The 69,974-nt window shown below is 46.9% G+C and overlaps 2 protein-coding genes and 2 long non-coding RNA genes across 5 annotated transcripts in view; 3 read left to right on the forward strand and 1 right to left on the reverse strand.

The window, feature by feature from the left end:
• The first annotated feature begins 1,978 nt into the window (after positions 1–1,978).
• LOC133271041 (uncharacterized) lies at positions 1,979–50,791 on the forward strand. 2 transcript variants are annotated; one of them, XR_009743993.1, is made up of 3 exons: positions 1,979–2,113; positions 26,768–26,955; positions 50,298–50,791. It is a non-coding gene; the product is annotated as an uncharacterized LOC133271041 (long non-coding RNA). The 2 variants fall into 2 exon arrangements; XR_009743992.1 differs by having other exon boundaries at positions 1,999–2,113; positions 26,763–26,955.
• On the reverse strand, positions 17,432–22,502 carry LOC133271304 (pancreatic secretory trypsin inhibitor-like). Its single transcript, XM_061457234.1, has 4 exons — positions 22,274–22,502; positions 20,897–20,937; positions 20,184–20,296; positions 17,432–17,589 (listed from the first exon to the last, which is right to left on the reverse strand). Exons 1-4 carry the CDS (start codon positions 22,383–22,385, stop codon positions 17,508–17,510), a joined length of 348 nt encoding a protein of 115 aa, XP_061313218.1. The 5' UTR covers positions 22,386–22,502; the 3' UTR covers positions 17,432–17,507.
• Positions 50,792–58,470: 7,679 nt separating the features above from the next.
• Positions 58,471–61,469, forward strand: LOC133271039 (uncharacterized). Its single transcript, XR_009743990.1, has 3 exons — positions 58,471–58,764; positions 60,064–60,271; positions 61,443–61,469. It is a non-coding gene; the product is annotated as an uncharacterized LOC133271039 (long non-coding RNA).
• A 1,015-nt stretch (positions 61,470–62,484) lies between these two features.
• LOC133271042 (serine protease inhibitor Kazal-type 5-like) overlaps positions 62,485–69,974 on the forward strand; it is a 13,960-nt gene continuing 6,470 nt past the window's right edge. Inside the window, exons 1-8 of the mRNA XM_061456780.1 lie at positions 62,485–62,636; positions 63,141–63,207; positions 64,890–65,017; positions 65,190–65,241; positions 67,511–67,641; positions 68,242–68,320; positions 68,810–68,877; positions 69,699–69,789. Of these exons, the coding sequence (XP_061312764.1) occupies positions 62,620–62,636; positions 63,141–63,207; positions 64,890–65,017; positions 65,190–65,241; positions 67,511–67,641; positions 68,242–68,320; positions 68,810–68,877; positions 69,699–69,789 (633 nt within the window). The 5' untranslated portion in view covers positions 62,485–62,619. The remainder of the gene's footprint in view (positions 62,637–63,140; positions 63,208–64,889; positions 65,018–65,189; positions 65,242–67,510; positions 67,642–68,241; positions 68,321–68,809; positions 68,878–69,698; positions 69,790–69,974) is intronic.

Consider the following 69,974-nt stretch of genomic DNA (forward strand, 5'->3'; position numbering starts at 1 on the left):
ACCAGGGCAGGCGGTTGGCAATCCCCAGCTCCCAGAAGAACAAAGGCAGCATGATGCCATCAAATCAAAATGACTCAACAGCCATAACTCAGAGCAAGAGGCCTCCATCTCAGCAAGTACCATGATGGACTTCTGACTGGAAGATCCTATTCCTCCCCAGTGCAGGGTGGTTCCGCTTATAAGGGACATTGGTTTCTATGAACTCAAAACAAGCTCAGAGCTGGGTAGAAGAGCTACAGCTGTGATTATAACCAGTTTGACCTTTCTGAATGCTTCTTTTCCTCGAGCTGAGGTTGTGAACACAGCTTTCCAAGCCAGAAGGCTGATGTCAGGATTGCTTCATTCAGCAACGTTGGGTAAAGGCTAATAAACACCACTAAGAGCTTGCTAATAGCTCCAATTAGACTGCAGCTGATGCTTCATAAGTGGTTCTCTTTCCTCCTCCTCCCCTTTCCTCGCAGCTATTTCCTGGTGGAGTTTAGGAAGGTAAGGTGGATTAATGCTACTTTGGGAGACAGTCAAGAGTCCCAGCTGCAAAATTACATTTTTCTCTTGTTTTTTTTTTTTTGCAGCAGGTCTGGCAGGGAACTCAGTGCAGTACCTGCTTCTGCCTGGACTGGGTTGAGGTGTGTTGCTGAGAATAAGCCTAATCTGGCAGTTTAATAGACAAGAGCTCTGGTATTAAAAAATGCAGCTTTGAAGAGCTGCTTACCCCTGCTGTTGGGACCTTTCCTGCTTGTGAGAGAATCCACAAGTTGTTTCCTCAAAATATGTGGGCAAAAGAAACTGTGATAAAAATGTTTGAAGGAGCTCATGCAAAAAAAAAAAAAAGAAAGCTTTGCTGTAGTTTGCTTTGTGGTTTGGTTCTTTCTCAGGTTTTTTAGCCTTGAGTACTTCTTGCACAAGAGGGTTGCGCATCAAGACTTTCTCTGTCTTGAGGCATTTGGGGTTTTTAAGTGGATTTTTAACCTTTTATTGACCAAGGATCCTGACCGTGAAGGCACAGGGGTGGCCGGTGCTGTGCAGAGGAGGTGCTCATGGGCTCATCACTGTTCAACATCTATTCCTCAGCCATCTGCCACGGGAAGGCCTGGGTTCCCCTGTCCTGGTTCAGAGGTCATGTCACCAGAAATACGCTGTGATGCTCCAGCCCTTGTGTTGGAGCATCATGTGCTGTATTTTTCATCCTGATGCTCTGTTTACAGACACTGGGTTTCCTGTGTGTAAGCTGGCCTGAGCTGCAGCATTAGATAGGCTCCTTACGGCAGCATGATGAACACCATTCACCACACTGTAGGGCGAGGTGGGTTGTAAAGCTTTTGCAGAGACTGAGGCAGCAGTGCTGTGGGGTTCTGCTATTTCTTGGCTTGAGGATCCTAATTCTGGCTCTTTTCTTCCACACCTTTGATTACAGTTTCTATAATGTGTCTGAACAGCCTGCTCTGCAACCTTCTCCACAGGGATTCATGGGCATATTTTGAAAGCATCTGTACTCCAAGCCCCCTCAAAAAAAAAAACCACCCAAACCAAACATACTTTGGAATATGCACCCAAGCAGATGACTTGGAAATGGCTCTTGTGTAGTGCTGGAGTTGTGTGCAGGCATATGTCCTCTGATTCTGTGGATGTCAAAGCAAGTAAGCACAGTGATTGTGTTAGCAGGTCTTGTTTCCTTCTTAACAGAAATAAAAGCAAGGAGCAGGTGGGATTCTTGTGGAGGAGAGAGCTTTGAGAGATGCCTCATTGAAACATCTTATGGAAATAAACCAAACATCTACAGCTGGGAAAAGTAATAAAAACTGTCCCTCCCACAGCCCTGGACAGGCACTGCAAAGCAGGGTTTTGTTCTGTGTGTGTCTTGAGCTGATGGGCATAGTCTCCCTATACATAAAAAAGAAAGAGCTCTTGAGAATGGGCCACAGTGTTTGCTGCAGTGTTTTTGTGGCTGGGTGGGTTGTGCTTAAACCACAACAGGGAAGTAGAGGAGGGTAAGATGAACACCAGAGGCCTCCGTGGTAATAAGCTGCAGCAAGATGTAGGTGTGAAGCTGGTGAGCTGCTCTTTGCTGATTGAGCTGCAGTCCTGACATTGATGGATATTACAAGTGAGGAAGGTGGGCTGGGAAACCTGTTCTTGCTCTCTTGACCTAAGTGATGCTACTGGTTTGTGCTGAAGGCTGAATAGCCCAGCTATTTTTGTGTATGGAGCAGGGTGGGTGGCAGGCAGCAATGGTTTGGGACAGGACTGGTAGTCTGGTCCCTGCGAGCTGGCTGTGAGATCACAGTGTTGTTTCAGTTGCAGCACCTCCTTGGGGTGAGAGTGGTGGGTGTATACCTCAGGGTCCAAGGGAGGTTTGCAAAGAAGAGTGTGCTTCTGGGCAGGGATTTAGTCACATCTAGGACTAACATAGAATAAACTTCTTTCCTGTGACAGCAGGGCTAGGAGTATTGGGGTTACTTCACTTTCTAGAGAAAAGCTGAGTTCTTCCTCTGGGGGCTCAAGGGGAAGCATTCTTTGGGATATGACCACGCTCCTGGCACATAGTGTGCTGGTGACAGCACAGCGCTGCTGAATGGGACGGACATGACTGCTCATTATTCCCAGTATTCCTTCCCAACTGCTCTCGGACAGCAGTGGTTTTTGGGGGTGGCGAAGTCTCATAGAGCTCATCAAACACTGCATCAGTGCCTGGAAGAGATGGGCTTTATCTGGAAACACAGAGGGCTTCTGCACTTCCTGGCAAGCCATGTTGCTCTCATCCTGTGCAGAGGGGCTGCAGTTCCCCGCTGACTGAGGTGGTGCAGAGCTTATTACTAACCCTCTACATCCCAAACCCTTCTTGTACTGGGGAAGTGCTCTCAGGGAACTGGAGCACCTCCTGTATGAAGACAGGCTGAGAAAGTTGGGGCTGTTCAGCCTGGAGAGGAGAAGGCTGCGTGGAGACCTCATAGCAGCCTTCCAGTATCTGAAGGTGGGTCTATAAGGATGCTGGGGAGGGACTCTTCATCAGGGACTGTAGTGATAGGACAAGGGGTAATGGGTTAAAACTTAAACAGGGGAAGTTTAGATTGGATATAAGGAGGAAATTCTTTCCTGTTAGGGGTGAGACACTGGAATGGGTTGCCCAGGGAGGTTGTGAATGCTCCATCCCTGGCAGTGTTCAAGGCTGGGTTGGATAGAGCCTTGGGTGACATGGTTTAGTGTGCGGTGTCCCTGCCCATGTCAGGGGGGTTGGAACTGGATGTCCTTAAGGTCCTTTCCAACTCTAACTATTCTATGATTCCAAGTGAGTGTGGAGGTTCTGGCAGCATCTGCCTGGATTTGTCAGGCAGGGGGAATTTGTGACATTTGGTCCTTGCCCCCAGGAGCAAGGAGGGGTCTAAACCACCCTAACCTCATACTGTCTGCTGTAAAACTGAGAAGATATTTTGTGCTGTACTAGTTTGGAAAAATAAATGTTTCCTTCTGTATTTTGTACCAAACAAACTGCTGGGAGATTGATAGAATTCCTGCCCTGACTTTAGGTGGGAAAAAAACAACCACCACAAAGCAAAGCAAGCAAGTTGAGACACAAAGAGATGGAGCTTTTTAAATGGAAAAAAGGGCCCTGGGTGTGCTGTAAGCCACATGCTGGCTTCTGAGGTCTGGACTTGTGCTGTTGGTAAAGGCAAAGCTAACAAGACCTTACGTGGTGGTTTTGAGGGTTTTTGAGCTAGGTTCACGCATTCCTAGGGAAACTGTACTATATGCTGTAGGCCAGATGCTGGTGGCACAAGCTGGGAAGTGAGTATCTGGCAGCTGCTAGGGGCAGCCCTGGGTGCATCTCCTTCTGCAGTCCCTTCTTCAGTGGTCCCCTGGGTTCCTTCGCTAGGAGGGTGTCAGCCTGGAGGTAGGGGCATTTATGTGATGGCTGCTGGCAATCTTCTGCAAGGCATCCCTGTGCATTCACACCTGTGCAGAGCAAATGCTTTGAGTGTCCGGAAACAGTCTGAAACAGAGCAATTGTGAGGACTGTATTGTGGTAAAACAGGGGAGGAGCTAGAGCACTTTGTGGTCGGGAGTCTGGGAGGTCAAAGTGTGCCTGATGTGAAATGGCAGGAAATGTCCCATTTTAGAGTTTCCTAGGAATTCTAGATTGAATCCTAGATGCTGACTCAAAGTAGCTACTTCCTTTAATGAAATCTGGGAAGTTTTAGTGTTTGCTTTTTTTTTTTTTGTCTTTTTTTTTTTTTTTTAAATGTTTTACTCTAAATCCAAGATGAATCTTTTCATTTCTAAGATTGGTAAAATACATGGCAGAATAATTTTGAAATGGAAAACTGATGGGGAAATTCAGTTTTTACAAACAAACTTCTGAAGAAGTAAACTGGAGATTTCATCAAAATCAAAGCATTTCTATACAAAAGCCCTGTTTTGCAGAACAGCCTTTCCTGTGAAAAGCTGTGCAGCTGGGGAGTTGCTGGGAAGGGCTGCACGAGGCAGGCAGAGGAATGCTCGCAAGGAGGTGATTTCATTGACACATGTCAACTGAACTCACGTGGCTCACCGCCCTAAATTTTGCATCACAAAACCCCTCCTTGCTCTTTTTGGAGACTGGGGGTAGCTTTGTTCATGCATCCAGGAGACTGGAAACAGCCAGAGACTGGCAGCAGCCACGCAACACGGTTGGATGGATTTTCAACCTTGATTTAAATGTCACTTTGTCAAAATCCTTTTGGACACTTTGCTTCGTAGCTCAAATCCTGTCCTTGTATAGGAAGGCCGGCCCCTCTGGAGCTGCTCTCAGCAGGGTCTGATGTGAGAGGCGATGTCTGTTATGCCTGGCACCAGCCAAGCCTGTCTGATTATTCAGAGGGGAATTGGATGGCAGCGCTGAGCGATAGCTATTAAACTGAGTACCTGTGGATCCTACTCAGTATGCCTGTGTGTTACAAGCCTACACAGGCTTCCACAGTGTCTGGTACCAGCAGGTGATGTTGGTGTCATACCGTGGATTCTGTCATCATAATTATCATCATACCCCACCCTCCTACCTTGGTGTGATTTGCTGCCAGTGTTGTACTAGCAAAAGTAGAGGGAAAAAAAAAATCACAGTGTTTCCAGTGTACAGATAGCAACAGAAATGTTTGTATGGAAGTTGTGACTGGTGTAATCTTGGTTGTTAGACAGCTTTAAGTAGGATTTAAAATAGTCAAAGATGCCAAAACAAATAGCAATGAGATAGATGGTCTATTAGGCACAGCTTCTTTAAACCACTCCGTGCAGGAAGATGTTTACTTGGTTTTTTGTGTGTTGGCAGTGCTAAATGAGAGAAAAAAGGGGTATGGCCTTGGTGGGACACCACCAAGGAATGGGCCAGCACCAGATTTCAAGTATAGCACTGGGTAAAGCTTTTAAAGGAGCTGTATCTGCTCAGTTCTTCTTTGGTTGTTGGTCTTGGGCTTGGTCTTCACCCTGTTCAGTGTCCCATGTAGAGGAAAGATTTGGCACTGTGTTCTGAGCCTAGAGTCCAGCCACGTTCTCACCTGCCCTTCCATGAACTAGAGAAACATGATCCCAAAGACTGGTCCTTATGCTTTTATCTTTGACTGCTCGGTTGTTTCTGGTGTTTTTCCAGAGCAGGACCTTTGTCCTGATTTTTCAAACATTTAAATCCCAGTCTGGTGTAAGTATCCTATTGATAGAGCTGGACATGGTACATTCACCCTTTGGTCCCAAAGTAGGCTACCAAGACCCCTAAGGTTCCGGGAGACCTGCTCATTTCCAGTGACTGCTACTTGATGCTTGGGCCACTGGAGCCGAGATGCCATTCACACCTTCCAGGCATGTGAATAAGTTGTGCAAGCAGCTTTTATTAACAGCATTACGTTTCTCACTTGAAGTCCCAGTGTGAAGCCCAGTGGGAGAGCATATGGCTGTTGGGAGAGGGGCCACAGCAAAGCAGACAGCCAAAGGCAGGTGATGTGTGGGAGAACACGTGTTCTGCCAGCCAAAGGACAAGCATATCTCCTGTTCTGGCCAAATGTGGAATTTGGCCTGTTCTGGGAACAGAAGCTCCTTTCCCATCTCCAGCAATGACCTTTGCACATGTCACATTCAACAGAGAAAACCATAATTGCATAAACTAATGATTTGCAGAGAATGAGCTTTCCTAAGGCTATGTAAAAATGGCTGGTGTTTGTCAGCAGTGGGTAGATACGGAACACAGGCGTTTCAGGGCCAGCTGGTTTATGTATTTTTAAGTCAGTCTGCTGTGGTAAATCTTTAAGTGACCAAACTCTGCCCTGGGAGTCCTGGCTTTGCAAGGCGGCTGCCTCCTTACAACCGTTGCTTGCCTCAACTTCCACCAGTCGGCTGAAGGCGTTTTCTCTCATACTCTTTTTACTGGTTTTGTTTCTGTCCATGTAATCACTTATGCACTTGTTTCCTAAAGAGAAAAGAAGCAAAACAAAACAAGTTGGATGGAAAAAGAGATGAAGAGCTGCTTCAGTACTGGAGAACATCAGGAATTAATTTCTGACATCCTTGCCTTGGTGCAGTCCAGGCTTCATTAAAGCATTTGCAAAACTCCTCCTGGCAGTCAAGCATGCGGTGGAATAATTTGCATCTCCCTATAGACTGAACCAGTATCTGCCTCTGGGTTTGGCTGGTCTCATTTAGAAATGTTTGTGTTGCTGCTGCATGGAAGGGACTCTTTGTACAATCTTTTGCATAACAAAACAGGGTAGAGTTTCAGCAAGGCAAACAGCAACAAACCAGCTGAGTGGGTGGTGAGTCTCTGCCACAGCTGGTTGACCACATGGAGAAGCAGAGTGAGAAGATAATGGGACTGTGCTCCTGGCCATGAAAAGAGGATCTGACCTTGGTGCTTAAGTCTCCATCCTAGAAAGATCTTGGTCACAGAGGTAAAGGGATGGATCTGGGCATGCAATCATCCTTATCCTTAAGCAAGCTGTGCACCCCCCTCTGAAAACCTGTATTTGCCTTGGGTGTGTGATGTGGTGCTGTGATTACTGAAGGACACCCAGAGCCTGATGTGGTATTTCAGATCTCGATCAGCCAAATAAGCTGAAGTTACAGCGAGCTAGCTGTGCAGCCTGACCTAGGGAAACGTGTCTCTGCAAATGCCTGGTGCTGCCAGCCATGTGGGCTCCCCTGGGAAGCAGCGGATGCGAGCTACACCAACATGCAACTTAATTTTCTTTTCATTAGGAAAGGTGGGAGCCTGTTAGGCTATGGTGAGATTGACAAGATGAGCCAAATGAAAGAAACACTTCCAGGAATTTAGCTCTTCACCATCTCTTGAATGGATAACACACACACTGCAGGTCTGCTGGAGATTGGCCTGCAGTGGCTCCGCTGGGGTGGGCAATTACGTGCTAGCATTGCCTGCAGGGACATTTAGTTTAGTTTTGTTAAATACCTAGGGCATGACACATGTATTGTGGGGTGGAGATGATGGACTAACTGATCTGGTATGCTGCTGGAAACTTGCATTGTGCCCTGGGTGCAAGCTGTGATGTCAAGTTTTTTAGGTATCTGGTGGGAGAGCATGGACTGCTTCCTCCAGTGTAGATGGAGTCCCACGGTATTAGACATGGCATTATTCTCACATGCACATAATTATATGTAGCAACTACTTTTAAATAGTTTGAGGCAATGTAATGACTGTAATTAGGCTGCCACATACAACATGAAAAAAAAAAACCAAAACACAGAACGCATTGAGCCAGGACCTTATTAGTAAGAGAGGAAAGTTTAAACAACCTGAACATTTATTATGTGCCTTATGAAAGCTAATGGCCTAGTGCTGGCTGTCCCCGTGGTTTGACACCTCCAGGTATGACTCGTGGTGCAGAGGTGCTGAGGCTGCAGCAGTCCCTTCCTGCTTGCCTTATCTCACTCCAGAGTGATGTTGCAGGTCCCTGGCCCTGACAGGCTCTGCTAACTCTCAGACAGCTCTTGAGCTTGAGATTTTCAGGCTCACTCCTTAGGCCCAAAAGAAGCAGTAAACAGCCTGTACAGTGAAGTAGGAGCTCACAAGAGAGAAGAAAGCCAAAGGCTCTTGCACCAGCAAAGCCCAGCTTGTCGCTTTACCCTCCCATGGAGCACCACGCCAGCACTAATCCTCATGTGGCAGCCAGCCTAAGCTTTAGCAGGCCATGATTGCTGCACTGGGTTTATTAGCAGGTTCCCATAGCACTGCCCTCCCTGGACATCCTCTTCTCCTCTGTACTTGCTGCCATCTGACCTTTGTGTGTGACTTGACTGGGAGAGGCTGCTGGGTGTTTACAAGGAGCTTTGCTCCTGTTTCAGCTCCTGTGCCCACAATGGCAACACCAGCGCGAGTGAATCTTTAAACAGGCAGGCACTGGGGGGAGGGAAAGGATAAAAACCCTGAATAATGACTGAAATGTCAGACATTTATTATTAAGTTTGTCCTGATGTTGACAGCTGAGCCCATTAAAAGCTGCCTTGATCAAAAAAAGCCAAAGGCAGATCCGATTCTTAAATATCCCACTTGTTCTTTTTGGCCCAGTTTTTGAAGTCTTTAGAAGAAAATATAATTGAAGGAACTATTTACAGGCGTGAGAAATGCAGGATTTTGTCATGGCTGGTGGCTTCACAGACCTGCAGGGGGCAAGGACAGCAATTAAAGAGCAGGAGGGCAAGCAAATTCTCACCTCTCCTTTGTAGCGATATTGTTAGTCTTAAAAGTTGAAGTGTGCGTCGTTAGGGCTGGATGAGCAAGAAGTCACCAGTTTTAACATAAGGCTTTGAGGAGCTCTGGATGCTTTCAGGATGTTAAAGTAGTAGTTGTGAGCAAGGCTGAGGTTTAACAGGCTTTGCTGGGAGCTATAAAGGTGAAATGATCAGTGCTGTGTTGTGTGTGCCAGTGAAGCAGAAATGCCGAAGAACTGTTCTGAATAATGAATGGTCTTTGCAGGTCAAAGCCTCCTGTGAGAAGGCTGGTAGAAAGGGCTCAATGGAGCTTACCCTTAGCACCAGCTGTAGATTTCAGGTTTGGATTAGGGTAAAAATAGAAGACAGCAGTAGGAACAGGGAGAAGGAGAGAAATTCTGACCTAGCAGGAGAGATGGAAATAAAATTGTTTACTGAAGACTGAGGCAAAAGAGAATTAATGAGAAGCTCTTCAAGTGTGTGAAAGCTACAGAAAAGAGAAAGAAAAGGCTTTTTTTCTCTGTCATGGCTAGGGGAAGATGCCACGAGCATAAGCCAAACCAGAAAGACACAGATCTGAGAAACGGTTTCTTGAGGAAGTTGTAGAAAGCTGTTATTGAAAGTCTTAAAAAAGAAATGGGAAAGGCACGTGATACAGCTGGTTGCTCCTTGAGCTCCTTAGGCTTCTTTAAGCTTTATTTTTCATGAGTGCATCAATCTGTGATTATCGCTATGAAGTCAGAGAGATTCAACTCCAGAGCTGGACACTGCCAGAACCAGCTCTGAGGACAGTTTTGAGATGAGACCAGAGACCTTGATGGCTGAGCGCTGAGTAGCAAATGAAAGCTGTGAACAGAGAAAAGCATCTCTTGGTATTTAATTAGGTTGCTTGCAAATGCATGGGACACCAGACACTTCACTGGTTTCAACGTGGCCAGGCATATACAGTTTTTTCTGACTCCTGGTTCAAGGAGGGGTGGCAGATTGTGACCAAGGCTTCTAGCCCAGCTGACATGATCCACATGGTCTCTGGAGACAGTTTAAGATCCTCTGTATCCGGACATGAGATGGGGATGGGATCCCCTCCTTCAAGGAGCAGCTCCTTGTCAACATAACTCCTGCCTGGTTCTGCTGAGGGGGATGTGGTCTGTCTGAGTCCTTGGGTGGGGACCAAGCTTGTCAGGGACCAGAGTACACAGTGGACTGCCAGGCGGTCAGACCTGCCAGCAAAACTATTCAAACAGCCCAATTTTGAGGTCAGATGGTGGGGGGGTTAAGGGGGGACTGGGAAGATAAGAGTGGATGGCAGTCCCTTGTGTGGCAGTTCACATATCTACAGGTCTCTTCCTGTTCATGGTGCCCCTGGGAACTGTACAAGTATGTTCTTGTGATAAAAGACATACTGTGCTGGAAGTATAGTGCTTGGCTAGATGGACCTTTGGGGCTAGAACAGCCATTCCTATGTACTCATTTAAATTTCATTGATTTTTCTAAAGAATTATTTCTCCCTTGGTGGTCTAGAAATAAAACCTCTTGCCCTGACTGGCGCAAGAGCCTCATGAGTTCTATCTATTGACACGGAGGTTTTCACACTCTGTCTCGACATGGGCAAGCTATTCTTCAACATGCTCCACCCGAGAAAGAGAAAATTACATTTATACACCTCCTGCCGCTTCCTGTTATATTTCCCCTCCTGGCTTTCCAGAGGCAGGTGTTAGTGCAAGATCCCATCTACAGAGTGGCCAGTGAGTTTCCCAGCATCAGGTTTTCACAGGAATATCTCCTCATGATACAGGCAATGCCCAATTAGGCGTATTGCCAGGCTACGAGTTTGCAGTGATATTTTTAGTTTTCCTCTGAGGTTCATTTTTGTCTCCAGCTTTATCTTGGCTGAAAGAAAACAGCCTGTGTGGCTACTCTTTGTGCTCTGGTCCGATTTCTGGCTCGTTTCTCATGGTGCAGTCAAATGTGTGCAAAGCGAATGAGGACACGGAGTTGTGTTGACCCTTTTGCACAGAGTGTGTGTGTCAGGCTGGTGACCAGGAGCCAAGGCTCTCTCAAAGGATTCTTCAATCTCAATGCTTTGAATAGGAGCAGCAGAGAGGGAGCGTGGAAGCAGGTATGATGACCCTGCAGGTGTATGGCAGCAGGTTTGCTGGGCTACTGAGGATAATGTGGCAAAAGTACTATTTTCCATCTTCCACTTTGCTTAGGACCTTTCTGGCCATTACATGTACGTTAGAAGCTATTATACATATGGGTCAGGGTTTTGGATGAGGAAGCCTTCATGGGTTTCAGAATTGTAACCACACTGTCTCCAGCATGTACCTTCTCCAGCTGCAATCTTTGAAGACCCAGCTTTGGAGCTCATTTCCTTTGTTTATACTTTAGTAGGTCATCCCAGCACTGTTTTCCAGGAGCAAGTGAGAATTATGGACCTAGATTAGCTGCAAGATCCTGAAAAGTGATCTTGCATCACTTATGGAGGCTGTAAATACCATCTACTGCCCCCTTTAACAGCAACTTGTTTGCATGGGAAAGGGCTTCTGCTGGTCGAGCTGGTTACTGGGGGTGACTTTGCTCTCATGAGCCTTATTTCCGAGAGTGGCAGTTCGAGTATGCAACTCTAAATATGTGTTTCCTTGTCCAGATGTCCTATTTAGGCCAAAGCCTGCACTTTGCCTGGAAAAGCACGGACATGCCTTTCCAGTCAATTAGCTGCCTCCAAGGCAGGAATTATTTCTGAAAGCAGTTGGATTGGGATAGCAAACATGCCAGAGCTGGAACCAGAAGGCGCTTGTCTGCCCTGATGTCTACAGAGGTGATTTGAATTTTTCTTAATGGCTTTTGGGGAAGCTAATTGTAACCAGATAGCTGCTTTCCTTTGCCAAGAACTTGGGGATATTTGTGGCTCTGGAGTAAGAAGGAACAGCAGAAACAATAGAGCACTCATTATGACTGAATCAGTTTATGCTTAATCTTTCAAACAATTTTTCCAGAACACCTTGACCTGGAACTTGTAGTTTGTTTGCTATATTCATCTCTTTTGCACCATCAGGCAGACTGGAAAGCTCAGGCATGTTAGTGATTGTTTCTAGGCACCAAAATTAGAAACTCTTGTTGAATTGGGTGGCTGAACAAACAGCACTAGGGCAGTCAGGGAAGGCTTAGAGGGCAGAAATGCAGTGGCTCTGTCCCTGCCTGTTTTAACTTGGTTTGCTTTATGACATTATAGTCCAGTCTTTCATGTTCCTGGAGCCTTCCAAATAGGGTGAATGTGTGCACCATTCTCTAAAGCATCCTGTCCACAATGGCAGGCCAAGACCTATGCTTTCCTCCTGCCCTGCACTACATCCTCTTAGGTTCTGCTGGCAGTTGGAGGAGAGGAGCTGAGCCCTAGTTCACATGTTTTGCTGCATCGCTGCTGGCTGGCAGCGATGCAGGTGTGGTGTTCTGAACCAGCCAGGAAGGCCCGCAGAGGTTGGGAGAGTCACATCTGGCCAGCCCCTTTCAAATCCCCTTTCAATCCCCATTTAACTCATCCCCTGCTGTCGAACCAGCACATGGCCATTGGTGCAAGGGCTGTGGGATGTCCTTCTCCCCCTCTGCTATGCCTTGTCTACTGCTTCAGTCCCCACTGTGTTCCAGCCCCTGATAAACCCAACTGGTGGTGTCCTGGCTTTTGCTTTCAGGATCTGGCATCCTAGCACTGGAGTTAAACAGAGTCTGTGCCCTTGAGGGCATTGGTGGGGGGCAGAGTGCCCCAGAGTGTGTGACAGGGTGCATAGGGAAGGCTGATGTTTCCCTGTATGCATACTGACTTCAGAAAAGAGGGCTGATGGGGGTCTCTGATTAATGCATCACATCTTGGTGTCCTGAAAGTGTCCACCTGCAAGCTGGACACTTGCACTGACCTAATGTCTTTGTGGCTTCAAGCCGCATTAGCACCATCTGCCAGGAAAGGAGAGCTTCCCAGCACCCTGCAGAGCAGGAGTGGGGGTGGATCTTCACATGCTCTGTGCCAGGATGGGACAGGAAGGATGTGACCTTCTCCCAGGGGCCAGCAACCCCTATAGGGGTTTAAACTACACATGTGATTTTCTATTTGTGGCATCATTTTGTGGCTCGCAAAGGGCTCAAGCTTTTGGGAAGAGCCTTCCATCTGCCCCCACTGAGCCATGCTGCAGCAGGTTATTGTTCTGGCATAGGTGAAGGACAGGACCTCTGCCTGGGTGCTTTCCAGGAGTTGTGCTTAGCTGGAAGGAAGCAGAACTTCTCAGCATTGAATCTACCCGCAGTGCTAATGCCAACTGCAGTGCTGGGAGGTCTCCGACAGCATGCAGAGTGTGAGGAATGCAGCTTCATGTGCCAGCACCCTGCAGACCTGGCACTTAAGGCCCCTTTGTCCCCTGGCATAAGTGGAGTGTGCCTGATGCAGGATGAAGGCCAGAAAACTGGTGTGGATACATTAGCATAGCTGCCTTGATGTCTGCACTGGCTGCAGAGCACTTTAGATGCTCATCATTCCTGGAAGCTTGCTGTCTTTTGATAGAAATACAAACTATTACTGCCATTTGATTTGTCTGTAACAGCTCAGAGAGACATTCGAAAGCAAAGGCTGAGATCTTGATTCAGACTTGCAGCTCTAGTTGTGGCTGTGGTTGTCTGTGGTTATTGTGGTGTTTTCAGCCCACCAGTGAGAAGTGTCCACTCTTCAGTGATGCTGCTGCTACAGCCATATTAAGCCCCATGGACAGTTTGTGTTGGTACAGAGCCACTTCTAGCTCATTCCCATACATTTGTCAAGACCAGCTTTTCACCTAGGTAGCCTAAGCTGTGGTTTAGATGAAGGGAAATTTGCAGTTTAAAAGCATCCTTCCATTTTGGTGAGACTTTTGCTTTGCAGAGACTTAACACCATCATTTCCTACTCAGGTGGGACAAGTTGGTATTTCCTTCTCTTTTCTCAAGCTCGGCAGCATAACACTCTAACATAGCAGTGCTGCTGCACTGTGACAGGCAACCATCTCTCCACAATGATAAAACTGTGTTTGCTGGCATTGCTGACATCTTTAGTTGAGGCTGTGGCAACAGCAGCAGCTGAAGTGATTACGTAGGTCTGTGCAGACCTGACCCATAAAGGAGAGCAGAACCTCTGCTCTGGGCATGGGGACACTGCTGTCTGTACCCTTTGCAAAAGGCCAGATCCAGGAGGTGGTACGTGGCAGCACACACAGAGCATTTCACTGACAGGTGCCCATGCGGTGTCTGCAATGCGAAGTTCTCTATGCCAGCTGGCCAAACTGGGCTTAATGCAGCTCCCTCCCAATAAAAGCCTCCTGGAACTGGACACAGCCCATGGAAAGTACTCTCTGGCAGCTGCAGCACATCTGAGGAAGCCTCTGATTATTCCAGGGCTAGAAAAATGAATCTCATGTTGAAAATGTGGCTAAAATAGAAGCTTTCTTAGTGGAGAAAGGCCAGGGAAGGCTGCAGTGGGTGAAGGCAGTGCAAATGCTGCCTCTTCCAAACAGGGCTGAAAATGGGAGTGTTTTAAAACTGCCAGAAATCCAGAGATGCTTCTCAGCTGTGGCCCTGCGTGTCACTAAAGTCCCTTGGTCCAGGTCTAATTCTGACTTCAGTTTGCTATCATGATGTTATAAAGTCAAAAAAACCACCTCAATGGACGTAGATGTTCCTTCCCAGATGGGAGCTTCAGTTGAGTGTTCCAGGAGGCAGAGGGGGAAGAACTTCCCTGGCTGAATTTCACAGCAATTTTTACCAGCAGAAAAGTCTCAATTTCAAAGAAACATGGTTTTGTGATCAGGAAATGCTCCCCTGGGCCATCTGTCCTTGCTGTCTGGTTTTCATCACTCTTGTGACATTCTTGAGGCTTGGCAGAATCCAGAGCTGCTTTGGAGGCATTGAGCAGGATGGGACCTTGCGTTGAAAAGCTTCCACCTGAACAGCAAATCCTGGCAAAGGAGTTCTGGAGAGATGCTCCCTGGATGGCAGGAGGAACAGATGCATTGCTTGTCCAAAGCACCTGCTCCTCCTCTACATAGATGTGCTGGTGCTCCCCAGGGCGGGCAGGCAGGGAGCTGGCGTGGGGCTGGGCCATACGGGTATCTTGCTCTCTGTGAATTCCCGGTTGCTGCAACCAGCATGGTTATTTTTGGTGTTTCCCACTTTGCCATTCAAGCAGTTGTTATTCTGAGCAATGTGGTGGCGGGGCTGATGTTGCATTGCTCCGTGCCCTTGCTTTCCCAGGCAATAAATGCTGCCCCTCTGTTAGTACCATTCTTTGGGATCCTTCTCATCCACTGTGTGCCTGTGAACCCCTTGGCCTTTCCGGCTGGCCTGGCTGAGCCCTCTGGCAGCAACCAGAAGGGAAGGAGGATGGAGGCGGATGGCTGAGCTCTTCCTGTGTTTTGGCGAGTCCTGTTTTTCCCCAGTTGCATCATTTGAAATGTGCTTATGGCTCTCCCAAACACCCACTGCCAGAAGTGCTGCCCTTGGAACGTGGCTTGAAAGGCTGCAGCTATTTAGGCAAATGAAGAAAAGAACTGAAACCGTTACCCTTCCTCCCATCATTCTTCCTTTTGCTCTATCCCTGTCAACTCACCAGCACTGAGAAACAGCATCAGGAGACACAGGGAAGCAAGCTGGTGTCTCAGAAAAGTCATGTTGGCTGCCAGCAGGATGGCTCCAGGCTCTGCTGGTGATCAGATGGTAGGGGAGCAGCTGAGATGAAGTGCTTCTCTCCTCAGCTTTAGGGAAGAATCTTTATGGGGGCAGAAGACTGGCTTTTGAGGATGAGTCTCCTATAAGTAAAACTAAACCTGGTCTAGGGGTCGATAAAACATCTTTGCACCTGTTAAAGCTTCCTCAGGTTTGCACTTGGTCAAGCCAAAACCAGAATATGGACAGCAACTGTTCCCTCCAGGAAATCTGCTGCTGGTTCTGCCTCCTGCATCCCAGCTGTGCAGTACCTACAGGGTGGCCCTTGACCTGGTGCCTCCTATAATCTCCAGCCTGATGTGGACCTTGCTGCTGAATGGATGTGGCTGACATTTAGCAGGAATGCTAGTTGTGTCCGAGCAGTGCCTGGGGAAATGCAGTCTGCACTCAACCATCCAACTGACGTGACCAACCTGCTGCTTTGCAAGCTTGGTCAGCACCTTGCTTCATCAAAGAAATATTCTTGGCTAATGCAGGGTGATGTTTTCCAGAAATGGCACGGACAGGAAAGATGTTTTGCTTGGCATAAAATGGCCTCGGTGCATTCTCTTCAGTGTTTTGAGTGGAAGAAGCCAACTTGGATGAGTTTGGAGCTAAGCTGGGTTTAGCCATGCCACAAAGTCCAAAAGCAGTGAGCAAACAGCGTGAGGATGCTCAGCCTCCCCTCCTGCCAGCCCCACTTGCAGAGACCTCTCCAGCTAAAAGCTATGCTCTGTTTCTCATGACGCAGCAGAATCAGAAATATCCCAGCTGCGGGAGGCATACTTCCAGGATCCCCTTTATGCAAAGATGTTAAGGCAATTTACAGTCTCAAGCCTATTTGGGGCTACCACCTTCAGTGCATTAATTTTACATATGGGCAAAGTGAGTCGTTTTTCCTCTCTCCCTCGACCGCAGCCAGACTTGTTGGCAGATCTGGGATGTGGAGCCCGTGCTGCCCTCCCTCCCCGCTGCAGCTGGTTGCATTTGAAATTTCAAGCGAGAGCTAGAGCCTTCTCTCAGGCTGATCCTGCAGGTTTGTGTGTTTCAGCCCCTTCAAGGATAATAAAGAGAACTCAAACGCATCTTTATAACCACAACGAAGTTCAGCATTTGCTAAGGATTTGGTTTGTCCAAAAGTATGAATAGTTGAGGGCTGTAATTCACGGGGGACCCCGACAGTGTTCAACCCCCACCGCCGACAGCTCTGTCCCAGCCTGGTTTGAGTTGAGCACCTCCGCTAACCCACCGCAGCGGCTCTTGGATCGCTGCAGGGCTGGAAGGGGCAGCACCGGCATCCCTCTGCGCCGCTCCCCGCCTGCCCCGGCCTCGCCTCCCTCCAGCTGCGAGCTCCAGCTGCGGGATCGGCTCCGGCACCGGCTCAGGCGGAGCAACAGCGGCCTCCAGTGCCGAGACATCCCTTTCTCCATCTCTCACCCCTCGTCCCGCTGCCCTGGGCTCCGCATCGCCCCGCCCGCTGGCCCGCAGTCTGTGGGTGCCAGCAGCAAAGCTCACCGGGGCCGCTAGGGGAAAAAAATGGGGTTTGCCTGGAAAAACGGAGCCTTTGGTTTTCCGATGCACTGGGTAGCTGTGACCTGCAGGTCGAGTCTGCGGTTGGTGGCTCTCGGGGTACAGGGACCGTGTGATGCGCTGGTGTATGGACAAGGCTGGAGGCAGGTCTGCATGGAGGTGTCTTGTTGAACTCCTCCTCCTGGCAAACGTCGTGGAGCAACGGCTTTAATGCCCTCTATTTAACAAACGGAATTGCAAGTCATGAGAATGCTAAAATCTCTTATTGCTTGGATGCTGGAAAGGAAATCAAAATTCTTGATGCAAAAGAAGAGCCTCTTTGTTATGCTGGAGCCTGGCTCTCTCTTTGGGTATGTCTTAGCCTTGTCTGTGGGGCTCCACCAGTAATTTTCTCTCAGCTCCTATGGCCATTACCAAAACAAACTGTATTTTCTAGGAAGATATTCCAAATGTCAGGGAAAGGGGGCTGCTGTGTGTGAAAGAAGTCCAAGTGCAAGACATGGCAATGCTCCTGTTTTATTAGAAGTACAGGTGAGGGACAGCTTTGTGCTATCTTCTCTGGAACAGCTGTACCTTTTAGTTTTGAGTGGAGTCGGAGCAGGCAGAGGGCTTCTGGCACATTCCCCTGTTCTTTATGCGCACATTGGTGTTTCTTTGCCTGGAAGAAATGTAAAAATATGCTAGAGAATGCCTTCAGGTCCCTGATACGCAGAAGACCCTGGCTTGGAGGACAAGGAAAGAAAGAGAGAAAGGACGGAAGAAAGGAAGGAAAATACTGCTTATATTATCATTCAAGTAATATTCACAGTAAGTAAGGCCACATATTCTTGACAGGGAGTTCAGTGTTGCTATGGACATGTATTAATTGGTTCCAAGAAGCTCAAGAGCTGGTGATTTCTGACACCTCCTGGCAGAATAATTCACCTCTGTGCTATAGGACAGCACTAAGACACCTGTAATCTCTGTCTGGATGCAGATGATAAAGGTTGTGGTTTTGTTTTGTAGATTTTTACAGGCAAATGCTTGCCATTGTGTCTTGCTTGGACTTGGGCTTCTCCCAGCCTCCCCTTCCAATTGCCTCCACAGCAAAAGCAAGGAAAATACTAAAAAGGCACCTGCAAAAAACCCACACCTGTTATTTTTCACACTGTAGCAGACCTAATTGCCCTGAATTTTTCCATTTTCATGTGGAATCATGATGTTCTCTCTGGAAAGACAAACCCATGTCTCAGGTGCAAAGAGAAATGCTGGTTTGATGATTTTCAAGCTGGTTTGTGTTTTGCATAAAGATTTTGCACGCTGGTCACAGTGAAGTGACCAAAGGCTACAAGTGAGATGCTGGTGCTGCAGGGACCAGCCAGATGCTCTCTCAGTAGTTATCCCCAGACTCCTTGCAGGCCTCCAGCTCTTGTCAGACCGGCTGCACACACAGAACTGCACATGACACTTCATCTGCCTCTTGGCTATCTGACTTTTCCCCATGGACTAAAGCTTTATAGATGAGGATGCTCCATTTATCTCTCCCCTGAGACATTTGGCACCAGGCAGGTTCAAACTCCTGCTGCCTGGCCAACATCACCCTGAGAAGAAGACCAAACAGCCATTGTTTCTAACCCTAAAACTTCTTCACTTGGGAACATTAGAGGGGAGCTGCAAAGTTCAGGGCTTTGACCCGCAGGAGCAGCACATTTCCAGATGCAGCTCCTTAGAGCTTGCTCAAATGGGAGTTTGAAGAAGTACGGGGATGAAGTGCCTATCGATGCAAAGTGAGCGTCAGCACTAGCTTTGCTCCCCTGACTCTTGGCCAGCTCTGGATACATCACTGGCTCAGTCTTTTTCTTTCTATACCCCAAACTTTCCTTCTTGTGACCACCTCTGGCTCTGCAAGGGAGGGATGTAGCATCCGCAGTGCCACTTCACTCCCTGTGAAGCTGGCTTTAAAGCCTTCCTTGCTCTCTTTACCCCACTCTTGGTTCATGGCCAAAGTCCTAATGATGTTGTGTCTGACGAACCTCCCACCCCCATCTGTTGTGCAATACAACAGGCAGCTGGTGCTGGGCTGCTGGCTTCCAGCATGGTCATTACCACCCTGCCATGCATGCTGGGTCATTAACCATGGCGCCTTTGTTCAGGAGATCCCACTCAGCATGTCTCTGCCTGACTGCATCCTTTATAAATGCGAACCCAGCATTTGAACAGGCCAGAAGCAGAATACGGGGCAGCAGCTTGGCTTAATGAAGAGGAGACAACCAGACCAACAATTGTTAGCCAAGCTTTTTTTTCCTGGTGATCTGGACTCTGTTCTTGTTACTGCAGAGCTGCTCCTAAAAGCAAAATTTGGCTCCACAAGCCCACTCATCCAAGGGTAGAAAAACTGGAATTTGAGCTTCTGTTAGAAATGTCTCTGCTGATGGCAGATGGGTGTGTGAGCCTGATCACCCAAAATCCCTGCCTCCACCAGGTGAAGTCAAGGATGAAGCTCCCTTAGCCCCACAGACTGGGGCAGCTGGCTACAGATAAGACTCAATCTTCCCAACAGAGATTTTCGAACCACCTAATATCATTGAGTTGGAAGTAATTCCTTCACTTGTCTGACACAGAGCACTTCCAATGTATAAATATACTCAAAATTAGCTAGGGCCCAAGCCAGATTAAACGAATCAAGTCTTGCCAGAGACATTGCTAGCATTTGGACCTGGCCTTCTGCTAAAACGGTGCAATCTGGCACTAGCACAGATTAAATATAAGGCTCATTCTTAAAAATACCCAAATTGTACCTTTTCATATGCAGAGAAGAACAGAAAGCAGAGCTCAGCTATAAGTTACTGGGGTGAAAACCCATAGTTTTTCCTCAGCCACCACACATTTGAGGTCACTTGGAAAAATGTTTTTCTGCCTGCATGCTTGATCTGGGCAGGCTTTGAGGACTCCAATACTGAGTTCCTGGGCACCCTCCAGAGCAGTCTGAGCAATCCCTGCAGTTTGGCAGCTGCAGGTAAGGGGAGATTTTGGCTGTGCGGTCCCTGCTTATGGGCAGCTTGTGTGGGAGCTATTTCACAGGCAGTGTCCACATGTTTGGAGCAGTGGGTGCAGCATCCATGCAGAAAGCCAGATCCGTGCCAGATTTGCCAGGCTCGCTGCCCATGCTCCACCCAGCTGCGTGCAAACAGCTCACTTTCTAGGAAATCCCCGACATCTGTAGTGGCCCTCGTCTGTGTGGTATTTAGATGTGCAGGAGGTCCAGGTACTCACAGGTTCTGAAAGCACAGCATACACTCGTTGTCATATAGGAGGTTGTCTGTGCCGCAGATGGGGTCAAAGATCTTTGCACAACCTTTTCTTAGGGAATAATCACCACAAGCTGCCTGGAGACACAAAAGGGTAATGCTGGAAATATTAAATATGCTTTCAATTTACCAAAGGACCTTTGCATTCGCATAGTTTGTATATCTTAATAACCCATCACAACTTGCCCAGAGCTCTGCTCTGAGCTCTCAGAACCACTGTGGCTGCCTGTCACCAGTCCCTTGCTCAGCTGAAGTCCACTGGGCACTGCTGCACACCCTTAGGAGTAACAATATTGAGTAATGCTCCATGGACAGTGCCTGATCATGTTCTTCACAGTTTTTATTTTTATGCCACAACAATGCCTGCCCTCGCACTTGCAAGCCAGAGAGAAAGGGGAGCACTTATCTTCTTGGCAGGTAACAGCGATATTCAGCTCTTTATTAATAGCTTCCCACTGAGTGTGAGGAAATGCAGTGAGAAACCAGTACTATCTCTGGGATTTTGCTGTGGCATAGCAGGTAGAAGGAGGTTCCCAGCCACTGGCATCTCTGGGGTCCCAACCCAGCATCTCACTATACTTCACTGTATTTAGCATCGTGGCTCCCCAGTGTATGGGTTAGTGCTGTCTCAGTAAAGCTGGGCATATCTTTGTGCTACATGAAAGTAGGAGCCTTCACCTCTGTTCCTTTGCCAGCAGCTCCATCCATCTCAGCGCTTCCTAGGGAAAGAGTGAAGAGAGAAGACAACACCCATCACTCAGGCTGGTTTGAAGGTGGACCTAGTAAAGATGCTTTAGGCTGAAGACCATGTCTTCACTCAAACACCTTTGTCCCAGCAAACAATTTCTTCCCTTGGATCTCCCCAAATTTGCATTAGGGTCCCTCCCAGCTGCATCTGCCTCTTTCCCTTGGCAGAAACACCATGATGGTGCAAAGCCCTGTTAATGCCAGATGCATATTTCTAGTGACTTTCCCTTCCAGCTGCTAGGGAACAAAGGTGGCTTTTGTTATCTCTTATGACACGTTCATGGGTAACCGAGAAACTCCTGCTGAAGCTGGATGAGTGCTGGAGTAAATCCAAGGTGATTTTCTGGTGTCAGTGGGTTTGTACTACAGGGAAGCAAAGCAAAATATAAATTGCTGAAGGTCTCCATTAGAAGGAGAAATAGTTGGACCCTGAGGTCTTGTGCCAAAGTTGGTGGGAGCAAGCCAGGACTTTGGGTTGTTTATAGATCCATAAGTCAGCTACATGGGGGATTTAGACTTTATCTATATTAACAACCAATGTGGTCCAATAGCAGTGGGTCTGTACAGTGAAACCATTTGGTGCTGAAGGCTGGATAGCCACACTTTTAATATTTCAGAGATTTGACTTTGGACTAGCACTGGTCCAGACCCAGGAGCTCGCTGCATGCTCAGTTCATGTGAAATGAGTGCAGATTTTGTGCTGAGACAGCTCTGCAATGGCACAGTAAATAGGATGATGGAGGACTTGTTTCAGAAGCACCCTCCTCCTCCAAATGAACCCACTAATGCAGAAATCCCTGGTGAGCAAGACCTGAAGAGCAGCAGCAGCTCATGTTCTTACCCCTCTGCACCATATGGGATTTTGAAAACACAGTTGGCTTAAATGATGACTTTGGTAATGAGAGCTGCATTTTCACTCGCACAGATGCGTTTCCTGTCTTCTTAGCTTTGCTTTTTTAAAACCAGAACAGCACCTATTCACTCCAAAAGAACCATATTGCCCTAGAAACCACCAGCTCCAGGCCGAGCCCTAGCCCTGAAGGGAGAGTGTCAGCCCGCTTCTGGGAGGTCTGCTCAGCTTTGAGAGCAGGTGCCAGGCAACCCTTTAAATCCTTTGCTTTAGGTTTTCTCACAGACCACTGGTTTAATCCACATTGGCCATTGCAGCATTCTCTGGTATTCCCTGCCCAGGGACACAGCAAATTCCCAGCACCAGCTGGCCCATTCCCAGGCTCATGTCCGCATGAAGCAGATATGAGAGCTTTAGCAAGGAAAGGAAATGGCTTTTGAACAAATTGTTTCACTCACCTTGGTAGCAGCAGAGTGCCAGGGAGAAGAGCAGGAAAACACCAGTTGCCTTCATAGTCAAGGTGATGCTTTGCTGGGGACAGCAAAGAGGAAACGGGACACTTAGAGGCATTTAGAGATCCTGTCTCTGGCAGTCTGTGCTGGCACCTTTATACCTTTCCCCACCTCTGGCACCACCTTACATGGCCAGCTGCACCCTGCAGTCTTGTGGTGACAACACTGAAATCACAGGGACAATACCAGGTGGCAAATGGCTCATTGGTGTGCGCAAGGATGAAAGCCTCTCAGAAGCCAATGGAGGTAAGGATCCTTATCGTTTGCAAGGACTGGAGCTGCATCTCAGGTGTGGGAGACAGCCTTGGGTCTGCACTGCAAGCTGGGAAAGAGTGACTCTTTGGAAGAAGGTTGGGGAAATGGGCAGGACGGCAAGGAAAATCCATGTGTTAGCATGAGGAATGTGGCCTTGATTAACAACCCTGTCACTGCCACTTGCAGAGCTCTAGGTGAAGATGGATGTGGTCCACACATGCCTTTCCTGGTGTGATCCACAGGGAAGAACTGGGGTGTTGCAGCTCCTCTTCTCTCTGTAGACAAATGGGGACAGCAGTAGGAACTGCTACGGGAGAGCAGAGAGCTTGGAGGTGTCAGGCTCACTTGTGGCTGCACATTCTGTGCCGTTATTTTGGCTGCACATCTGATTGCGGGCAGGCAGCTGAAACCAGCTCCTTGGGTCAGATGATGCTCCCTTGCCCTCTCCCTGCCTGCAGTTTGGAGTAAACCCTGGGGATTTCCTACGTTTACTCCACCAGTGGTGCATTGCAGAGAGTGCATCAGTCCCTCGGGTTTAAAGCATTAATTAATGTTTCTAAAGCACTTTGATATCTCGGCCATAAATCACTGGAGAAGTGCAAAGCAAATTATTACTAATGGGGGCTTATGACTCAAAGACAGATTTTTAATTAGCTGAACAGGAAAAAGTCAATGCCAAGAGCAATTCAAGGAGCTGTTTGGGAGACAGAAATCTCAGCTCAATCGGCAGCTCCTCCACTGTCCAAGGGAGACCCCTGCCCAAATGTGGCTCTGGAGAATCCTTTCCTCTGCCATAAACAACCCTTGTGAGTTTGCTTTGGAGGTGATGGAGAGTTTCCCTGCTGTCATCTGGAATTCCTTCTGCTCTCCCGGGGGGACCTGCAACATGAGGCTGAAAGAACTGCTGTTAATGCTATCTATTATTTTATTAACAAGGAGAGTAAAGCTGTGAATATTTGGGCTGGGTGTGAGTGGATCTCTGTGAGCAAGCAGCAGTACTTTAGTGCGGCTGGGATAAAGATTCTTGTGGTGTAATCACTCTCTGAGGAGCAAGGGTGGGAGGTATGATCATTTTTTATAGCTGAAAGAGGTTCATCTGGATCCAACACTGTCCCCTGTTACTCCTCCAACACACCTGCCAGTGTAAGTAAAGCCAAGTAGGTGCCAATAGGTGCTTTTGTCTCACTTCCCAAAGCTGGAAGGGGACTTAGCAAGAGTGTTGATGGTTATATGCCAGGGAAACTGGGGAAAAGATTTCACTTTTCAATCTGTAACACATGCAAATAGAGCAGTGCTGAAGAGTTTCTCTGATTACCCCTGTTTGGGATGTGCCCACTCCTGGTAAAACATGTTTGCACCTTTTTCAGTTTAGAGATCCTTGCTGTAGCCAGGAAATGTGATACTTTGGATTGTCCAGAAACAGAAACATCTTTTCTCAGGTTCTTCAGAAACATCTAGGCACATTTCCAAACTTGAATTTGATGGGTAAATCCTCAGTGTTTACCACAGCTGCTCTGCAGATGGGAACTGCGTTGTCTCCTGGGGCATTTGAAGTGTGTACAACCCTGCGGTTTTCTCCTGTCCTTCCTCCACAAGTCAGAAGCATCAAAGCAGAGACAGGCTGTTGACCAGCCCTTGCCTCCTGGACTCTTCTGTCTTTATCCTCTTATTGCTTGGGCTCCTGAAAGATTTGCACTGACTTAATCTTTGTAACCCCTCTCAGAGCTGTAGGAGATGAAGTACTTTACTGCTGAAGAAGGTTGAAGAAATTCCAGATTATGCTTACGATGGACTGAACTTTATTCTGCCACAAACTGAGCCAAACCAACTGAGTCAAGGTCAATTCCCTCTGTCAAAAGAAGCCTCCCATATAGGCTGCTAATGCTGCTGCAGCCCAACAGCAGCCACACTAGGTTTTTAATGCAGTTTTCTCCGATAGCAATTGCTCTTCCTTCCCAAATGCCTCTACTGACATCTGTGTGTTTATGAGATGCCTTCAAAAATGTGGGATTTCAGGGCTCCTCTCTCCTGATTGACATCTATATTATATCCTTCATGAAAATCAGAGATGCCTTGGGGCTGATTTGACTGGGGAGGAATGAAAAAGAGCTGCGAACTGCTATTGCGCTGGGTGCTCCTGGTAGAAGGAGCAGGGAGATGTCTTCATCAGTGTGGGCTTTCTCAGGATGTGTCACCTTGTCAGAGCAGCGTGTTCCTCTGAACACATCAGCTGGAGGAGTAGAGAAAAATGAGTCAGGCGGCTCTGCCAGCCGTGCGGTGGGACTCGCCGAGCGCAACACTTGCCATGGAGAAATGGAGAAGACAAGCAGGCCCCAGAGCCGGTGCTGCTATGGGATGGCTTCCCCTTGGTTGCCTTGTTGGGTGATGGCCATCACACACGGTGTGGGATGGAAGACCTCTGCTATTGCTGGTGGTGTCTTTTGGCTTCTGCAAGGCACTTGTAGGGGAAATTGACACACGGGAATGCAGGGAAGGGGTGGTGGGTAAGGCGGCAGGTCTGCGTCTAAGTGGATCAACAGGAAGAGGTGATTTTCCTTCAGGATGAGTGTCTGAGTACTGTCAAATTACATTTTATCTTCAATAGGAAAATATTGCAAAGGAATAAAAAATTGCATTGCAGGGAAATGAAAAAGTTTGATTTTCATGAAGGATTATAGAATTTAGGAACCTACTTATTTTCCTGCTATGGCCCATCTATGACAGGCTGGAGGAGCACTTGTTGTACCAAGGCTGGAATTTGCTTTTTCTGAAGACTTTATGTAGAGAGAAAAACCACCAGTGCCCAGGGGAAATTGCAACAGAATCACCAGTCAAAAGCATTCAAAGATCACAAACCAGACCCAGATGATCATGAATCACAGCTTAGAAACCGCAAACGGTTCTTAAGCCTCTTCAAAATTATGGCATTTACCAACAGGCTCGTTTGGGCTGGTTCACATTCTCCAGCCTTCTTCTGAACCCAACAGAGAGAAAACGGACTAAAGTAAAAGTGGAGCTCCTCTTGCAGCCCCAGCTACTGGGAATTGGGGTGGTAGTGGAGATGTTGTGACACTTGACTGGTGGTGCTAGGGCTGGGAGTACAAATGAGATGTGACCCCTCAGCCTTATCCCAACAGGGTTCCATGCTCTGCCACCAAGGAGTGACTATGCAGCCAAAACCCACACTATGTCCCTGTGCTGGTGGCATCCCTTGGTGGAGGTTGTAGGGACCTTTCTTGGATACAGGAAAGGAAGGCACTTTTGGGGACCTGTAGGAGGATCTTGTGCTCAGGATGGTTAACAAGTCAGGTAGAGTTTGCTGCTGCCCTGTGATGAGTGGGATGAGTGAAGTTTGCAGAAAGGCTGATGCAAATGTGAAGCCCAGGGTGTCACAAAAGATAGCTCCTAAGATGCTCAAAGCTCTCTCAGGTCCAAAAAGCTACTTGTGTTGGATTTAAAGGCTAAAAATTCCCAAAGCTCTGTTACTTGCTGGGTTAGCCGGGCCTGAAGCTTGCAGGGGTACCCAGGACTTTGCTTATGGTACCTGAGATGGTTTTGAAAGCATTCAGCACAGAAAGTGCAGAAGAGCAAGCCCTGTGCAGTGGTGTGCCCATAGAGAGGAGGAGGTCATCAACACATGCAGGAGCCCATGGGGAGGTGTCTGCAAGCTGGTTGGAGGAAAGGGAATGGTGCAGCTGAATCCATTCAGGCACCATCCATTCAAGACTTGTTGCATCAGCAAGGTGATAGCTGGCCAGGGTGCAGTGATCAGCTGCTCTTGTACCCAGGAGATACTGATCAAACATTGATTTTCCTGCAGAAAGCCAAACCAAACCCAATCATAATTTGGTCTGTACTGATTTTTGTCATTGATTCTTTCCCATTAATGCTGGGAAAGCTATTTTATTGCTCTGGATACATGGAAGATATTGAACTCTCTGACAGTTTGGGAAAAGGGATCTTGGGAGTAGCTGCTGTGAAAATATCACTTCTTTTCTGCAGCTGTAGAGGTGTCTTTAGAGCCCAGAACAGTATATACTGTTTTCTGTCCTGGAAACATTGCCCCTGGGGCCTCTGGTTTCTGGGGAGGCGGCTGAAGATAGCCACAGGGGAAAATTAATGAATTATCAAATTAGCATTTCTACTTTTACTAAAGCTTCTGTTTTTAACCTTCAGCAAGGGCAGCGTGTCCATGACAGTGACCTTTGGAAATTTGCAGTCATCAGCAGCTTTGTCTGAGAATGGGTATTGCTGACAGCAGTGTCTGAAGACAAAGGCATCACATAAATCATAGCTTGTTGGGTTGTTCAGAAGGGACTGTGCCTGAATGGCCATCAAATGCTTCCTGAAGAGGATGAACATACCAAGGACAGGTGATGTGTTTGTGGGGATTACTGGCTGAAATTGCCTAGGTGTGATTGCACAGCTCCCTGGTGTGGGGGCAAGTTCCTGGACCCTGGCATCCTAGCCTCTGGCCCCTTTGCCTGTGCTCTTCCACCACTGCCCTGATACCAAACCCCATGGACCCAGACTGCAGAAACCTTTCCCTCATCTGCTGTCGCTTACTGGGTAGTGGCACGCAACTGGTGGGGATACGTCTGGATTGTGGTGTACTCTGGTCACAGTGGGGGCCTCCGGGCTCTGTCCCTTGCAGATGGGACAACTGCTGCCGCTGTCCACCCGGGAGTGATCCCAGGTCAGGAACAGTGCAGTGGGTGCTGGCTCCTGTGAAGACATTCTTCCCTTATTGCTTGTACCCATCTCCTTGGCTCCCATGTGAGATCTCCATGGAGGCAGTGGCAGCACATGGGGTTGGTTGCCCAGGAGCTGAAATACGGAGCTCTCCTCTTCTTGCCTTCCCTGGCAGCACTGGAGGAAAAGTATCGTTTTACCCACTCTTACAGAAAATGCCAAAAGCAAAGAATTCTTCATAAAATGCTTCTTTATTAAATCCTTTCTGCCTCCCACCTCTGTATCCGACTGACTGCCCCTGGGGCTGTCAGAGATCCAGGGCAGAGTGATTAAGTGCTGTGGCCGATAATTGTGCAAACAGAGTTTTCAGTTTCCTCCAGCAAGGCACCCCCTGTTCTCTGAACTAGAAGTAGCACTCCCTGCCCACGCCCTCTGCCACACAGCAATATACAAATGGGAAGCATATAGAATCATAGAATAGGATCATAGAATATATGGTATGTACCTTCCTTTCAGGGTCACAGACTCCTGGAAAATGACCTGGTCTAATCTGACCTTCTGCATAGTTCAGACCACCTCTGTCCCTGCTCCCAGGGATCACATGTCCCTTGTCCAAGGCTGGACATTGCTCTGAAGTGTGTGTGGGGTAACTCAACAGGGAGCTCTGGTATTAAGCATTCTTAATAAGGATCCTGGGTCTCTATTGCCCTGTCCTGTTTGGATAAAAGAGCCCGTCTGCCTCCAGTTATTGTTGCCTTTAGGTCACCTCTCCAAGACTCTGGAAAACACTATTGTACTTCTGATTTCAATGAAATATGTGGCTCAAAGAGGATGAAACTCTTAGGTCCATCTCACTGTACCATTTCAATTAGGGGCAAAGAGACTTTTCCAGCAGAGAGCTCTCAGCTTGCTTAGCTCCATGGGAAAAACTGGCTGTTAAAAAAAATAGAAAGGTGTGGAAAGGAAGGGAAAAGTAATGCAAACTATGAAAAAAGTCTTTCATTTCTGACAACACTTCTCCCTGTTAGCTATGGAGAGGTTTTAAAATGAGAAGTGCACTCCTTCACAGACCGATAGAAATGAGATTTTGAGAGGAAAAGGAAAAAAGTAGCGGACGTGGGCTAGAGCTTTTGGTGATGTTTCTGTTGCTGGACTTTGATCTTGAATGTGCCAGAAAAGAGGAGGGAAAAGCTCAGATGTGAAAACACTGAGCATGCTTCCAGACATGGTTCTGCTGCCACAGGGAACCATGAGACCCACGTTAGTTCAGAAGTTCATTTCTACATTTGAACTTTATTCTTGGTGAACTCTTACCCTGACAGCATCTAATGCTGTGTGCTTTAGCCACAACAAATGTGTCCTTATTGTTGTGTTAATCGTTTGTATCTGCTCTGGGGTGTGGAAAAGCAATACTCCCTGACCCCGCCTGTGCGTCAGCATGACACACACCTGCCTGAGTGAAATCTCCCCAAAGCTGATAAATGATGGTTAAACACTGCTGATAAACTTTGGCTAACTGCTATTGACCATTGGGTTGGGCTAAGATTAGATAAGGCCCAATTAGCTCTTGCTTCTTTTCCTAATGACAATGGCTCAAGCTGAAAGAGGAGGCTGAAAGTTTAAAGCTAAACTAGGGGCACTGTGATGTTTTGGACCATAGTTGATGGCTGATGTTTGTTGTCCCTACAAAACAGGCCTTCGTTTCAGGTTCCAAGAACTGTTCCCAGGACACAGATATGGGATATTGGGGAAAGATGCTGGGGTGTAAGAGTATTGGCACCTGTAGCTGTGCTGTGAAAGGTGATGCTGAAGGCACTGCTAGCAGCTCTGTGTGCTTTCAGCTGTGGTCAATGGCCCTGATTAAAGAAGGGTTTTGTCTTTGATTTTAGGGAGCCTTTGAACATAGTGGCTAAACATTTCCTTTCGATCAAGGGTTTCCTTTTGATTTCTGCATGTAGTCAGCTCACTACGTCCCTCTGTGAGCTTTGCAATTGAAGTGCTTCCCTAATAAATATGACATTATTTTTGATGCCTTGCATGTTTTCAGCCTGGTTGTGGAAGTGAGGTGCTTTGCAGTGAACGCACTGTCTGCAGCCCATCAGGGATATGAGGAGCAGCAGTGCTTTTGCTGTGGTAATGGAGATGAAATAATCCACTGCTGAACCTCCTTTCCCCAAGCAGCTTTTAACTTGTTTTTTTTCCTTCTACATGAGGAAGTGGCTGCCAAAGCCTGTGGCTGCTGCCTGCAGTATGCTTTTCCTTCTTATCCTTATTCATCCATGCCAAGATCCTCTTTTCTTCATTCCTTCCCATTTTCTGAGCTTCTGGAAGCCCCTGGCTCATAGTTTCAAACCCCACTTGACAAGAAACTTGTTAAAAACCGGCTGAGGTTCCCACATTATGCTGTGGTTTCTGTAGGAAATATTCAGAGATGTTGCATCCTGAAGTTTTCTCTCTGTGTTTTTTTGGAAGAAGAAATCCATCCTGCTTTCAAGCTCAATGCAGCCCCGCAGTGCCTGGACTTGCACAGCCTTCCTCCAGTACTGAAGTGCTTGCCAGGAGCAGACAGTGACAGGCTGGAGGCAGGCGATGATGCTGATTATGTTGTCCTGCATCTGTTGGTTTAGCTGAGACATCCCTGAGCTTTGTTCTTGTTCCTCTGCTCAGGCTGAGCTGCAGAGCTGCCTGATGGTCTGAGGTCAGGCTTTCCCTAAGCATCCTCCTGCATTACCTGGAGGGTGATCAGACACTGCTGGCAGAAGGCTGGGCAGCCGTGGTTGCAGATACCCTGCAGGCCACAGGAGGGAGGGTGCACCAGGTGCCAGTGCCCCTGAGCCCAAATATATGTGCTGCCAAGCTCTTGCCCGCTTGGGACCTCAGGTCCAGAGAACTATCCCTGTAAATCTCCATCTTAGTGCAGACATGGATCACATGCAGCCTTCACAAGACCCTTTTACTCCACGAGCTACAGTTCCACCTGCTGGGACTATCACTTTTGCTTCATTTCTTTGTGCCCTGCCGACATTTGTGTTCTTTCACAGGATCTGGCATTGTGGTGGTTAGGAGCAGCCTTTCTCACTGACTCCAGGCTCTGCTGTTTCTAGGATCCTATAAATTCAGCTTTCAGCCATACAGAGCCCTGGGATTTTTATGGATGAGGAACAAAGATGCATAAATGATAATTAAAGCCTCTAAAGAAACACTCAATGTCGGCCAGAAGCATAAGTCATAAATAATTATCATGATGCCCAGCTTTGCTTTTATGATGCTGTATTATTATAAATTAGAATTAACATTATGAAACTTAGAAAGTCAGCAATGGAATGGAGAGGCAAAAAACTTGGAGGAAGTCTCTGGATCCATTCTGAGGATAGGGTGCTGGACTGGACTACCCTGTGCTTTCAGGGATACTGCTTTTATCTCTGCAGTTATATTAATATTTAAAACAGGGATTAAAACATTGATGACACCTAAGAGCTTTATGGATGGACTTTACTGGGATATAGGTCTTGCTCTGGCTGAAGTCCCAGGATCGCCCAAGCTCTCCTTTTGCTTTAGCCCATTTTCTCTCTGTTGGGTTCAGAAGAAGGCTGGAGAATGTGAACCAGCCCAAACGAGCCTGTTGGTAAATGCCATAATTTTGAAGAGGCTTAAGAACCGTTTGCGGTTTCTAAGCTGTGATTCATGATCATCTGGGTCTGGTTTGTGATCTTTGAATGCTTTTGACTGGTGATTCTGTTGCAATTTCCCCTGGGCACTGGTGGAGCATGCTGCTTCTTGTCTCTCTCTGGACTTCAAAACTTTCAAGGCCTTGACAAAAGTAAATCCTAGCCCTCTTCTGAGGACTCGGGCAGCTTTTTTGCTGTGCAGATCCCACCCTGGCTGGAGAGAAATTGCAGGCACAAAGCACAGTGTGTCCAGCTGGCTACCGTCCCATCCATTTTCTATTTTGTTTGGCAGCTGCTGCTCACAGCATGCTCCTCTCCATGCAATGCAGCAAGACCCACCAAGGTGGGACCCCGCAGCTCCCAGCTGCTGCTGCTCCATTTGTTGGCCAGGGATGTGCTCTGCCTCTCCATGCATAGGAGCCCCTTGTGAAACCATCCAGTTTTGTCCAGTATATTACCCACAGGTGGCACAGCAGGGAGTCTTGTGTGACATGGCTTAATGTGTGGTGTCCCTGCCTGTGGCAAGGGGGTGGAACTAGATCATCTTAAGGTCCTTTCCAACCCTAACTATTCTATGATTCTATGGTGCAGCACTGGACCTGGGTGCCTTCAACTCCCACCAAACTATGTGTAACCCCTTGACTGGCCCTGGAGGAAATATTCAAGCAGAGATCACTGATTCATGCTTGGGGATGATGTATGGTTGGTAAATTTATGGGAACCATGGCTAAAAGGAGCCCCTGGCAGAGTGGGGATGGCTTGTCACTTGAAGGACATCTACTTAGGCACATTTCCATTCCTTACAGAAGTTTAACCAAAAGATTTGATGCCCTCCCCTCCAGTCCTGAAGAAGAACAGCTGCTAGATGCTGTTAATGTTAAAAGCCTTCAATTAGGAAGAACACTGAGGGACAACACAGGAAGCCAGAAAGCTGCTCTGTAGCTAAAATAACTTCAGCAAGATGCTGTGATAACAGGCTGAGACCGGAGGATAAATTGCCAGAGTGACACTCCCTGCCTGCCTGCAAGGATGGACCCTGTGTGGGAAAGGATCTGGCAGAGGAGTGGGAACATCCCAGAGTGTTGGGACTGGTCCTCTTTTCAGAGCCTCTCTGCACACTGGGGTTAGTCTGTCATGAGCAAATCCAAGATGAAGCAAACTAAAGGGAACTTCTGCTTCCCATCAAAATGCTCTGCTCTTTCCCACACATGTTCTGAGACAGGGTAGGGGTTTTTTAATACAAACATAGCAAAGGAGCTGCTTTAGGATGGTTTATTCAGCCCCTATAACTGGTGTTCAGAAGAAGCTGAGCTCTCCCATGTGCAAAGAGCAGGGCTGAGATATGAACAGGCTGGAAGGGAATTGGCTCCATCTGGGCCAAATTCTGACTGGGGAGGAGGAGGAGGAGGCTTGCAGAAAGACAACTAATTTTTCTCCTTGGAAATGAAAAGCTTCTGGCATCACCTGCTGCTTATCTTGCTGCAGTGACATGCAGGTTTTTTCCAGGCCTAAAGAGCACTACCCTGACTTCAATATGGGCTTAATTGCTACTAATCCTGTGCCACTTAGCACTTAGGCTGAAGGAGGGAGATTGAAAAGAAAAAGTCTGGGAAACAAGTTCAGCTGACCCAGGGCTGGTCACTGCTCCTGATGTTATAAATATGTGCTCTCCTACACCACGAAAGGAGGTTGGCTGGTTTGGGCAGGCAGCAGTGAGTTGTGCTGGGAAATGCCTTGGGTACCATACTGGGAGGAAGCACGTCCTGCTCTAATTGGGCTTTGAGAGATCTGCAGGCTGAATGTGAGTTCTTAAATTAAGTTGAATTCCATGTAATGATGAGACTTGGGGTAGCAGGGAATTAAGTATGCTCGCTGGGGTTGTCCTGCTTTTGGAGGGCTTACTTGAAAGCTGCTGTGTGATCTTTGATAGTATTTTTAGTTTCAAAAACATATGTTTGGGGGGTGTGGGCAGTGAAGTGATTTTTGAGTACATGGTTTCTTTCCAGGGTGGACTTCACTCAGATGGGCCACAGGAACAATCTCTCCCATCAGAGCTGTGTGTGTATCTGCTTTTGCTCATGGGAAGACAGGTTTTTGGTGCGTGTCAGGCTTATGAGGCTGGTGCCTGCACTGGTTTTTGTGCTTGCCAGTAACTCCCACAGCAAGAGAGCCAGAGTGTGCTCTTTAGAAACAGGTCACTTTACTCCTTTTTGTGTCAGTCGTATTTCTGTTAGAAAACGATTTTGGGAAGGGGGTCTGTGGGCAGTGGGCTCCATTCACTCCTTGCAGGCTGACTATGAGAAATATAGAATTCGGGGTTTTATTCCTTCTTGAGCACATCCAGAGTGTGGCTGCAGTCTCTGGTTGAATGTTAGGTGGCTGGGTAACAGCAGAATGTTCTGGATGCTGTCTTCCTGGTTTCTGGAATGAGACCTGCATGTTAATTAAATCCTTGAGCATCCTTCCTATGGAGTCAGGGCAGTGCAGTGCTGCTGTGTTATATGCAAACCGACCACGGGTCTATAATGTTATGGCTGGGTTTTTTTGCAGAGAGGTCTTTGGGTTTTAGTTTTTGCCCTGTGCATGTTCCTGTGAGCTGAGGATCAGAGCCAGGCTGCGGAAGAGGCAGAGCTGGCTCTGTTTGGGGGAGTGCTGCCAAATAAGTGCATGGAAAGCTCTTGTAGCAAAGATCATGTAAGCCTAAATCGGAGAGCTGGGGTGAGTCAGAGGCTTAATTTAATTAGTTCTAAAATTAGAGTATCAGTGAGGGGAAGGCAGGGCAGGAGGAAGGAAGATTTGGGGGGTATGCTTTGTAAGTGAGAATTGAGTAGTACAGGTTGGTGCTGTTTATACAGACCAGTACAAGCATCCCAAGGCCTTTAATATATCTAATAAGCATGTTTTATAGACAAATTAGCGTGCACAGTATGCCTCAGTATTGCTATTCATTATATAACATAGGGTAGTCAATTGATTTCTGGTTTTGCTTTCACATGAGAACAATGCTCTCTTACATTTTGTCTTTTCTCTCTTTAGTTTCTACAGAAAAGAATATTGCCTTTTAACATGTACATATTATCTAGTACATGGCACAATGGCACTAGGCTTGTAGTGACTGCTGCAGGATAAATAATCAGTAATAATGGTAGTAATAATGGTAGAATATGCCAACACTCTCATTTCTGGAGATTTTTCCTTTAGCTTGAACTTCATTTTGTATGTCGGTTTAGGTATGTGTCCTGGTGAATCCTTTGGCCTCTCTTTCACTTCCCAGAGAAGACAAAGGTCAATGAACTGTTGGTCAAGGAATGAAGTTGTAACCTAAGGATCTTGGTGGCCACTTACTAGAATAGCAAATTTGGGCTTGGGAATTGGATTTCCTGGGGAAGGGAATTCTATCTTCCAGCCACTTTTAACTAAAAAAAAGAGCAAGTTAAAGGCTCATAAGTTTGGGGGCATGATTAACAACACACCAATCCATTCTTTTAGTGAATGTCAAGGGCTTTCCCAGTCACTTAGGGCCTAATAGTCCTGTTGAACTTGGTGGCTTTGCTCCATGTGTTCAAGGCCAGGTTGGATGGGGCTTTGAGAAACCTGGTCTAGTGGAAGGTGCCCATGGCAAGGGGATGAGCTTTAAGGTCCTTTCAACCCAAACCGCTCTGTGATTCTGTTTCGGACCATGCTGCAAATGGTGCCAGAAGGAGTTTGTAAGGCTTTTGTGAGGAGATTGCTTCACTATGGGGTCAGCCTAAACCCCACAGCCTTTAGCATTGAAGAGCAGTCTTGGCATGTGGTGGAAAATCTCATGCTACACTGATGGCCACACAGTGGGTCGTCCAGCAGCTCAGTGTCTGCCCCACACAACCACATGGAAAGGGCGAATGGCACAATGAGCATCCAAGAATATTATACAGAATTACTGCTGCTTTTGGGGTCTGACTAGCACATGAGAGGTAATTGAGCTGGGAAGGTGCATGAGGCCCTAGCAGGAGGGATGGGAAGGGGACTGGGTGTCAGTAGATGGCACTGTCTGCTGTGAGCCAGCCCCAGGCTTTCCCTGCACCTTGGGGTGCTCCTGGGGGAGCCATACCTCTGCCCTCCCCTCCCCAGGGCCCATTTCCAACCATATTATAGGTAAAGATGTGACTCCCCCTGCATATGTTGTAAGTCTGGCATTTTAAAGTATTACTTTGACTTGAGGTCTGTGCTTAGAAAGGAATTTAAGGCACATTTTGTACTGTTTTAAATGGGTGCTCAGACTGAATCTTGATGCTAAGAAAAGCATTCCCTTGGGATGGTACTGTATCTGTAACAGAAGTAAGGCTCCTACCCCCGCTGCCTCTAATAACTGCAGTTAGAGAATTGCATTTCGTCTGCCTGAAATTCTCCTGCTGCTTCAGAGAGAGATGCTGGACTGATTTCAGCTCTTTCCAGTACTGATCTGACGTTGCAGAGCTTTATTTAAAGGCTGTCCCTCTCCATTCAAAGGGGTTTGGGATCCCTGCATCTTCATAGGATTTAGTGAGCAATTTGGGACCTCAGGATGAGTGGTAATGAATAATTGTCAGCAGTTAGCTCTGAGCCACAGCCATTGGAAACGGTGAGAAAAATGAAGCGGCGCTTCCTTGTAAACCCTGCAATTGTGGGTTCTCCCCGCCACCGGAGAGGCGGAGGAGGAGGAGCAGGAGTCCCACTCTGCGTCGTGGTGTTGCAAAAGCAGGCAGACTTTCACTTGCATGCTCCAAGGAACCCTGGGGATAGAAATGGATGCTGAAGTGAAAGGGAGCTGGGAGCAACCTCCCAGCCCTGCCTGGTCTGTCTCAGGCAGCTGTGGAAGAGCCGGAGCACTCCTGCAGCTCAGGAGGCCCCTTGTCCCGAGTAGTGGAATCTGTGAGGCTATGATAAACGCAACCCTTGCTGATGGTGGGGTTTGGTGCTGGTGTGCAACCCTTCCTTGTGCATGTGGGCACCCTGTTTTCTCTCTTCACAGCCTGCTGTCTCTCAGGGCTGGTGGGGACCAAGGTGTTTCCCTCTCTTCTACTGAGTGTATGTGCATGGCAGTTCTGCCTGCCTGTGTGGTGATGGAGGAGTGCAGCTCAGGTCTTCATCAAAGTACGAGTAATTTTGGGTGACAAAATATTTTTTTGGCTGGTTACACCTTGGAGGTACATGATGGACCTGGTGAATGTGGGTGCTATGCCGCTTGCTTGGCAGCGTTTGAGTGAGTCTTGACTGATGTGAAGGATAGCTGAGGGGGAGCATCTCTCCTGGTGACATGTCCCACACCTTGAGTGAGGTGCCACCACCCTGGTGTGACACATGCTGACTTCCTGCAGTCTCCCAGTCAAAGGCCAGCATCCCTTCCCAGCTCCCTGCCCTCACTAATGCCTCAGAGGGTTGCGGTGTTCCCTACACCAAGTTGTGCTTGAGCTGGAGGAGATGTGTGATTTCACGTGCAGAATGAGCCGGAATATTCTGCCCCAGTTTATAGCAAAAGCTAAGCACTGCCAGTAGCTTATTTTGTGTTTCAGTTGTCTCTCTAGCTCCAGTCACATCAAAGTTTATTGCCACGCTCTGGTATCATCCTCACCAGCCTCTGCTTTTTATTGCAAGATGTAGGACTTTTTACAGGCCTGTTAAAAGCATTTATTGTGTATGTGCCTATAGCTCTTCAGCTGGTCCTGGTTGCTGTGTGTCAGTGGCCTGCTCTGTCTTAGTTGTCTTGGATCATTTTTCTTGCAGGTCATTGATGAACATGAAGTACTCAAGAAGCCAAGTCCTGTGTGGCACAGAGAAAAAGGTGCTTGGTGACAGCTCTGCTTAGGTGGCTGTGGCTCTTTCTGCTGCATTTCCACTGTCTGGGGTGTACTGCTTGTGCTCTTCTGACGGCCTCAGCCTGGGGCTGGGAGTCAAGTGCAGTCAGCTGGGTGTCAGCTAGGATGGCCTTGGGAGAGGCACTTAACTCTCTCCTTCTCACTGATGGGGAAATGGATAAAAATAAAGATGCTCACCTCCCTCTGAGGGTGGTGAGAGGATTAATTGGTTAATGTTTATGAAGTGCTTTGAAGTTGAAATAGGGCAGATGAGTGCTAAACCTGGATTGCAAAAGCTGGATGTGTCATGTGGAGGTAAAGGCTGTGCTGAGTAGGCATTGTGAGTCTTAAGCCCTCTGTCCTTCAGATGTCGGGCGCCTCACGACTTGACCTGTGTTCAGAGGCAGTCAAATACAGGGATTAGAGAGAACGGCAATTGCAACACCGAGACCTTTCCCTCCCCATTAAGTCCTGAGCCAGCCTGCACCCCTGCTTGGGGGGACAGGCCATCATGCTGCAGTCCAAATGGCAAGGTGCTGGCCAGTTCTTGTTATAGAAGTGGCAGCATCGCATCCTCCTCGTCCTTTGGGCAGAGCTGTGTGGGCAAGAAGAGCCGGCACGTTTTGTGATGAGTGGAATCTGGTTCCGGGTTCAGCGTAGGGGAAACCGGAGTTAGAGCGGGGTTGAGCAAGGCGGGCTCTGTCCTGGGGAGGAGCGTGAGAACCTGCGCACCCAAAGCAAGAATGTGTTTGGAGACCTGGGTATAAGCCACGGCGGGTGGGGGCGGTGGGACCGGAGCTGTGTTTAGCCTGGGTGTGTGTCCACCCACTGGTGTGGTTACTCAACAGGCTGAAGGAGGAGGAGGCGGCACTGTTTGCCTCGCAGCTTATGGTGCTGGCTGAGCCTGGTGGGGAGCCCCAGCCACAACGGGGTGTCCTGTTTCCTGCCATGGGGTGGACAATGCTTTGGGTTTATGGCAGAGGACTCCTGGGGTCTGTGTGCTGGCCCTTAAGGCAAGCCCTCCATGTGCCATGCATTGTCCGTGTGCTGCAGGGCATTCACAGTGGAAGAGGGGGCCAAATTCTATTTTCTCACTCGCTGAAGTAGTGGACAGGGCAAGACTTCATCCTGTGGGATGAGGAGTAGTGACAGAAGCCAGCAGCAGAGCTTCCTGTCACACCCTGTCAGTGCTGTCCTGAATGAGACCACACTTGAAACGTCCCTTCTGGAAGGGCAAAGCATGTGGAGGTGGGTCACATTTACCTGCTACCTCTTGTGGACCCTGTTGTCTGCCTCCAATAGCACAAAGTTGATGGTGGTCTGCTGGATGTAGGACCCTGCCAGTCTGCCCTTCTTGTCCCATTTCTCCACTGTTTGTGGTCTAGCAAGCAGACAAACTTCACAGTCCTGTTTTTGTCCCTCTTGTGATGCAGGGAAAACTGGAGATGGTGCTGGCCTCTGGGTAAGGAAGGATGGGGTAGCAAATGTGGAGGCCAGCTGGGGCAGTGAGCTGTGTAAGCCTGGCTTCAAACCAGCAGCAGGATCTGCTCAGGGCTGTGCCTGGCTGCTGGATGTGTTGTTCACTTGTGTGCATCCACAGTAGTTTCAGCAACAGCGGAAGTGTTTGTTTTGTACTCTACTGTTTTTAGTACATGGGACCTGCTGTTGTGGTATAAGCTGAACCCAGGACACCCCCTTCTGTGTACCTCATGGGATTGGCTTTCTCAGGACTGTGCCAAGCAGGTGGTACTGGGATGGGTGAACCCTCCAATGGGCATCTGGGACAAAGCAAAGAAGCCCTGTGGTAACCCAGAGCTGAGCTGCAGCCCTGCAGTGACTGTTGGTATCTGGGCAGCCAGACCCTTCTGGACCAGGCTGGGCTTTGGCAAGCAGATCAAGGGATCCGAGTGGGAGAAGATGAGTAGTTTCCCAGGGAGGAGCAGCCTGTCAGGGAAGGCTGGGGTGGCAAGGTGGAGTCTGGAGCAAGGTGCAGGTATCTTTCACTTTCATTGGCTTCTCCTGCAAATGTGGGACTGTGAGCCAAGAGGCAGTGCAGTGGACAGCACCCTGGTCCTTGCAGGGAGCCTGCTGTGGTCCCCATCCACACTTGCAAAGCAGATGGGACCGCTATGCCTGCACCCACTGCTCCCCACAGGTTGTCTATGCGGCTTGGAGGTTACCTGTGGCTTCTATGCACTCCTTTCCCCTGGGAAGGATCAAACTGCTGCTGCAGCCTGTGATCCAAATGCCTCCAAGTGGGGAAGAGCCTGGGGACCTGTCTTACAAGGGTCAAACAGATGTAAATAGCTTTTTTACAAAGATTTCTGTTCCACTTCCCCCATTCCAAATGCTGTAGCAGCCCCGGAGGAGGTTTCTTTCTGCTTTGGTTACTGTACCCTGCTGAGGACTCGGCCCACACACCCAGTTTTGGGCTCTCCAAGGTTTGTTCAAGAAAGCAGCCAAATGTTTGCATTATGAGGGTATCCATAAAACATATGGGTTTTCCAAGGAACAGCCGAAAGCAGGGGGGAAATATGAGGAACTCTTCATCTGGGCTTGACTCATGCTTGTTGCTTAGATGGGTTTGTTATTCATCATGTACCCATTACTGCCTCGGGCCTGCTTAGCTCCATGCTCAGAAGTTTATTTTCTTCTTAAACCACATCACTGCAGTGCTGCTGAGCACTTGTTTGCTGTTGCCATAAGCGCCTTCACTCCAAAGCTCTGGGATGAGGCAGGAGGCAACTAACTTCTTCCTCCTTTTCTGTACAAAAGGGTTTTGTTCCTGGATAGCCCTACCCCACCCAGCTGGAGGAACCCTTCCTGTTAGCAGGAAAACTGTAGTGCCAAGTTAAATGGCATGCAAATATGGTGGTCTCATTTGTGGGTCTTTGTAACTGCTGCTGCAACCAAAGGGTAAGAGGGGGAGGCTAAAGCTTTGCCTGCGAGTCCCCTTGTCCTGAGCACCAGTTGGATGGAGAATGATTAAAGGAGCAAAGCTAATCCTGTCTGAAGCTGGGGATTTCCCATGGAATGACAGCTCTGCTTTCCAGTGCTGTTGTGTTCTGTGAATAAGTGTGCCCACCTCTGTGGGCATGGCATGATCCCTCTGCAACCCTGAGAGCCACCTTCTCTGGAGGTCTGTATTGCCAGTGACAGCAATGCTGTCCAACGACGAGCTGCTCTGAAAGTAGTAGTGCCATAGGGTAGTCCCACTATGCCTGCTTATACAAAATCACCAGAACCAGTTCTTGGGCTTTATTTTTGGTCTCAGCAGTTCCTGTAGAAGGAAAATCCAGTGGTCATATGCTAGGTCTGGGAAAGGTGGACCTCCAGAGATTATGGTTTTTAGGAATGGTGGGCAGGGGGGAAAAGGAGTTAAGGCCTCCTGGGAAGCAGTGATCTCTGTTGTGCACCTGATCTATTAGAATTACAATTTTTGGGCTGGGAATTTCTATTACTGAAAGCTTCTTGTTACAGAAATCATGTCCAGTGAAAAGGGATGAAACTGCCTCTGTTGTAGCAGGGTGAAGTAGCTGTGGAATGTAAGCTGTACCTCACCTCCCAAGCCTCACTGCAGTTATTATGGACCTGAGCTGATGAGTGTGGGGAGATGATGTGGGATAGTGGACTGAACTCCTGCCTTGGCTCCAGGGAAGACAAATGTCTTACCTTAACCACTGACTTGTTTGGCAGCCAGTGGCAAATAACTCCGTTCCCTACAGCCCAGCTGATAAAAAACAGACTCCCAGGTTGGCTTCTTCAATGATTCAGTTGTTTTAAAGACCCTGGGAGATGATGGGCAGTTATATAAATGGCAGGTCTTTGTATGCCCTAATGGAAGGGCAGCACCTGTGGCTCTGGGTGTAATTAGCTGGAAAGCTGATCAGATAGCACCTTCCCATTAGCCTTATCATGGGAGGGATAGCTTAAGTGCAAAGGTAAGTCCTGCAACAGAAGTCAGGGGAGTAAGGCATTGGTGAAAGCAGGCTTTGCGGAGTGTGAGATTCTGGGCTGCCACAGAGCAGTCTGCTGACAAAGAACAGGTTGTTTATTTTCTCACTACTTAAAATCCTTGTATCCCTGCTTGCTGAGTGTGCCTTGTTGTCTGCAACACAAATGACCCAGTTTGAATGGACCAGTCAAATCTTTGAGCTGTGCTGATAAAACAACATTAAAAAAAACAAATCTCAGACTGCAAAGCATCTTTTCACTTAGGTTCATGTAATTTGTGAAGTGTTGAGGCTAGAAGTGAAAAAGGAAGATCATGACAGAGGAGTCAGGTTCATGGATATTCTGAAGTTATTCAAGCATCTTGAGAGTTGTTCTTTATTCAGGGCAGGGGCACAGATTTTCCTACGCCTGTGGATGTTCCTCTTTGTTTTTTTTTTGTGCTTGAGAGCTGTCTTTAGTCTTGCTTATTGATCCTGTTTGCTGAAGTGGTGCCACAGTGTGCCACTGCCACTGGCATGATGAACTTCCAGTCTAATTTGAACCAAGATATGGCATGGGAACGTAACCCCAAGTGGGAGGCAGATGGTGTAATGAGATCCCAGGTTTGATAGCCCCCATGTTGCACAGCATGGTGTGTTTGAGCACCCTGTTTGCAAACCTTGGGTCCCTTTAGGTAAGTTTTGGAGAACAATATCAACCTGAAGGTTGTCTGCATTTTTGGAGAAACTCAGTAGAGGTGTTTTTTTAGACCTGGTGCATAAAGGGTTCAGTGGTGATGTCTATGGTAGAAGTTACCAAAAGAATTTCAAAGATTGCTAGTGCTGCTGAAACAGTAATGCAATGTGATGCAAAACTGAACAAGAGCAGCCAAAGCAGGGGGCTGCAGGTCTGGGGAAATGTAAAGGTGAGGAGGGCAATACATCGGGTTTTTTTTATGGGAACATGGGGAGTTATTAAAGGAAGGATGAGGGATCAGGAAGGATGGAACTCATCAGCTGCCTTTAAAATGTAGGATGTGGGAAAACTGGGGAAATGTGTTGGCATGCATCCCAGGCTGCACTGATTTATTTTTAAATGAGGAATCTATCATTATGAAATGTAAGGACTTACAGCAGCTATTCTCTGTGCAGGAATGTGAAAGTCCTTGGGCATCCTGGGAGTGAAGTGAAAGTGGATCTTCCCTCTCTTGCTCCTCCTTATTCCTCCACAGCAAAAGTCGATCAGCTCCTCCCTGCCAAAAGTGAAGTGCCAAGTATTTCCCCTTGACTTACTCCTTTTCCTATTAGCTTCCCTCTGCCCTTGCAGCTTGTTCTGGTTCAAAATGTTGGCAATTATGCTGGTACTTGGGATTTGGCTATGCTGTTGTGACTCGTGCAGTTTGACTTCATCAGTTCAAGGCAGCCAGCCAGCCAAAAGGAACTTGTTAGATTGGCTCATGTTTATCTGGAACCACGGGTGGTTTTGGAGGCTGCATTACCCTCTTACAAAGGTTACTTTGGGCTCTATGCTTCAATTCATGATGTTTCTAAAGGTAGAAATGAAGCTGCAGGAGGAGGAAGAGAAAAGGATCCTCTGCAGGGAGAAAACTGCCCAAATCTCCCTGTGGAGACCTGGCTTGGGGAGGTCTGATGGGCTCTGGGATCAGAGCTGTGTATCTCTTTCCAACCTCAGTATGAGACTCCGGGTGGAGCTTAAACAAAAGCAAAGTGTGTGGTTGTCGGTTGGCTGCAGAGAAAAGGTGCTCTGTAGGGAGAAGAGACCCTGCTGCTGCCTCTGTTTCAGCTCCTGAGTGCCAGTCCATCACAGTTTGTGTGAACGTCAGGGTTCAGCTCCCCCAGGCAGCAGGCAAAGGGATTATTTCTACCATACATAAAAAGATTGCAGGGTTTGGCATCTGCTTTGAGGTTCTTGCTGCCAGGCTTAGGAAAGAGGCTTAGGAGTGCTCAAACCAGAGAAATAAATCTGCTGCACCTCTTATCAAAAATAATGGATAGTAGGCTTCAAAGGAAGAGGGAAAAATCTTTGTTTTGTAGCATACTTATGTGTCTGGCCTGACCGATTCTCAACCTTGTCTCTTTGCACCAGTGTAACAGTTAGTGGGAAAATAAATAGAAACTGATATGTCTAGGAATAGATCTGGCAAGTGGGTGGGACACCTCTGATGCTGGGGAGGCTCTTCAAAGAGAGGAAACATCATCCCTACCTGTGCTGCTGCTGCAGGCTGCCGAGGGCCAGGGCTGTGGCTTACCGGGGTTGCATGTGGCTGCCTGCGGGTGATTTATATGGAGCAATCGTGGTAATTAGCAAACACAAGTTTTTCCACGTACCAAACATTGTCGAGGGCAGTAATTCAGCCCCATGCTTGTTATTGTAGTGAGTGTTGGGCAGGAGTGTCCTGGGAATTTGTTGCATCCCAAGGGGGGGAGCCCATCAAAGTGTCCTCGACTTGCTGATGTTGGCTTGCCACCCTGAAACAAAGGGCTGATGAAACAGCATTAGCCAAGCTGGTCACTAATGAGGGCAAAGGAGCATCTGGAGCCAGGATTTGTTTATAGCTCTTTGTTTTGTCATTGTTAGGGAGACAGAAGAGGAAGTGTCACTTGAAATATAAATCATGACATCCAAACAAAGGGCTGACATCTGGGTGTGATTTTTGGATTTCATGTCCTAGGACTCTTCTGAGGTTTAAAACCCAAAATTTTAGCCCAAGATGTTGGCAATCCACCCTGTTTTCAGAAGGTTTAGTGTCAGTTCGGGACAAGGACAAAGAAGCAGTCCAGATCTCTAGACCAGAACTGGCATGTGCTGAGGCCTGAGAATGTCTACATGAACTCCTAGAGCCTGCACAATCTTGGGATAATTTCTGTACCTGGGCCCTGGGTCTGACCATGGTTGGCTCTGGATCCTGAAGGAAATAAACAGGGCGAGCACAAAGTAATTCTTCCTATGATAAACCTTCATGTGGCTTAGGGACTTGTCAGCCAGAGGCTGCATCTCCATAATCATGTTTAATAGCCACTGATGGACCAGTCCATGAATGTGTTTAATTGACTTTTTGACTCCCTTGATGTGTTCGGCATCCACAACATCCCGGGGCGATGAGTTCCACAATGCAATTAGATTGTATGGGAAGTGGAAAAAAAACTTCCGTTTGTTTATTTAAGCCTACTGTAGGATAATTTATTTAGTATCCCTTAATTCTAGTGCTATGAGTAATCCCGAACAACATCTACTGTTCATTTTCTCTTGGTCACTCCTGATTTTGTGGACTCTGCCTTAACCATACCCTTCCTTTGTAGCCTGTTTTACACTACGGGAGTTGCTGTGAGTTTAGACAAAAGCCCTTCCTATTTCTGCCCTCTCTTGCCAGGAGAGGGAGAATGCCTGTGCCCTGTCTAGTTCCCTACATCCCTGTTGTGATAATGATGAAGGCCATGGTGCAGCAACTGTGCAGAATGATGCAGCTGAGCAGACCCAGCAGTTGTACAGCCGCATGATAGAAATGATTTGTTTTAGCCTGTCTCTGGTTCTTAACAGCTCTTATCAGGTGCTAAACCTTTCTGATTGCTGCTTAACAATGAGGTGACATTTATTTGTGACCTTATCCACAATGTTTCCTTAATATGCCCCCTGCCAGTGATGGCTAATGTAGAGCTGTGTATGCAGGTATAATACAGCTGGCCTTTTCCCCTGTCTCTGTGTTTCAGTATTGAAATGTCTGCCACTTTCTTGTCCAGCCACTGTGTCATGAGTGACTTGTGCTTTTCTCTCAGTTGACCTGCAGGTTTGAACTCTTCTGAATCATTCCATTTGTCCCTTTGCTAATTGCCTTTTCAGAGTCATTTACAAAAAGCTGAGCTACAGAAATTCCTGTTGGGTCTCGCCTCCACCTCTTGTGACTGCTCTCAATTTTAACCATTTTTAAATCAAAGAAGCTGCTTCTTTATGGTCCCTTGTGTTCTTCAGAAGCCTTTAGAGGAAGGATCTTGAAATGGGTTCATTAGAAACAAAAGGTCATTGTGTCAAGCAGTACCATTGCTTGCCCACACTTGGGGGCACTGTAAGGGACTGCTGAATGCCAACAGTGCAGTTTCACGTCTGGACTGCCCTCCACTCTGAGCTGGAGAAAAGACTCTTTTTTTTGCCTCCCCAAAACCTGTGATGAGTCTTCCCCAGTCTTCCACTTCTGTGTACTTCATTACTCTGTTTATATGAGCTTTCCCTCCTCTCCCCCAAAAGTGCACTGTAGAGCTTGTGCTGGGTGATGGCGTGTTTGAGCCCCTTTAGTGCTGCAGGGGGAGTTTAATCCCTGACTGTTGCTCTGCGTCACCAGGATTTATCAGTTTATTGTGAATAAGAGTTAATTTAGACTTTCTACCATGGCGCTACCTTCCTTTGAGATTCCCTTAGCCCTGTGATCACGGATTCTTCAATGTATTTTGTTATTAGTGACTGTGACTTGGAAAATTCTGCTCAGATCTTTTGTGTATTTTGGCATAGTTGCAGATCTTACACTTTAGTCTTTGTTTTTATGTTTTTATTATTGGGACAGTGCTTCTACTTTGAAAACATCATTTTACTGTTAATAGACCTACTTTAAGCTTTACCCTATTTTTTTTCCCTGTTAAGAGGTGCATGCCAACTCTAATGACTTTTCCCATCTCCTGGGTGTGTTTTTTCCTTATTGGTTTTTCCTTTTTAACTTTAAAAGTGTCTGTGCTTTTCGGTGACTCCCTCCCCAAGTTAAACTTTGAGTAGCAGGTTTGCAAGGCTACCTTCAAGATTGTCAGTTTTAGGGTGCAAAGAACCACAGGCAATATAACTTAAATCAAATCCCCTAGTTCCTGCGTGCTGCTCAGGATGTGTTTAAAAAGAGGCTCTCTGCTTCAGATGTCATAAATTACTGCTGGAGGGAGCAGTAGGTTCCTGTCTTAAATGTAGACATCTTCACTGCTGTCAGTTATCCCATCTGTAAATGGAGACAGGCATCTTCTGTTGTTTGTGCTTGTCTTCTTTTATATCCATCAGAGCCTCACTCCTCTCCCTTAAGGTTTTGCAGTTGCCCTGTTCTGGATGGGTGGATGATGGAGTAACTCTAATGCTCTAATGTCTGGGCATGGGACTGCAATCCTGGGGACTCTATGGCACTTGTTGATACAGTTAGGTCGGTGTGCTCTTTGAGCTTACCTTAATGTATACCTTAATACACAGCTCCTTGGTGCTCAGCTCCTCCACCTGCACAGCCTACTCTCATTCCTATATAATTTGTACCCACTTATTACCATGTTCTGCTGCTTATATTCCCTCCACCAGATCTCTGAGGTGCTGGTTATGTTAATAGCCCCACCTGAAACCAGGGCACTGCTGTTCATTCACCTTGCTTTTAAACCCTTGGTGCTTGGATAGAAGTGCACATATGGTGTCTTGTTCTGTTCTCTTTCTCTCTGCAGGCCAGAGAGGGATGTCTGTTGGGGCTGCAGGCTGCTGTTCTCTCCCTGACTGATTTTTGGCTTCTCTCCTATCCTTTTATTCAAAGATACAAAATTTTCATGACTTCTCCACTGGAGACCACATTTTCCCAAACCACATGTCTTGTCAAACTGTTGGTTTTCCCACAATATTTAGTTTAAAAGACCTTTTTTATGTGCCAGTAGCCTTGATCCATTTTCATGTAGATTTAGTACTTGGATCTTTACTGTATAGGTTCTACCTATTCAAGCCTGACTTCAAGGTACTATACTCTGAACCTTGCAATGACTCTGGATTTCATTATACGGCATTAGAGGAAGCATTTCTGTTACTGAGTTGATCCTGGCCTTTAGCCCCGTAGCTACTAGCTAAATCTTGCCTTGAAGATTGTTCTCTCCATCCCGCATTGGTGGTGACCATGTGGACCACACCATGAGTTCTTCCCCAGCTCAGAGTAGGGGGCAGTCCAGATGTGAGACCACCCTGTTAGCATCCAGCGGACAATTGATGCTCTGGTCCTCAGTTGTCTGTTTCCATTGCACTGACCTTTTTCATCCTATTGACAGAAATAACTGTTTTTCAGAGGCATATCCTTAATATGAAAGAATACCCCTCCCTCCTCCTTAGTTTTTTGGAGCTGCTGGTCTGCATGAGTGCTCCATGGTGCTCTTGAATGTGTCGCTGCTATCTCTCTGGTCCCAGCAGATGTCTGTTTTGCCTGTTCTTGTAGCAAGACTTGGCACTTTAAGGTCCATGGGTGCCCTTCCCAATGTGTAGACCTGAGTGATCTGGTCAGGACCAGCCCTGTCCAGCTGAGTATGTGCAACAAGTCAAATGCAGCTCAAATCCTCAGCATGAATCCTCTGCTCAGGCCTTGTGATCCCATCAAGATAGATTGAATGGGATAATCCTCTGAAAGGGGGTTTCAAGCATCCACTAAACAGGGAAAGACCGAGTAATTTATTCGCTGGAACAGTGCTATAATCAAGTATAAACACTTAGACTTTTTTTCTTTTCATAGGATCTTTACACCTTTCCAAAGCTGCTTTCTGAGAGGTCCTACAAATACCAACAAGAAGCTGGTGTCCTCCAGGGTACCTCCATTCCTGAAAAGAACTTAACTGTTTGTTCTGTTGCTCCATGGCAAGATGAAGTAATAGCCTGTCACTTAGTGATTCAAAATCCCTTCCGTTACGTTCTCATCGCAAATGCAGCATCCTTTGTGAGAAATGGTCTGTGAATTCTGGGCAATTGCACTAAATCACATAGTCTAAGCATCCCACACAAATGTGAAACAGAACCACATGCGATGCAAGTGTTAATTTTGAATGTTTCTGCAATGCTGCAGTGACTTGCAGTCATTGTTGCGGTGATTTGCATAATTTAAAAGTGAGATATTTTGATTTTTTGTGGAGTGTAGAAAAGCTCAAGAATGAAGCAAAACCTCACAGTGGGCCTGAAAGATTTTTAACTTCACCTGAACTTTTCTTCCCTCCCCTCCACCCCCGGAATTGATGGTGTCCACAAAGTGGGTACTAGTACCACTATAACTGTGGTGCAGTGTGTGTGTTCAGTCAGAAAATATTACAACAAAAGTTGTCCAGGTCTCTTAGTAAATGAGAGACTTATTTATTTGTTATTAATTAAATCTCCGTCCTGAAGGTATGTTAATTATCTTAGATGTCAGTCTAATCTCTAGGAGAGCATCTTCAAAAGCATGTGGGAAAATGCCTAGGGCATGTGGATATGGCATTTTTCAATTTTATTTGATGCCATACCTTGAAAACAAATGCTAAATTACATTTAGCTGCTTGCTTTTGTAAACGTGATGATGAATGTAGCTCTTAGGGTGGGATTTAAACCAGCTGGCTGCAGCCAGAGGATTGTTTTGAGTTAATTCTTGTCTCACTTTAAGCAGTGATTTATTTTTTTTAACCTTTTCTTTCAGTTTGTGGATTCCTCTAGACGTCTCACAGGGCAGATGCAAAATAGAAAGTCCCACTAAGTGCATTATTATATAGCTGATGGCAACTCCTCTCTGTTACCTCTCACAAAACATGTAGCAGCAGTCCAGAGATTCCCAGGGACTTCTGGATTTGGGGCAGAAAGCCAGGGGATAAAATTGTCTTAACAAAACATTCAGACTAGATGAAAACTTGCCTGTGATGTGGGATGCTCTGGACTGCTTTTCTCCCTCACAGATTCAGGCACTGTTAAATGGTCACCCCTTGTTTCCAGCCTGATCTCGCTAGTTTTGGCTTCTAGCCTTTGGATCCTGTTATTCCTCTGCCAGACTGAGGAGCCCATTAGCTGTGATAGGCCAATCAAACATCTCCTAATTGATCCAGTGATGTGGTTACTAGTGAAGACAGGCAGATGAACTTGATGACCTGGAAGGTCCTTTCCACTTTTCTGCTCCATGGAAGTAGCGCAGTGTTAATGCCAGAGTGAATCATGGATGTATCTCTGTCCTACATCTTTGGAAGCAGGCTCCATGGCTCCAACAGCTGTAATTAACAAGGTAGAGTGTGTTCCCTAATGTCAGCACACCAGGCAAACACCCCATGGGACCAAACATGTACGGCAATGAATTCAAGAGGATAAAAATATAGTATTTGGACACTGATAGAGTTGTATGCTGCATCTGGTCCTGAGCCAGTGATGAGTGGACAGACATTCTGGACAGCCAGTAACTCCCACAGGGATGAACCTCTGCAGTAAAGGCAGCTGGATGGTAGGACAGGCAGCAGCGCAGATCTAGTTTGCATATAACAGATTCAGAATGGAGAGAAAGGAAAAGGACACTGCAAATGCAGGATGCTTACCTTGCTACAAGCATAGACTTACTGAAGCGAAGGGGGAATTCCTGAGGCAGCAGCTCCATCCCTGTTCCCCGGCCCCAGCGCTCTGTCTGTCACTGAGCTTCCTGTTTCAGTGCTGCAAAGGGGAAGATCTCCTTTTTGGTTCACACTGTATGTAAAGGGTAGCCATGTTTGTACAGATGTACTCGCATGCAATAGCTGGTATGTGGCATCCTCAGCTGTATGACCAGCTCCCACACAAGGTGCAAATAGAACCTTTATGCAAACTTACTAAATCCTCTTCAGAGGGCTCCATTCCCATAGTCCAAATGTTGGATTACAGCCTTCTTTTCCATTAGGAAACAAAGAGTGAATACAATCCCTTCCCTGATTGGATTGTATTCACTGGAAGGGATCACAGGCTGGGAAATCCCAGCAGTCCACCAGGAAAGGCAATTTTGCTGTTGGTCTTGGTGATGAACAGTTGAAGTATGTTCAGCTGAGACACTGGATATTTTAGGACAAGCTGAAAACAAACAGGAGCTGAGGTCCTTTGCTGCATGCTGCCTGCTTGAAGTTTTATTGCTTTTTTTACCCTTCTGCCAAGCACTGAGTGGTGATAAAAAAGGGCCAGATCATGATCTAGATGTTCCTTGAAAAACAAGGCTTTCCCTGGCCTTGTTTTAGCTCTGGGATACTGTTGGTGTCTGCTACATGCCACTCCCAATAGCCAATTTGCTAATCAATCATTGATTGTGTGTTCCTTCCCGCTGCTGACATTAGGCATTTGTTAGCTCACCTGCTCCACCATTAGACTGGCAATCCGGCTGCAATGGGATGCTTATTAAGTCGAATATGGGTGCATAGGCTGGTGTGTTGTGTTAAACTGTGTTATTAAATGCAAGTGATCAGGTAGTTAAAAATAACCAGGTAAACCTCAGGATGTAGTGAGTGCATTCCTGGGATAACAGAGCTCTGTTTGTGGATGAGTGCCTGTGGAAAAGTCATGGTTTATAACAGTCCTTGGGGAAACGGGTTGGGTTAAAGGTGTGCTGAACTCCCATGAGGTGCTTGTGCTTCAATAGCAAACAAAAGGACTGAGGATGGCTTGCAGTGGCTGAGGGGCTTCAGATGGCACCAAACAGGATGAAAGAGCCAAAAGGACTCAGAAACACTTTGGAAAGGGTTCTTTCCCCCTCTGTGATGGAGGGTGAGAGGCCAGAGAAGTGCAGGACGGAAGGAGGAGCTGCATTGTAGGTGCATTCCCTGGTGATGTAGAGAAGGAAAATGGCTCATTCCTCTCTTTTATCTCCTCCAGAAGAAAAGCTGGAACAAAAGGCCAGGACAGCCACGGCAATCAGCCATGTCTGCTGAAGATGATGGAAGGTGCCTTTAGCTCAGGAGATCACCACTTGGTAAGTGTTTAGCACTCTTTTTGGGACGCATGTTTCCATACCTGTAGGGAAGTCCAGAGGCAGGCTGGACCTGTGGGATAGGCAGGACTTGGAGCATGTTTCCTGGGCATGGTGTGCCCCAGCTTACTGGCCATGTAGACAGATGTTGATGGGGTGTTTCTTCAGCCTTTGTGCAGTTCAGAGCACAGCTGGAGTAACCTCTTCTCCACTCAGCATGAGCAGAGCTGCTGGTGTCTGGTTAGAAGGTATTAAGTAGACAAGTCCTGGTGTCAGATACTAAAGAGGGCTTTGTCGTGGAACATTAATGTCAGAAGTCTTATGTTTGCAGGTAAGGGAAGACATGCTAGCTGGAATTTGCCATAGTATCCTAGTACTGTTGCCAAAAAGGCAAACACTCCCACCAGAGCATACGGATTGTCAGTTCAGTAGCAAGCATATTAGCTGAAAATAAGGTACAAACTTGCAAGGAATCTAGTGACTGCAGACTTGTACTCTGGAGTATCTGACCACAGTGTAGAGGAGCAATCTCCAGGGTTACCCATTTAATGCCTGCATGAAACTTAGGTTTTGATGTGTGAGTGGAGACAGCTGAGCATTAAGGACTGAATTGAGTTGTTTTCTTTAAGTGTGTTGGACCTAAAGTAATTCCCTGAAATCCTAATGCTTTTCTAGTGATTCCTTTCCCTGCTGAAGCATCAAGGGCTGTGCAATTATCTTTGGTAAGGCTGAATTGTTCTTTAGCAACCAGAGGGATGCTATTGAACGTAATGATGCCACTTGATGGTATGCCTCCCTTTCCCATAGGAAGGTGTTTAAGCTTTTTTACTTCTTGCATAAAGGGACAAGTCTTTCCCTAGGTAGTGCCACATCATCAGCACATCGGGGGAAGGGTGTACAGTGGCTGTAAAGTAATAGTTATGGGTGTATGAAGACATTCTGTGGCTTTCAATTTAACAATCAGGAGCTTTGACCAAATGCAGATATTCATGTCAGTTGTGTACTTGCTCCTAAATTTGGGAGATATGAAAGAAGAAACAGAAGATTATGGAAAATCTGTAGTTCTCATGCAAGCATTCTGTACTTTCAGTTGCTGTTGCTTGTTTTTTAGTGAAAAGTTGATAATTCTCTTTTGAATTTATCCCCTTTGGCATACAGTTCTAGTCACAACCCATGGCAGCAGGTGCCTCTAGTAATGACAGTGTGGTCTTTCACATCCATGCACAGAAATGCCTTATTCTCAGTTCCCTTCTACAAGGCAGAGACATTTGTGATACTGTCTTTCCCATAGGTATCTTCAGAGGAGCAGCTCATGCCTTGAAGGATCACGAGTGGCTGAAGGCACCTGCTGAAGGCACAGGGATAGGGTAGAGATCAGAGTTTCACAGCGCAATTAGCGGAGCGGGGTGCGGTGATACTATAATCTAGGAGCAACCAACACCCACACGGGGCGTGTTTTTGGCCTCTTGCTGCTACTGCAGCGATGGGTTCTGGCACTTGGGCCACCACACCCTGCGGCCAGTTCCAACACTGGAGCCTTTGCTACTGATAAAACATAAATAATAATTTTGGAGAGGGAAAAACACTATGTTCTTGTCCCTTGTTGTTCAGGTGGGGATGGCTGGTGATGAAGGTTGCTGGGTGACATGGAAGGGCTCAGTGCTCACTTGAGGGCAGGTTTTAGTACTCCTCATTGGAGTAGCACTTACAGGGTCCAGCTGGCAGCACAGGATGGGGCAGCATTACTCAAAATGGTCATTCTCTGTTCTGTAGTCCTTAGTGCACTGTGTTCATAGGCTCTCCAGGCACTCTTCTTGCTGTCCACTGGAAAACAATCTCAGGACAGATTTTATTTCCTCTGTTGAAATTCTGCTGTTTCAGTAGCCCAATGACAGTCATTGTCTTTTATTTCCATGTGTGACTTGAAGCCAGAGTCAGAAAAATATTGTACTTTGTTCCCAAACAATAGGGCTGTGTGTTTTTGCATGATGACTCTGGCTTTTCAGCCTGTGTGCCATATTTTACTTCTATCTGTGGCCCATAGCTGGTGCTCAGCTGAGGCTGGAAAATACCCACAAAGAATCTGTGTGGTTATGCAATGCTGCACACGAGGTGAAATTCCTTTGTAACCCCTGCAGGCGATCAATCTATGCCCCGAATGATGAGATTTTGATTACCCTTGTCTAAGCTACAGATACTGTTAACTGCAGTGAAATCAGGCCTCTCTGGTAAGGCTCATCAAAGCACAGATCCTGGTGACGTTCTGAGGCTGCAAGTCCTTTGCAGCTCTGGGGGATGTCGTGGTGCTTTGCCATGGGAAATCCTTTCACTGTGCAGATGTTACTTGCTGTGGCCTTTTGTAGATCAAAACCCAACTCCTGCCGTCTCCAGCCTAATACTTTTCAACAAGCAAATAATGCCCTGAAAGTGTTGACAGGAATGGCAGGCTGCTTCCCTGGAGTCGGCCGGGTGAGCTTGTTGCTTTGACACTGGATCTCCCTCTGAATGTAGAGACTGATTCCAGCATCCCCAGCCCCACATGGCTTTGGTTATAACTTGGGGAGCAACTTTTCTCCCCCAGCAAGTACAGTTTCCCAAGGCAGCTGCATTCTTCTGTGAGTAAAAGTTGTTGAGTTGGGGGAGGCTCCTGGCTGGAAGGTGGGACCTCTCCATGGCCAGACTGAGACTGGTGGGTGGAATGAGGCCTGATGGTGTGTTAGACACTAAGATGTATCTCTCCCATGGATTCCTCCGTCTTATATTTCACATACAGAAAAAGATAAGTGTGTATGTTTGTATATGTATGTGTGCATATACATATATATATAAATCTAATTCAGCAGTAAGCCAGAGCTTTGTGTACCCTTCAGCCTCATGGGAGGGAAGAATTGATAAGCTGATCCGTTTTCAATGCCAGGAGAGATAAATAGGACCAGTTGGTCTGGTGTGCCGTGCAGATCAGCCCATAGATTCCTGTACCAGGCCTGTCTGAGAGATAGCATTTTTGTTTTGACTTGTGAGAGGATCCCTCACACAACAGGGATGAGTTTCAGTCTAAGACCAGGGATGAATAGGCTGAAATAGGTGTGACCAAGAGGATAATGCAGCCTTCTGCATCTTAGTGTACCCATCTGTGAAATGCAAATAATAATAGGGGAACCTTGTAAGGATTCATTAGTCCTTTGAAGATGGCATGTGTTACACACTGTTATTGTGATCTTCCAAAGTTGGCCTCATCCCTGCCTTTTGGACATACACATCTCACTGTTGCTCACTTCCTGATTTATTTCCCCCTCCTCCCTGGCACAGTTCAAGCTAAGTCAGCAGGGCAAAGGCCTGTCCAGAACAGTCAGACACATGTCATGGTGGCTTATGGTCTGAAAGGGTTGCAAAGATGAGACCATGCTCTACTTCAAGTACAGAATGCTAGAAATTGCTGTCTTTGCATTGCAGATGTGACAAGGAGACGCAGGACTTTCTGTGCTGGATGGACTAATGTCATGTAACGCAGTTCATAACCCAAGGTGCTTTTTGTGGATTTTAGATCAGAGGTATATGTAGATTTGGGCAGGAGGAAACCTGATGACAGGGAAGAGACACTGATTCCGGAGGATGCTGTAGATGCTGGATTTAGGGGAAATTGGTAGATTGGGTGCAAAGCTGTGCAAAGCAACTGATCCACATTAAGTTCATCTGCCTCCTTTCCTTTTGATACAGTAAGTCCACTTGACACAGATCATTATTATACATTATTCAGTAAAGATTGTTGCCATGCTCTGGGCATGTTTCTGAAATGCTTATTGCTGCGGCTCCATGGGCGCTGGGATGCATGGGGCTCGCTGTGCACCTGGTTCCCAGAAGTGGATGCTATCAGGGAATTCCTGTCATTCCTCTCCTGGCCTCTAGCAGTTCCCCCTCCTTGGTCACCCGCCAGGGAATCGTGCTCCGGGATGCTGCGAGTTAACGCTTTGCATTTGCCGCGGTGCAGCCAGGTGGCGTGAAGAGCCAGCTCCTGTGCTGGTGAGCTGGGTTGTATTCCCAACACGACGGTGGGAAACGAGCAGCCTCTTGGGATGGGCTTGTCACTGGGTCAGGCCGGTGGAATTCTTGTTAGAGCTCAGGAGGCTCATCCTGGCTGGAGGGAAAGGACCATGGTGTAGACCTTGATCAGTGGCAGTGGTACTTCAGCTTGACCAAGACTTGTTTCCCTGGAGATCTGGGCAGCACTCACCAGAGCTGCAGCAATAGCGGGTACAAACAAGGGAGCTCTGGAACAGTTGCAGTCTAGAGACTCCAACTCATTTCCATCAAGTGGCTGGATGTTCAGCAGCTGGGCTTTGGTCACAGAAGTGCTTGTCCACTGTCATAAACCTTGTTCTTGCGTGGAACGGATGCCATGTTTTTACATGGATGAAGTGCCTCCCAGACTACTCGGAGGAGATCAGTGAGATTTGTAGTTCTTCTTGCAGCTGTGTAACCCATGGTGGGTGCATAACTGGGTGTCTGTGGGAGGCTTGAAATCATCTGTTTGCTAACAGAGATGAATCCTGAAGATGTGCAGAACAGACCTCTGGGCAGCGCTTAGGCAGGTGGAGCCCAAAAAGCTAAGTTAGCTTACAGTGTTAATGTGTGTGCTGATTTTTGCCTGAGATAATTTTCTTCATAATAGCTTATGGGGCTGAGTTTTGGGTTTGTGCTGGAAACAGTGCTGATAATTTGGGGATGGGGTGTTTTAGCTATTGAGCAATGCTTGCACAGAGTCAAGGCCTTTTCAATGAGGAGGCTGGGGTTGCACAAAGAATTGGGAGGGGACCCAGCCAGGATGGCTGACCCCAACTGATCCAAGGGATATACCATACCATAGAGCATCATGTTCAGCATACAGAGCTGCAGGAAGAAGGGGAGGATGTTCTGAGCGATGGCGTTTGTCTTCCTAAATCACTGCTATGTGTGATGGATCACTCCTTTCCTGGAGGTGGCTGAACACCTACCTGTGATGAGAAGTGGTGAATGAATTTCTTGTTTTGTTTTGCTTTGCTTGTGTGCGCGGCTTTTGCCTTACTTATTAAACTGTCATCTCAACCCACGAGTTTTCTCACTCTTACTTCTTACTCTTTCAGTTCTCTCCCCCATCCCACCAGGAAGGAGTGAGTGAGCATCTGGGTGGTGCATGGTTCCTGGTTGGGGTTAAACCACAACTCTGACAGCACAGTTATATACCCTTGATATTTCTTATTTGACAGCTGCCCAAAGTGAGCTGCAAGGGGGTGCTGGCTCCGAACCTGAAGTGTAATAATGTTCAGAAACTGATTAAAAATGGGTGACTTTAGTCCTTGCATTTTGAAATGTCTCACTTTGGAGGTGTAACTCATGAAATGCTGATGAAGTTGAGAGCTCTGGTCTCTGGCTGTGAAGCCAAATACCATCTAGTCTGGGTTTCCTTTGTTAAACAGGCTGAACAACTATTCCTCTTCTCTTTTAGCCCTGAGAATCTCTGGATTGTGAGAGAGGTGTAGTGGTCAGTTGAAAAAGAAGTTTCAGTGTTTCAGAAATCAAGCGTTAAGCAGTGGTGGTGATGGGGTTCCTCTGAGAGGGAAGAGATGGCAGGGAAGTAACAAGTGTGTCAATCAGGACAGGAAAGGACAACTATGGTGGGAATATAGGCATGTCTGTGGTTTTATTGGAAATACATGTGATTTAGTTTTCCTACTAGTGTTACTTTCCACTGGGTATGAAGGAGTTTAATTCCCTGAGAAAGGAGAGCAGGCCATGGGACAGTCTTGAAGGCTGTCTGTGCTTGTGTGAACGGGACACCTGGAGAGATGGCATCACTTGAGAGCAGGTGCTGCGAAGGTTGTGGTGGTGTGAGCTTGGCTGGTGGGCAGGAGGAAGAGTGAGCTGTGCTAGCAGCACAGAGACAAGCATGTGTTGCTTTCCCAGTCTGGTCTAAGGACCCAACAGTGATGCCTGGTAAAGTCCCATTTGCCTGCTGAATTATGTTGATAATACTGAAGTCACAGCAGTGAGTGCAGAGGTGTGTGTTTTCCAGTGGGAGAAAAGACAGTGCTGTGAAAGGGGGCTGTCCCTGGCCACCCCCGCATACCCCCTCACAGCAGTGCCAAAGTAGGTAAAATTCGGGCTGCAGATCCTTATCAGAGTTTGTTTTGTCCTGCTGTGGTGGCTTTGGATACCTGACCCAAAATGCTGCCTTCCTCTAGGGTAAGAATTGGGCTGCATAAGTTCATGCCTTTGAGCATTAAGGGCAGCCTGGAGACTGGCATTCAAACAATGGAAAGCTAACAAAAACCCGACAACAATAAAACCCAACCAACCACCCAAACAAACCTTCACTGTCCTTACACACACACCTCCTCCTCCCCTCAATCACAAACAACTTTCCCATTCTCGCCCCAAGACAACTCTCAAAACAAAGCCCCCAGCTGGTTATATTGCCAGGAAGCTTTCCCTTGCCAAAACCATCCCTAGGTGATGCTAAACCCATTAGACAGGAGGTGATCCCATCTGCAAAACAGTGCCATGCCACTAAAGGGAAGAAAATCAGTTTTCAGAGTGGACAAGGCATCTCATTTATTTTTATATATCTACAGACACATCCCTGTGCAGGCACAGCCTGTGAAGGAGTGAAGTGTGGGAACATCATAGGAAATGGAGTGTGAGCATGGTCATCACTAACTGGGGTGTGAATCACTTAGCTGCCTCTTGGGCTCCTCTCCCCATACTCCTCAGGACCCTGAAGAGGGAAGAGGTGAATGTCCCTGTGGCTGTGTCCTGCCCAGCTTGGTGGCTGTAGGACTTTGTCCCTAGAACTCCTCACAACTTCTCCAGTTTCCACCTGACAAGAGTTTGCCTAAATTTAATATTATGCTCTCATTTTCCTAGTTGCTTCTCCATGATTATTTTTATCCTGTTTCCTGTTTTCCTACCAGAATGTGTTGGAAAATGGACCCAGTGAGAGCTGTCCTGCCAGGCATAGCATCATTTATATGCTGTTTTCCAAAATTTTAACTGACATGAACAGAAGAGTCATTGGAATATCTCTTCTTGCCTTTAGCTGCTTTTCCCTGTAGCATATTGCTCTTCAGCTGCTTGGCATCATTTTTTAATTAAGATTAGGAAGGTGCTGTACTAAACCCATTGCTAAAGCATAGGCTCTCTTCTACATATCTCCTATGGAAATTAATGGGCTGTCTGGATTCCAGTACAGGATTGAGATGTTACTGTGTAAATCTATCAATAAAGTGTAAATCCATCAATATAGGCAATCAAGTGAGTCAGGTAAGGTTTATAATTAATACACCCTTGCTGCTATCCCTCATTATTCTGCTCAGTTTGTGTAACTTGGGCCCACAAGAGCAAACTCTTCAAACCACATGGCTTTTCAGGGGTCTCCCCATCCCCTGACATCACATTTCATACTGTTGGTAGTGTTTCAGGAGGTTGTAGCTATGCAGTAATAACTGGGAGGGAAATCCTTGAATCAGAATGGTTTGGGTTGTGAAGGGATCTTTAAGATCATCCAGTTCCAACCCCCTTCCACTAGACCAGGTTGCTCTAAGCCCTGTCCAACCCGACCTTGAACACTGCCAGGGATGGGACAGCCACAGCTTCTCTGAGCACCTTGTGCCAATGTCCCACCACGCTTAGAGTAAATAACTTCTTATGATCTAATCTGAATCTCCCCTCTATCGGTTTAAAGCCATTCCCCCTTGTCACTACATGTCCTTGTAAAAAGTCCCTCTCCAGCTTTCAATTCATTCTCATTTAAAATTCTTAATTCTCTTTCTATTTTGTTTTAGGTTTTTTTTTTGAGATTTGGTACTGAACATGGTTCTAATTTTGGTATCAAGGTGTGTTTGGACCATTCTGAGCATCTCAGGGGACGGTGTTCTCCAGTGGTCAGATGATGGGAGGGAGGTGTGGTGGTTGCAGAGCTGATCTAGGGTCAAGACCTGGGTGTCTCCTTTCTCTCTCATTTCTTGACTTTGTCTACACTGCCAGGCTGGAAGCTGCTCTCACCTGGCCAGTCTGACCAGGTTTGGTACCTGCTGTACTTCAGCCAGCTGTTCTGAATCAGAGGATTGTTTCACTTGTCCATAGGAATAGAGGTTTTGAAGGAAAAGAAAATTTTAAAAACAAAACCAATTAAAAAATGCACCTTCTCTTCCCCAAACTCTACCTCATGGCTGACATCATGGGAAGACGCCTCGGTAACAAAGAATATTGTTTGGCTTTGTCCTTCACATTCCAAGCTCTATCCACTTTCCAGCAACCATGCACATTTCATTTTTTGCCTTTCCCATTCCAGATATTTTCCAATTTCTCCCAAGGATTTACCAAGACATGCTATATCAGGTTAGTTTTCTTCTCTTCCTGTTGGCCTCCCCTCTAATTCCACGCCCAAATACGCATACAGAAATTATCTCATGATTCAGGGCAACACGCAGCTCTTCAGATCTGCCACGAACCATAGGCAGTTTACTTCTCTGTTCCAAAATCTCCACTGTGAACCTGCATGTAGTCTAATTTTGAGTCAAAAAGAAATGTTAGGGATGACCACATGCTAAATTAGGACCTTACTTGGCTAAATTAGGACCCTACTAACAACTATTCTGATCTGAGAAACATACGGCAGCAATTTATCACAAGGATTTATGCTGAGCTGTGTTGACCAGTCCAGATGAATGCATATGTCATGCAGAAGAATGTTTTCTTCCTCAGGTGGAGCTGAGCCGACTCTGTGCACAGCCGCAGCCTGCTTGCTTGTCTTTGAGTCCCTCATCCCTCTGCTCTGCTTGACTCACTTGTCCACCTGTTTCAAACCTTGCAAATGGTTTCTGTTTCCCAGTTCTCTTTTAACTGGACAACAAGGCACATTGCTTCTTCCCACGTAAATCACATTCCAGAACTTTGATGTCATCTTTATTTCCCTCTCTCAAGTCGTCTGAGAAACCCTGCACAGGATGACACCTTCGTTTTTACCTCTTCTTTGAGAGGCAGCTGAGCAGGGCTACTTACATACTGCTGGACCCTTTAGCATCAATAACAGCCCATCTCAGAGCACTGATCTGCTGAAGCAGTATGGTCTGCCAGGTCCCACCTCATCTGAGAAAAGGTTTTTCACTAATAACACTGTGGTCCCTTCTGAAGACAAGGGAGAGACAAGAAAGGGATGAGAATTTGGCAGTATGGTTTTATTGTTGGCACAGCTGCTATGTGAACTATAGCCTCAAACTCAGAATTTCAACAAGGCACCTTACTTGATGCTTTTCAACCTTGCCTGAGTTTACTGTTCAGGTTCATAGTGGGGTGTTTTATTAAAAGCAGACTAACTTCCAGAGGCCTTGAGTGATCTTGCCTTCCTGTTCTCTTTGCTGGAGCCAAGTTACCAAAGCAAAACGCTTTCAGCTATTTTGTTGAGATAAAAAAGGGTATTAGTGTTATGTCAACTGGGGTACCTCTGTCTTATGAACCACCCTAAAGATGGCAAGAATTCTTCTGGCTATGTGGGGGAACTAAAATAATCTATTCATAGTTTTCTTACCTTGACAAAATACAGGGAGTGACTCAAATATGTCCCATCCTTATGGAAATTAATTGTGTTAATGGGATCATTAGAATTTAGAACTACTGTCATCAAACTGGTTTTTGCAGCTAATGATGGTTCTTGGGAAGATTATGTCATAATGAAGGCGGAGAATCTGGTCATCTATATATATGTGATCTGACCTGAGCCCTTTCTTTGGGTTTCATTGAGCAATGCACTAATAGAGTCAACGTAGGCAAACAGCTGCCACCCTCACCATGAAAATAGAAGGTGCCTCGGTGGTCCTTGCTCTGGCATTTTTCTGCTTCTTCTCAGGTTAGTAACTTCTGATGTTCTCTGTGCTGAAATGTGGGACTAGCAGAGGACACAGCGTGGGAGCTCCCATAAAGGCAGTGAGACACCGGATTAGAGAGCCCTCGTTCTTTAAAAAGCATAGTGACATAACCGGAAGACCATAATTTCTTACTGTACTACTTGTATTGATTTGCTATAACACATTCTTGGTAACAGCTCTTTCTCTTGTGTGTGAAAATGTTTTCTCTTGCGTGTGAAAAGTTCTATTGATAGGTGAGAGTATCTATTATTAGTAGATGTAGCAGCTTAAGAACAAACAAACTCAGTTGTATAAGTGGAGGAATACAAATTTCCAAGCAGATTGAATTTTATGTTAAAAGATTAACTTTGAAAAAAGTGTAATGCAATTTTTGGTAAATTCAGAAAGCCAGGAATTTCTTGTCACACTTGCTAAGGACTCCATTTTTGTATGTCTACAATAGAGATTTTAGCATGCCTACAACAGAGATTTTAGCAGGAGTTTAAGCTTGATGCAATGGTCTTTACTGCTTATTTCTGTTGAAAAAGAGCTGGTGGAGGATTTCTTGATGGCTTCCTGTGATGCTACAGATGATGCAAGAGGAAAGGATGAAATGTATTATACGGGCTCTAAGTGGCTTAGTAAAAAGAAACATATATCAGCTGCTTATCTGCTGACTCATTATTAATTTGGCAATTTATGTGAGGTACTGCAAATGGAATGGGCCTTGAAAAGGAATTTGAAGTTTTAGACAAACAACAATGATATGGCCTAGCTTTGGTATCCCAATTTTAAGGGATGAAGATAAAGCAACAAAAAAATTTGAGTAAGGTTGATGCAACTACTGAGGCAGTGGGATATAATAATAAACAGTGAATCATCCTTGGAATTTGGACTTTAAGCCTGAGAAAAGTAACACAGTAAAAGGAGGACACAAAGACACAACAAATAGATGTGCTTTTGCATTTGAATGACAAAAAGTGCAATGTTCCAGAAAGTCTCTAATGCCCAGTCCTTTCTATTAGTGTGCAATAATGCACTGGATTAGCTCTTATCTGGAGGTTATTTGGGTGGATTAGGAAACTGCATCAAGTATTTTAATTAAATGCTTTTGGTTTAAAATTTCCCTTCAAAGGTTTTTGTATGGTCTCATTGTTGGTTTTTCTGTTGCAGATGCTGCCAGCCAAGCTTCGATTAAGGCAAGTCCAACCTTTTCTATTCTTATTCTCCTTTTGTTTTGCCAGCTATACTGCTTAATGCATGCTCTGAGCAAAGCCATTTAGGCAGGCTAATCTTAGATATCATAACACTTTTTCAGTGGTGGAAAAAGCAGTGAATTTCTTCATGTTGAGAGACAATACTTTTGTAATACAGCAATGGCTCTAGCTGACAGTGTATATTTGGTGCACTATGCTGAGCACATACCCGAGCAGCTCTGAGCTGGAAATCTCATGAGATGAAGTTAGAAATGTCATATATTATATTTCTAATGATATTTCAGGATTTTGTTTCTGATCAGAAGCTGGGGTTTCTGCTGGATAACTTCCTAGTTTGATAATTAAAAGAATTAAGGCAAGTCCTTTGAGTCTCAGGAAATTATGTGATCCAATGACTGAGAAGTCAGCTCTGTTCATGTTTTAATCAAACAAGCTTGTCTCTCCATAGTAAAGACCCTTTGGAAAACATAGTAGCCCAAAATAACTAAATGCTTCATTGATTCTCCTTCTCCTGCATTTCGGTTACCCAGCAGAAGAGGCAATTGGTTGCTGCAGCTGTGTTTCCTAAGAGGATTGTCCTTTTCTGTGCTTCAGTCTTTCACCTGAATTGCTCTTCAGTCACCCTAGTAGATTCATCCCACTGGAACTTCTAGGGCTATATTTTCCGCTCTTGACTAACTTTATAACATGGATTCCTCCCCTGCAGTGGATAGCAATTTGCAGCTGCATGCAAACTAAATATGTATTCCTTTTCCCATTAATAACGGCCCTCTCAACATGTTTTGAACTTTCTCCTTGTCTTTTTTACCTTGGGAGTCACAAGCAGGGCTCTGGGTGCTGCCTGTACCACATGTGGTGTGCAGTGAGGGATAGGGATGAGGAGTGTGGTAGCCCCAGGGCTGGTGTTAACAAACTGTGTTGAGAGCACATAGTCAACCCAAAAAAGCTTAAACAAACTGTTCTCAGGATCAAGATGGCCTCTCAGGGGGCCTCCACTGACTGCTCTCCTCTGTGCTTTTCAGGATGAGTGCACGAAAATTTGGTCACTTCTGCGCAGTGGGAAGTTTTCCTGTCCCACCACCAAGGAGCACATCAGCAGCCCGGATGGAAAAGCAGACCTCAACAAGTGCCTGATGTGCCAAAGGCTGCTGTGAGTATCGGCTCCCCGGTGGCTCGTGCGCTGGCTACGGTAGCCACACTGCCCATCTGCAGCACGTCCTCCTCTCCCATAGCAATGAGCCCACTCTCAGGACTCTTGTCCGTGGTGTAAAGTCATAGTTCTGGGCTAGACAGACCAGGTAGTAGGTCTTCAGAAAACCTGTGACCTCAGTAGCGCTCTCTAGCTCCTCACATAGGGTGTGAAGAGCAAATCCAGGGTGAAAACACTTGTTTCTTGATTCCATAGATGGTGTTTAGTAGGATGGAAACACCTGGAGCTTAGGCAGAGAGAAAGGATGGCAAAATGCCCCCAGTGCAGAGATGCTGAAAACTCTGGGCAGGTCTCACTGGGCCAGAGTCCCAGCGCTGGTCCATCCCACTGCCTTGCGCAAACGGGGAGGTGGGGTTGGCAGGACTGGACTTTAAACATTAGCTATTTTGGTTTTAAGTTCGAAGACTGCATGCTGCTCTGTCACTCATCCTCCCTTTCTTGCAGGGAAAAAGACTCAAAAAACAAAGGGAGTGGTGAAGAGGTGAACAGGAATGCGGACTCCTTGGGAGAGGTGAGGTGAAACGCTGCTACTAAAGCCAGTTTTATTGGCATGCTGGGAGCAGGACAATGTGGTGGCATTGTGTCTTCCTCTGACCCACTTGCTGAGTGCATTTCCTTGTCTGAAGTGGGAAATGCTGGCTTGGCCAATGGGGAAGGTCCCAGCTATGTGCCTGTAATGGGAGCAGGGAAAATATACTCTTCCTTTGGAAGATGGTCTAAAGGAGCTCAAGGCTTTGTGCCATCCATGAGCATAAAAGAAACGAAAACTCCTCGGGGCTCCTCACAGGCAATCTGGTCCCTTTCAGGCAATTACTAACATTGCATATATGGTCCGTGTCTGACCCAGAGCACAGGCTAAAGGGATACCTGCCTGTTTATAAGGTACACCATTGGCATCTGACAAATAATTAATAGCAATGATGATGTATGTGAGCTCTGACTAGGGCAGGGTGTGGGAGCAGGCTGACTCTAATTGTCCCTTGTTTATCTTGTTGATGCACCTGGCTGGTTTCTTTTACCCATAGCTGTTTTTCTAGATAGCAGGTCTTTATGTGGAGGGAGTTGTCTTTTGAGCCTTGGGTTTTTATTCTAGATAGGAGTGAATTGGTTTCCATCAGATAGTGTTGGCTGCAGGATTTATTTTTTCTTCACATCTGGTTAAGCAGGGTCGCTTTCTAGCTCTTGTGTGCCTGGACAATTTAAAAGCTTTGTAAAGCACAGCTGTCCTAAGGGAGATCTTTCTTTAAACACCTGACATGGCAAAGTGTGATTCTGAAGGCAGAAGGACACTTTCAGTGTTAGGAAGAGACCTACACTGAATTTCTTTGTTCAGCCATAGATTTTCTGTCTGGCTTTTGGCAAGTAATTTTCTGGGCTTGACTTCCCCATCTGCAGAGCTGGGATAAGTTATCAAACCATCTCCTCTACACACTGGGGGGGGGAATAATGCATTACGGATATACGCTTGGCAGATAACCTTAAAAGTGCCGTATAAAAGAACCTAAAGACTTCACATATAGCATGTTTCTTCTGCTGCAAACTGCTTGTGTGCCCTGAAAGTTATAGAAAAGCTGTTCAGAGGAAAACAAAGACCAGGTTTAAACATTTAAGCAGGTTTTGCTGCAAAAGCCTCTGGTGAAATGGAGTGCTTTGCTTCACATAACACATAATGTCATGTTAAGTGGAAGGTAAAAATACCCACTTCTTCCTCCAGAATACCTGGGAATGTCAGATGTGCAAGGATTTATTTTATTTTTAATGCCTGCAGCTTCATCTTTTTTACTGTGTGTGGATTTTAAAATTCTTGGTACTGTGTTCAGTCATGAGAGATGGGAAAAATGACTTCCTCAGTCAAAATTCAGTGGGAAATTATAGCTTTTATACATGGAGCAGAACCTAGGTCCTTTAGGCAGGCTCCTGCATGTCTTATCTATTAGGAATAGAAATAAGGCTGCCCTGGCTGCAAAAGACAGATCTGCTCATCTAAACATACTAGTTCATTTGGTTTATGTTGCATGCTATAGTTTAAGAGAACACATCAGGCAAACTACGATTTTCCACTTAGTTACACCTCAAGGAAACAAAATAGTGTTTGAAATGTAATTTGTTGGGTGGATAATCCTTTGTGGATTTCTTGGAGATGCATCCCTGTCAGTGTATCTGTGTCAACCCACACTCTTGGCATTTCCACAGGATGACTGCCGAGAGTTTCGGGACCTGTTCAAGAAAGGAAAACTTTCCTGCACCAGAGAAAATGACCCTGTCCGTGATTCCTCTGGGAAGCAGCACAGCAATAAATGCATCATGTGTGCAGAGAAGTTGTGAGTAGAGGAAAAACACAGCCTTTTCTGTTGAGAAAACAGCTGCTGGAGGGACCCTGTTGCCAATGCCAGTGGTTGGCATCACTTGCTTCTCCTGCAGCCGATGGTGGGGAAAGCCTCTTGCTCCCTGGAGCACTGTGGTATTCACTTTCTCATCTTGCTTCTCTTCCAGCAAACGGGAGAATGGACAGGAGTCATCTAAAAACAGACAAAAGGAAGATAAGGTGAGATTAAAGTATTAGGCAGGTCAATATAAAACTTTATTGGATTTTCACCCACGATAGAGAAAAGGCAACATTATTCTACTCAGTTACTCTTTCTCCACTGATTTAATTTTGAGATCCACTTTCCTTTCCCTCATTTCGTGTTTGTATTCTCAAATCCCCCAAGTGAATAACTTGTGCCTGAACTTTACAGTTTATCCTGCTGACCTGTGGATCTAGGGACAGGCAAATCCCATCAGAATAAGAAACCAGGTGTGCTGTGCTATCCTAGAACCTGGCTCAAGGGTGAAGAATCAGTGCTGCTGAAGGTGCTAATTAGGTGAAAAAGAAAGACTCTAAATCTGAACCCTGCAAAGCTCACAAGATCCTTGTATTCTGGGAGATTTCAGCCCTGAGCTGTCTCCATGGACTTGCGGCTTTCCTTGTTGGAAACTTTGGTGATGCCGTTTGTCACCTTATCTTTACAGCCCTGCAGCCACCATGTTCCTGCACACTGGTGTTTCCCTGGTAAGGGGAGAAAAAGCTGTTTTCCAACACTTACCTTTCGACTTCTCCTATGGTAGGGACTGGAGTGGTCTCCTTAAGCCTCAGTCTTGGGCATAATCCTGTTTCAGTGCTTTTCCTAATGACTTTTGGAAGTGTAAGTGAAATCTGCTGATGACAAAGCTGGGAGGCAGCATCAGCAAAGAGGATCAGCAGATCACTCAAGACTAATTGGATAGCGCTGAGGCCTGGAGTAATAGAAACAGGATAAAATGTAATAACTGGGAGATCACAGAGTCAGTGATTAACAAGAATTCCTGCTTGTCACTTAGAAGTGACAAAGGATAAGAAAGCCCTGCGTTTATTAGTGGGTCAGGCACACGGCACACCATGAAAAAGGCAAAGGCAAGTCTTGGATGTACGCAGCAAGGTTTTTGCAGCAGAGGTCAGGAAACTAAGAGAGCTCCATATATGCTAATTTAAAGGAAGACTGAGGGAGGCTATTAGGGGAAGGCAGAGCTGTTTTAGAGGCAGAGGATTGGGGTGCAGAGCTGGGTTTGTCACAGGGAATAAGGCACAGAGGGGCTGGGAGAGTTTTCATGGGCTTGTTGGGGAGGGAAAGCATTGCTTGAGCTGCACAGGAATGTGAGTACAGGCTGGTGATGGGAAGAAGCAGTGAGGGTCTCAGGTGAATTGGGGTGCAACAGTTATTTCTGATGGGAGCAATGTAAGGTGGCTGCTGGCCACAACCAGAGCAGGGTCATCCTGTGCTGGGGTTGTGTCTCTCCTCCTCATGGCTCTTTTGGCTCTAGGGAATTGTGGGGCTTTGTACTCTGGGTATTTTGCTGAGGTTAGTCCAGTCTTGGCAAAGCTGAGATGCCCCGGCTGGGATGCAGAACATAATCCTGGGGAAATCCTCCCCTGGCAGAGAGGATGAGATGCTGGAAACTTCTGAGCAAAGCAAAGGATGAGGCCAGTGACCCCCTAAGGACCTTACTGCAATCTAACCAAAACTCTCCTACACACAAAACAGGCAGAAAAGTACAAGTATTGAAACCTACCTGTAAAAAACCCAAATGGGACGTGGGATGCAGTTACTTACCCTTTGTACTTGCTGTTTGGAATCAGCTATTGCAGCGCCTGAAACAGTTGAAATTAGGGAGGTTGAATGTTTACATTTGCCCCATGTTACATAACAGGGGAAAATTAACATGGTTTCTGTACAGTGATTTTGAACAGGGAACAAATTAATCATCCATTCTGCAAACAGACTCCCACTGCTCTTGGACTATTAGGTATATTTACATGGTGCTTTTATGTTTTAACTACTGCTTCTTGATTGACATGGCCCAAAGCGTGGTTGGTTTTGGGGATACTACTTGCTTTGTAAGTTATTATCTGAGCTACAATCTGGGAATAGGCTGTAGCTGTGTATTAAGTATGTTGGGAGAAGTGGGAGGGACTTCAATACTGTATCAGTCACATCACTGGCATGCTTTGGATAGCCCAACAAGGAGAATAATAATTAGTTGGAGCATAATAATTAGTAGAAAACTCCCAACACGTGCTGTGCAGGCAGAAGGACCCGTAATTTTTCTGACTCACTTTTCTCTTATATACTAAGTGACTGCTACTGCACGCCCTCTTCTCTTGCCCACACCCAGGCTCTCCTGTGATGCGTTTGTGATGCTGCAACACTTTTCTGGCAGGAAATATCACGTTTCTAGGAACTGGATCAATAAGACAAGGAGGACAGGGTACCCTAATCACTGCCCTCCTTCTGCAGGACGTTTGCAGTGAGTTTCGCTCCCAGTTTGAAGCTGGTGGACGACTGTCCTGCACGAGGGAGAACGACCCTGTTCGGGATTCCTCTGGCAAACAGCACATCAACAAATGTCTCATGTGCGCTGAGAAGTTGTGAGTACAGCTTCCTCTGAGCCACAACAGCAGAGAGGGAAACCTCCAGCAGCAAAACTGCAGTTTCTGCCTCTGAAGCTGCACCAGAGCAATGCCTGGGAGAGAGTCCTGAATCCCAGTGGCCCTTCAAGAGAGGTTCCGGCAGTAGGGCTCCAGCCATTGCCCCTCTTCCCACTTCCCTTTCAGCGCAAAGGGGCCAGGGGCAGGTGAGAAGCAGCGTGGAGCAGAGAAGGAGAAACAAGGCTGATAGAGAGGAAACCCTTTCCCAGGGGACTGTTGGGCACGGGCAGCTCCTGAGGAGTTTCCCACATGTGTACTTTGCCTTCCAGATGCTCTCTCCCTACTCCCATAGAGCATATGCAGAAGCAGCCCTGATATGAAAGCAACCACCTGGATCCAGGATGTAGCGTACAGTGGGAATGGTGAGGAGAAGGGAGAAGGCTTAGGGGTGGGAATTAGGAACAGGACCACCAGAAACAGGGACTGCGATGGGGAGGTGGTGCCTCATGTCATGACATTAGCTTTTATAGGGCAGCCTTGGGTGCTGGTGGCAGTCACACTGCCATAGCAATACCTTTTCCTTTTCTCCCCTTCTCCTAGAAAAAAGGAAGCCCAAAGAGGAGGTCAGTCTGGTGGAACTCGCCAGCTCAACAAACAAGCTTCAGGGAATACAAGCCAGGTGAGATGGAGCTCAGAGCCTGCTCTGAGCTCAGAGAATGGGGCTGGTAAGAGTCTGGGATCCTGATGGTCAGCTTGGGCGTTCAGGAGGCTGGAGCCAGCTGACAATGGGGGAGAAACAGGTTGTGTTGCAAAGCCTCACTCATCTGTGGGATGAACCTGTGTGTAAGCACACGAAGTGGGCATGTCTGGACTTGACAGAACAGCCCCTCTCACTTTCCCAGTGGTGTGATGCTATATGAGAGATAAAGGGCAGGTTCAGGCACCCACAATCCTGTAAGACCTCAGATGATAATGTTTGGTGGGTATTAAAGCCAACGGGTGGGTATGGAGCAAACATCAAACCTGTTTCTCCAAGAACAACCCCATAAATCTCTGCTTCTGGGAGGAGAAGGGGAGGACAGGAGCCGCTTTAGCTTTGCGAATTCTCTAGTTGTGTAAAAGTTGTTTCTGTGTTTGGTTGTTGAATGTGATCCTGCCCCTTTTGCAGAAGGGCTGCGGTGGTTCAGGGTCACAGCAGGATATGAATGAGAGACGTCCCTTTTCATCGAGTAGAGGGTAAGTTCAGCAGTGCCTGGGATGACAGCCTGTCCCCCCAGCCACCCCACAAGCCCTGGCATCAGTTTCTGTCCCCTTCCACCTACATGTTTTTCCCTAGAGGTGGTTAGGACACTAACTGGAGCCAGAATGGTTCCGCACTATCTGGGGTAGAGAATTGAACACGGGTCTTTGATGCTCAGTACAGCACTTCTTCCCTACATCACTGGCTGAGCTGGTGATGGGGAAGAGGCACATAGAGCGAAGCATGTTCTCATGCAACCTTTGCTCCTTTTTGGCCTTAGCTTTCTTGTGTGTGAAGCACCAGTGGTTGCTGGTGCTCAAAATCCCTCTTGGGACACCTTTTTGCTCAGCAAACCCTGCTTCCTGGCAGAGCATACGTGTCTGCCTGGCCCTGGCTCACCCTCACCCGCTGGCTTGGAGTCAGCACCTGGTGTACCACGTGCTTTCTGGCACTGGTCAGGCACTTCTGTTTGTTTTGTAACTGCTGGACCTGAGCAGGACCCAGCTGCTGTTTTTTTGGAGCCTTTGCTGGGGACCTCTGAGATTTCTTACTTTTTAGCTGGTGCCATTCCTTTGTCTCCCCATCCACCAAGTGATGCCAGAGCCCTGGGGAGGGGAGGCACTTGGGCTGAGCGCAGGGCAAGGTTTGTCCTGCTGCCTCCCTGCTAGCATGTGACTGAGGGGTTTCTCACCCTCTCCTTTGTCAGTGGGTGTGTGAAGAGGGTGGGAGTCTGTGGAGAGGGTGGGTTTGCACTGTGCTCCCCTTGCTCAGGACAGGCGGTGTGATGAGCTGTCTCTCTGCTCTTCCTCCCTTCCAGCCCAGAAGGAAACACAGCTCAGAGCGGTAGGAACTGCAAGACAGCACCTGGCCGCAAGACACAGAGCAGGGACACCGATGCCTACCGGCTGGTAATCCCACCTCCTGCATCTCGGGTGGCATCTGCATAGGCAGAAACGGGGACTGCTCCCATGGGTTGCTCTGCTAGTGCTGAGTCCCTACCAGCTCCTTTCCCAGCAGCTCCTCCTTGCTGTGATCCTAAAGCTTCTTGGAAGGGTTTGAACGAGTGGAATCATCTGTACGCCAATGCTAGCTC

Source organism: Pezoporus flaviventris, unplaced genomic scaffold, assembly GCF_033815535.1.
Source record: "Pezoporus flaviventris isolate CSIRO_AGI_PZ_B2104156 unplaced genomic scaffold, CSIRO_AGI_Pfla_v1 ptg000023l, whole genome shotgun sequence".
Lineage (NCBI taxonomy): Eukaryota > Metazoa > Chordata > Aves > Psittaciformes > Psittacidae > Pezoporus > Pezoporus flaviventris.

Coding starts and splice junctions, on each gene's coding strand:
- LOC133271304 (XM_061457234.1), bottom strand. CDS start 22,385: ATGCCTCTAAGTGTCCCGTTTCCTCTTTGCTGTCCCCAGCAAAGCATC. Junction 20,938..22,273: donor GGCACTCTGCTGCTACCAAG/GTGAGTGAAACA, acceptor CTCTTTCCCTAG/GAAGCGCTGAGATGGATGGA. Junction 17,590..20,183: donor ATGCTGTGCTTTCAGAACCT/GTGAGTACCTGG, acceptor CATTTCTTCCAG/GCAAAGAAACACCAATGTGC.